Source organism: Dendropsophus ebraccatus, chromosome 11 (genome assembly GCF_027789765.1).
Source record: "Dendropsophus ebraccatus isolate aDenEbr1 chromosome 11, aDenEbr1.pat, whole genome shotgun sequence".
Classification (NCBI taxonomy): Eukaryota; Metazoa; Chordata; class Amphibia; order Anura; family Hylidae; genus Dendropsophus; species Dendropsophus ebraccatus.
The window spans coordinates 90,019,054-90,090,377 of record NC_091464.1 but is presented as its reverse complement, the minus strand read 5'-3'; the positions used below and the strand labels follow the sequence as shown (position 1 = coordinate 90,090,377).

General features: G+C 47.6%; 3 protein-coding genes across 7 annotated transcripts; 2 read left to right on the top strand and 1 right to left on the bottom strand.

Annotated features, from left to right (window-relative positions):
* Window positions 1-11,970: 11,970 nt before the first annotated feature.
* Window positions 11,971-27,799, top strand: SPICE1 (spindle and centriole associated protein 1). 3 transcript variants are annotated; one of them, XM_069945520.1, is made up of 18 exons: window positions 11,971-12,330; window positions 14,030-14,125; window positions 14,406-14,453; window positions 14,725-14,868; window positions 15,815-15,917; window positions 16,043-16,164; window positions 16,323-16,429; window positions 16,544-16,680; window positions 19,913-20,050; window positions 20,196-20,455; window positions 20,532-20,663; window positions 21,265-21,403; window positions 21,492-21,671; window positions 23,565-23,878; window positions 25,457-25,628; window positions 26,055-26,157; window positions 26,352-26,436; window positions 27,672-27,799. In XM_069945520.1, exons 2-18 carry the CDS (start codon window positions 14,030-14,032, stop codon window positions 27,723-27,725), a joined length of 2,334 nt encoding a protein of 777 aa, XP_069801621.1. In that variant the 5' UTR covers window positions 11,971-12,330; the 3' UTR covers window positions 27,726-27,799. The 3 variants fall into 3 exon arrangements, with proteins under 3 accessions (XP_069801621.1, XP_069801619.1, XP_069801620.1); XM_069945518.1 differs by having other exon boundaries at window positions 11,972-12,330; window positions 21,489-21,671; XM_069945519.1 differs by having other exon boundaries at window positions 11,973-12,330; window positions 21,489-21,671; window positions 25,460-25,628.
* Window positions 27,800-28,260: 461 nt separating this feature from the next.
* COX17 (cytochrome c oxidase copper chaperone COX17) lies at window positions 28,261-32,740 on the bottom strand. Its single transcript, XM_069944553.1, has 4 exons — window positions 32,635-32,740; window positions 30,924-31,064; window positions 29,563-29,675; window positions 28,261-28,424 (listed from the first exon to the last, which is right to left on the bottom strand). Exons 2-3 carry the CDS (start codon window positions 31,040-31,042, stop codon window positions 29,591-29,593), a joined length of 204 nt encoding a protein of 67 aa, XP_069800654.1. The 5' UTR covers window positions 31,043-31,064; window positions 32,635-32,740; the 3' UTR covers window positions 28,261-28,424; window positions 29,563-29,590.
* Window positions 32,458-70,095, top strand: CFAP44 (cilia and flagella associated protein 44). 3 transcript variants are annotated; one of them, XM_069944549.1, is made up of 38 exons: window positions 32,461-33,005; window positions 33,619-33,723; window positions 35,155-36,105; window positions 36,183-36,284; window positions 36,841-36,975; window positions 38,665-38,760; window positions 39,917-40,061; window positions 40,260-40,422; window positions 40,508-40,610; window positions 40,692-40,908; window positions 41,031-41,145; window positions 41,260-41,424; window positions 41,513-41,668; window positions 42,475-42,522; window positions 42,728-42,827; window positions 44,988-45,082; window positions 45,413-45,622; window positions 47,019-47,129; window positions 47,593-47,745; window positions 49,715-49,942; window positions 50,081-50,229; window positions 50,849-51,128; window positions 52,785-52,840; window positions 53,947-54,109; window positions 54,781-54,911; window positions 55,162-55,352; window positions 56,031-56,199; window positions 57,745-57,922; window positions 58,047-58,541; window positions 59,798-60,001; window positions 60,090-60,285; window positions 61,574-61,684; window positions 62,052-62,182; window positions 63,052-63,168; window positions 63,748-63,949; window positions 67,415-67,575; window positions 68,706-68,840; window positions 69,071-70,095. In XM_069944549.1, exons 1-38 carry the CDS (start codon window positions 32,975-32,977, stop codon window positions 69,257-69,259), a joined length of 6,687 nt encoding a protein of 2,228 aa, XP_069800650.1. In that variant the 5' UTR covers window positions 32,461-32,974; the 3' UTR covers window positions 69,260-70,095. The 3 variants fall into 3 exon arrangements, with proteins under 3 accessions (XP_069800652.1, XP_069800650.1, XP_069800651.1); XM_069944550.1 differs by lacking the exons at window positions 32,461-33,005; window positions 33,619-33,723 and adding an exon at window positions 33,734-33,813; XM_069944551.1 differs by lacking the exons at window positions 56,031-56,199; window positions 58,047-58,541; window positions 59,798-60,001; ... (6 more) ...; window positions 68,706-68,840; window positions 69,071-70,095 and having other exon boundaries at window positions 32,458-33,005; window positions 57,745-57,920.
* Window positions 70,096-71,324: the final 1,229 nt, after the last annotated feature.

Here is a 71,324-nt window from a genome sequence, read left to right as displayed (position 1 = left end):
AGACAAATTTGTAATGTACATTAATTATGGGAAATGCACATTTACTGCTATTTCCCTTAATTTAGTAGATCACAGAGACTTCAAATTCTCAGAAATACCGTGACGTCACGAATCAGGGTGTAATTTCAATGGAGTGTCTAGCAGGGGGCGCACTAAATATAGAATTCAATGAGTACCATTGACTTCTATATATAGTACGCCCCTGCTGGACACTGCATTGGAATCAATGGCTGTCTATGGAACAGGTCAGTCTGCACATATATACACTGTATTACTCCACCATCATCTGCTCATAGTATGAGCAGATGATGGGGGAGTAGTACCAGGGCCTTCCCCAATCCGGTCACCCCGCTACCGCCACATATGCCCCGGTACTACTTCCCCATTATCTGCTCATACTATGTGAGACAGCCTTCTCCCGCTACCAATCGCCGCTAGGGACAGCGGGGGAAGGCAGGGATAGGATGACATACCGGGAACGTCATTTTGCAGGAACTACCTGCATTACATGACGTTCCCGGAACTTCATATTGTGGCAAGGGGTTAACATGGCATTCAACATGGATTAAAAACTATGAAATACAGCTGTGACAGATTGATCCATCTATACTCTATTGCTGCGTTTACACAAAACGATTATCGTTCGAATTTTCACGTACACGATCGCATTTGAGCGATAATCGGACCGTGTAAACACAGCAAACAATCAAGCGACGAGCGAGAAATCGTTCATTTTGATCTTTCAACATGTTCTTAAATCGTTGTTCGTCGTTCGCTGAAAATTCGCAGATCGCTTCGTTTAAACAGTCTTTCACCGATTTACCTATGTAAAAGATGGGCTTAAGTGATCTTAAAAACAATCGCAATAACGATTTTTCTTACGAATTTTTAAACGATTTTTCTAACGGTTTATTTGTCTAAACACTGATCGTTATAAAAACCAAATCGTTGCTTCAAAATCATTAAACGATCGATTGGGCGAATTATCGCTCTGTGTAAAAGTAGCATATGTCTATTCACTACAGATCGGATGAGGAAGGTGGATACATGAACACCAAGGTTTGGACTGAACCATCTGTCCACTCAACATAAGGAACACGGGTGGCATAATAACTGGGTGTGAATGCCATTTATGACCACAATGGGCTGTACAAGCCATTGTTGCCATGTTGATACAGAAGATCTGTTGTCTATTTCTGGACCTGACAAATTCTTGCTGGGAATCTGTAGGAGGAAATTGTCTCTATCCAAAAGACGCCACCTAAAGGAACATGCTTACATCTACAGTATTATCTTCAGAATGCAAACGAACTGTGCTGATTGGCTAATATAGTATTTTGGAGGCGTTCAAGGGATGGGCAACTTGTGGGCTATATGTGAGTGTGACTGGTATATAAGACACAAATGAATAGTTAGGTACTTCCTATACTCCACCATCTCTTCCTACCACCCTTACACCTCTATCCTTTAGTTAGACTTTCTATTGTAGATACTGGTTTCCCTTTTAGTAATAAACCCCTTCTCGGTCGGTTACAGGCTCTACGGTAGGGACGGGCTGCATCTCAATGGGGAGGGTGCAGCCGTGTTGGGGGAGAAGATGGCTAAGAGGTTGGAGGAGTGTTTAAACTAGGGACCGGGGGGGAGGGCAACTACAATATAGTAAGTTAAGACAGAGTAGATGGAGAGCTGGGCCTAGATTATGGAACTGGGGGTGGAGCGGCAGGAGGGGTTAGAACAGTCACTAGTGACAAGAGGAAAGGGAATATGGACAAACATATTAAATGTATGTATACTAATGCTCGAAGCCTCACTAATAAAGCTGAGGAATAAGAGCTCATAATGGTGGAAGAAAAATATGATATAGTGAGGATAAGCGAGACATGGCTAGACGAGACCTATGACTGGGCCGTTAATATCCAGGGTTATAGTCTATTCAGAAAAAAACGTAAAAATAAGAAAGGGGGAGGGGTCTGTCTATATGTTAAATCCTGCCTTAAGCCCATTCTGCGGGAGGATATAAGGATATAAGTGTGATAATGTCTCTTTGGGTAGAAATAAGGGGAGGGACGAAGAATAATAAAATTCTTATAGGAGTGAGTTATAAACCTCCAAGTATAGTGGAAGAGTCAGAAAATCTTCTTATAAGACAAATAGATGCGGCAGCGAAGCAGAGTGACGTCATTATTATGGGGGACTTTAACTACCCAAATATAAGCTGGAAAGCAGAAACCTGCAGCTCCAGGAAGGGAAGCGTGTTTTTGGAAATAGAAAAAGATAATTACCTTTCCCAACTAGTAGAGGAACCAACAAGAGGGGGGGCCCTTCTGGACCAGATCTTAACCAATAGGCCAGACAGAATATCAAAAATAGAGGTGGGGGGTCACCTAGGTAATAGTGACCATAACAAAGTAAGTTTTCAATTGTCCTTCAATAAAATGATTAGTAGAGGGGCTACAAAAACATTACATTTCAGGAAGGCTAATTTCCAAAGACTAAGAAAGGACCTTGGGGACATAGACTGGGACAATGCCTTCAGAAATAAAAGTACACAAGAGAAATGGGACATATTTAAGAGCATCCTGGGTAGATCGTGTGAACGACACATACCATATGGGAATAAAAGTAGTAGAAATAAGAGATATCCAATGTGGTTAACTTCAGCTGTAAGGGGTGCAATAAGTTATAAGAAACAAGCATTCAGACTACTAAAACAAGAAGGTAGTGGGGAAGCATTGAGCAACTATAGACAGAAGAATAGAATGTGTAAAAAGCAAATAAAAGAAGCAAAAATAGCAACAGAAAGAAGGATAGCCACAGAAAGTAAAACGAATCCCAAAATGTTCTTCACCTATATAAAAAACAAAAGACTTAAAACCAAAAATTTTGCTCCCCTCAAAAATAATCTGGGTGTAATGGTGGAGGGGGAAGAGGAAAAGGCCAATCTACTAAATACATTCTTCTCTACTGTATTTACAGAGGAGAATCCCATAACAGAGGACATGACTAGGGATAATGTAAATCCTCCCATAAATCTCACCTGCCTAACACAACAAGAAGTGGGGAGACGCCTTAAAAAGATCAAAATCCATAAGTTACCGGGCCCAGAAGGTATCCATCCTAGAGTTTTGCAAGAATTAAATACTGTGTTAGACAGACCGTTATTCCTAATATTTAAATATTCTATAACAACAGGGATTGTTCACAGGACTGGCGCATAGCTAAGGTGGTACCAATATTCAAAAAGGGGTCAAAGAGCGATCCTGGAAACTACAGGCCCGTAAGTCTAACATCTATAGTAGGTAAAGTATTTGAGGGGTTTGTAAGAGATGCTATACTGGTGTATCTTAATGAAAATAATCTTAAGACGCAGCACCAGCATGGATTTATGAGGGATCGGTCCTGTCAGACTAATCTGATCGGCTTCTATGAAGAGGTAAGTTATAGACTGGACCTGGGGGAGGCTGTGGGCGTTGGTGTACAAAATGAGAATGCTGGGACTCAGGCAAAACGTATGCAAATGGGTAAGTAACTGGTTGTGTGATAGAAAACAGAGGGTGGTCATTGATGGAACATATTCAGATTGGGTTTTAGTTACTAGTGGGGTATCACAGGGGTCAGTGTTGGGTCCACTTCTTTTTAATATTTTTATTAATGACCTTGTAGAGGGGCTACAGAGTAGAATCTCCATTTTTGCAGATGATACTAAACTGGGTAAAGTAATCAGCACAGAGGAGGATAATATCATATTACAGAGAGATTTGGAGAAGCTGGAGGCTTGGGCGGTGAAATGGCAAATGAAGTTTAATGTGGATAAATGTAAGGTTATGCACTTGGGCCATAGAAATAATAAGTACAGTTATGTGCTAAATAATAAAACACTGGGTAAAACTACTTCCGAAAAGGACCTGGGGGTATTGGTGGACAGTAAACTCAACTTTAGTGATCAGTGCCAGGCAGCAGCTGCCAAGGCTAATAAAATAATGGGATGCATCAAAAGAGGTATAGATGCTAAAGATGAGAACATAGTTTTGCCTCTTTATAAATCACTGGTCAGACCACATATGGAATACTGTGTACAGCACCGAGCACCGGTATATAAGAAGGACACAGCTGAACTGGAGCTGGGGCAGAGGAGGGCAACAAAGGTCATGAAGGGAATGGGTGGGTTACATAACCAGGACAAGTTATCACGCTTGGGGTTATTTACGCTAGAAAAAAAGACGTCTTAGGGGTGATCTGATCACAATGTACAAATATATGAATGGACAGTACAGAGATCTTTGTAGTGGGCTTTTTACTCCTAGGTCTGTAACCATGACAAGGGGGCATCCTCTACGTCTAGAGGAAAGAAGATTTCACCACCAGCAGGTTCTTTACTGTACGAGCGGTAAGACTGTGGAACTCTCTGCCACATGATGTTGTCATGGCCGATTCATTAAATAAGTACAAGGGAGGCCTTGATGCTTATCTTGAAAAATATAATATTACAAGTTATGGGCATTAGATTTCCGGTGATATGTTGATCCAGGGATTATTGTGGTCGCCATTGGAGTCTGGGGGGGGGGGGGGGGGTGTAGTTTTCTCCCTGTGGTGGGGCTATTGTCGTCTGCCTCGTGGGGGGTTTTGGCCTTCCCCTGGATCAACACAGTAGGGTTTCCCCAGGTTAAACCTGATGGACTCTTGTCTTCTTTCAACTTTATTTACTATGTTGCTATGTTACCTTAAAGATCCAGATGTTCTCAGTCAATTATTACGACACTCTAAAACCAAGCAGATTCTACAGTCAGTACATCCAGGGGTGGACACATTCAACTCCTGGCCACCGTGCCAAGTGCCAAAGCGGTACACCCAATGGCGGATTATAATGTGGGCGGTTTGGGCGGCCGCACGGGGCCCGAGGCCCGAGGCTCCGGGGGGCCCATGCCACGCCGCTCACATTATAATGCCTCTGCGGCCCAGCCCCCCCTCGCCACTGCAGGCTCTTGTGACCGCAAGCATTGTTTTGCTTGCGGTCACAAGAGTCCTGCTCTTACTGTCCCCCGGCTGATGCGCGGCTGCCGGGGGTGTCCCGTGCGCTTATGGCTGTGACTTTCGGCACACAGGGAGCTCTGTGATGCGCACGCTTCCGGGGGATAGGACGGGACACCTCCGGCAGCTGCGCAACAGCCGGGGGACAGACGGAGCCTGCAGGAGAGGATCGGATCGGCGGGGGAACGGGTTGTAAGGTGAGGTTTTTTTTTTTTTTTTAAATCTGCCTGAACGGAGGGGGGGGAAAAGAGGGGGGACCATCTATAAGACGGGGGGAAAAGAGGGGGACCATCTATAAGAGGGGGGGGAAAGAGGGGGACCATCTATAAGAAGGGGGAAAGAGGGGGACCATCTATAAGAGGGGGGGGGAAGAGGGGGACCATCTATAAGAGGGGGGGGAGAGGGGGACCATCAATAAGGGTATAAGGGGGGGGGAGAGGGGGACCATCTATAAGGGGGGGAAGAGGGGTACCATCTATAAGGGGGGGAAGAGGGGTAACAGCTATAAGGGGGGGGGAAGAGGGGTACCATCTATAAGGGGGGGAAGAGGGGTAACAGCTATAAGGGGGGGAAGAGGGGGACCATCTATAAGGGGGGGGGGGGAGAGGGGGACCATCTATAAGGGGGGGGAAGAGGGGTACCATCTATAAGGGGGGGAAGAGGGGGACCATCTATAAGGAGGGAAGAGGGGTACCATCTATAAGGGGGGGGGAGAGGGGTACCATCTATAAGGGGGGGGAAGAGGGGTACCATCTATAAGAGGGGGAGAGGGGTACCATCTATAAGGGGGGGGAGAGGGGTACCACCTATAAGGGGGGGAGAGGGATACCATCTATAAGGAGGGAAGAGGGGGACCATCTATAAAGGGGGAAGAGGGGGACCATCTATAAGGAGGGAAGAGGGGTACCATCTATAAGGGGGGAAGAGGGGGACCATCTATAAGGAGGGAAGAGGGGGACCATCTATAAGGAGGGAAGAGGGTGACCATCTATAAGGGGGGAAGAGGGGGACCATCTATAAGGAGGGAAGAGGGTGACCATCTCCTATAGGATTAGCACCCTCCTCTCCTGACATCCTCTGTGCTGCTGGGACGCTGCGACCTCCCCTATAAGATCAGCCCCCTCCTCTCCTGACATCCTCTGTGCTGCTGTGACCCTCCCCTATTAGATCAGCGCCCTCCTCTCCTGATATCCTCTGTGCTGCTCGGACCTCTCCTATAGATCAGCACCCTCCTCTCCTGACATCCTCTGTGCTGCTGGGACCTCTCCTATAGGATTAGCACCCTCCTCTCCTGACACCCTTTGTGCTGCTGGGACCTCTCCTATAGGATTAGCACCCTCCTCTCCTGACATCCTCTGTGCTGCTGTGACCCTGCGACCTCCCCTATAAGATCAGCTCCCTCCTCTCCTGAAACCAGGTGGCAGTATGTTTATTGGGGGCAGTGGAGGTGGGGTGGACAAAGCTTACTGGGAGCAGCAAGGGACCAAACATTATGTTTATTGGGGCCTTCAGGGAGGGGAGGCAGGCAGTGTTTATTGGGGACAGCGTGGGGGGGGCAGTAGCGGAGTATAATGTGGGCGGATTGACCGGGGGGGCCCAGGTTGGGTGGACAGCCCGGGGCCCAGGGTACATTTAATCCGCCACTGGGTACACCACCATTTTGCCCCCAGCTAAACACCACCTGGTTCCAGCGGTTAGGGTACATGCACACTACGGAATACATGCGTAAAAGCCGCTGCGGATTCCGTCGCTGGCCCCTGCTTGCGGAAGCATGCATCTCTGCCTGTGCCATAGACTCCATTCTATGCACAGACGGATTCCGCCGCCCATCGAAAGACTTGACATGTCAATTCTTTTGGCGGCCATAAAATGGTGTTTATGGCACGGGCGCGCAATGGAGATGCGCGCACCCGTGTGAAGGGGCCAGCGGCGGAATCCGTAGCGACCTTTACGAGCGTATTCCGTAGTGTGCATGCACCCTTACTGTACATTCATATGTCTGTAATTTTTATTTCCAACCATGATCTGCAAAAATACATCTAAAACCCATCTCTTTTATGGCATTTTAGCGTCCCTTTGCTGTGTCCGATTCCGCTGCTCATATAGTTGAAGTAGTTTTCCACTGTGAAGGTGGCTGATTGGGTTGATGTTGTGCTCCTGTGCTGGCTTGTCTCTTGGTAGTTTGAACAACAACCTGCACTGGAAGAAGAACTGAGGATGAAGAGACCTGTAACGAAATCCTGCCAAGTTCCACAACTACTGCTGCATGTCCATTGCCACATCTGACCGCCTGCTGTCGAAACTGCGTCCAGGACTTACTTTCATGGACAAATCAACAGCCCCGTACCTGGCTGCTAACTTATACAATCCCAGGACCCCGTCAGTGGAAGGGTCCGGCAGGACTTGCTGAAGACTCTTCAGGAACTCTGCTGCACTTCTCCCGCTCTTCTGCGGACAATCTCCTTAAACCGAGGGCACAGCAAAATGGCTGACTGTGCCAGGGGCGGACACAGACTGCAAAGGGCCCCTGTGCAAAAAATGTGTTTGGGCCCCCATAACTTATTTGTTTCTCCACCTTTCTAACTTAAAGGCTCCATTCCATGGAAAGATTTTCGTCCGTATTCAGACGATAATCATCCCGTGGAATAGTTCATGTTGGCTGATCGTTGCGTCGTTTGTCTTTCAAACATGTTGAAAGACAAACGACTGTGATAGCAGCGATCTACTGCTCCGTGGAATAGGAGTGCCGGCAGCAGACCGCCACTATCCCCTATGGGCTGCCCGGACGATCTAGCGATCACCTGGGCAGCCCCCTGCGGCCCCTCCCGGACCTACTCGCTCGCTGCCGCCGCGTGTTAATGCGGCTACAGCGAGCAGGGAACATGTCGGCCCATGGAATAGGGCCTTAAAAGTGCACACATGTACGCGTGAGTATCCGGTACATGTGTCCTGGTTTCTCTGGAGGGCCCACAGATACAGCACAGATGCCAGGGCCCACTATAGGACTGTACTGCAGTCTGTGCAGGCCCCAGTGTAGGACTGGGGTACCTGTGGCCACCAATAGAACTGATCTTGGGGGGCACCCAAATAAAGAACCCACCAGAAGCGACATGCTGACCTTGTCCCATCTTGGACTGATGTATCTGTGACCACAACTCCCAGAATAACAATAACTACAACTCTCAGAATGCCTTACATTTATGAAGCTCTCAGAGAATGCTGGGAGTTGTAGTTTCCAAGGGGACAACCCCTTGAGTTGTCTACTCATTTGTACTTCATTTGTAATCCCAGCATATCCTGAGGGCTGCAGACTGCAGTAAATGCTGGGAGTTGTAGTGTTTGCAGCTGTTGTATTTGGAGGGTCCTGGATGCATTGTACACTGGATGCTGTGTGGGAGATTAGAGTATATAGCTCAGCGTGTGGAAGTGACCCCAGAACAGCACTAATAGGGGATAGAACAAATGGGCCCGTAATCACTGTTGGGGCACAGGTGGGAGACATGTACCGTATGTGGCTGCACAGGTGGGAGACATGTACCGTATGTGGCTGCACAGGTGGGAGACATGTACTCTATGTGGCTGCACAGGTGGGAGACATGTACTCTATGTGGCTGCACAGGCGTAAGACATGTACTGTATGTGGCTGCACAGGTGGGATACATGTACCATATGTGGCTGCACAGGTGGAAGACATGCACTGTATGTGGCTGCACAGGTGGGGTACATGTACTGTATGTGGCTGCACATGTGGGAGACATGTACTGTATGTGGCTGCACAGGTGGGATACATGTACCATATGTGGCTGCACAGGTGGGATACATGTACTGTATGTGGCTGCACATGTGGGAGACATGTACTGTATGTGGCTGCACAGGTGGGATACATGTACCGTATGTGGCTGCACAGGTGGGATACATGTACTGTATGTGGCTGCACAGGTGGGAGACATGTACTGTATGTAGCTGCACAGGTGGGAGACATGTACTGTATGTGGCTGCACAGGTGGGATACATGTACTGTATGTGGCTGTACAGGTGGGATACATGTACTGTATGTGGCTGCACAGGTGGGATACATGTACTGTATGTGGCTGCACATGTGGGAGACATGTACTGTATGTGGCTGCACAGGTGGGATACATGTACCATATGTGGCTGCACAGGTGGGATACATGTACTGTATGTGGCTGCACAGGTGGGATACATGTACTGTATGTGGCTGTACAGGTGGGATACATGTACTGTATGTGGCTGCACAGGTGGGAGACATGTACTGTATGTGGCTGCACAGGTGGGATACATGTACTGTATGTGGCTGTACAGGTGGGATACATGTACTGTATGTGGCTGCACAGGTGGGAGACATGTACTGTATGTGGCTGCACAGGTGGGATGCATGTACCGTATGTGGCTGCACAGGTGGGATACACGTACTGTATGTGGCTGCACAGGTGGGAGACATGTACTGTATGTAGCTGCACAGGTGGGATGCATGTACTGTATGTGGCTGCACAGGTGGGAGACATGTACTGTATGTAGCTGCACAGGTGGGAGACATGTACTGTATGTGGCTGCACAGGTGGGATACATGTACTGTATGTAGCTGCACAGGTGGGATAAATGTACTGTATGTGGCTGCACAGGTGGGAGACATGTACTGTATGTAGCTGCACAGGTGGGAGACATGTACTGTATGTGGCTGCACAGGTGGGATACATGTACTGTATGTAGCTGCACAGGTGGGATACATGTACTGTATGTGGCTGCACAGGTGGGAGACATGTACTGTATGTAGCTGCACAGGTGGGATACATGTACTGTATGTGGCTGCACAGGTGGGAGACATGTACTGTATGTAGCTGCACAGGTGGGAGACATGTACTGTATGTGGCTGCTTAGGGGGGAGATGAAAAAAACAAACAACCATGCTGCAGGGGGGAGGGGAGAACAGTTAAAAAGGCATCAACTTACAATCAAACATCAGCATCAGAGGGTGGGGGTCTCTGTGCTTTCTCTTACACCGTCCACCCTCTATCTTACAACTTCCAGCAGCCTGACAGACACACTGACAATAATCACTCACTGTCAGAGCTGCTGCTGCTCCTCTTCACAGTCCTGTCCCTGGCAGCCATACCCCTGCAGGATCCCTCCAGCCCATCATCACACTCCTCCTCCTCTCTCCTCTCCTCACACAAGGTATGCTGGACAGTGTAGTATAGGAGGGGTTATAAGCCGCAGCAGCGTGCAGGAGGAGAGAGGAGAACCAGCCCTAGCCTGGCACAGTATCCAGTGACCAAGTAGTACCCGCAGGAGCAGGGGGCCGCAGTTCCCAGGTGCTGATACCGCCTGGGGGGTCCACTACAGACATGTGCCATGCTGAGCTGACACTTTAGAGTCTATCAGCCTGAGCCACTGTGCAGCTGAACAGGCTGCACAAGTGATATGTCTGCATTTGGACTGTGCAGTAAAAAAAAAAAAAAAACACACAACCCGCAGTGCGAAAATTCTTTCCTGGTTAAGCAGGCAATTATCTTCAGGGCAACTAACGTTTAAGCGGTCAGACAAACACAGTTTCCCTTTTGGTGTTTTTTTTTTAATTTATTTTTTTAGTTCTAAACACTTTTGGCGTGAAACACTTTGCAGACAGGTCGGTAGCGGTGGCCGGAATGTATTGCACAAAAAAACGAACCAAAAATGCACCACACAAAAATTTCACAAATTGCAGATTTTCTTTTTACGAACATTCTCTGTAGACAAGTAGAGGTGGGTAATACGAGCCCCAGGCCTTGTTATTTGGGTTGAGCAGACTCCAGAATCTTTCCAGTTGTCCTGCGATGCGCAGTGGGATACATAGACTTTCTGTACCTTAGTAACACTGGGGTCAGTTCCTATAGCTTCTGTTTAGAGAGGTTCATGGTGTGGGCAAGATGATCCCTGTTAGGCGTTCAAAAGGCGTGATCCCCTAGTGTTCGTAAGATATAAACTGGCTTACTTAGTTGTGTGCCCCTGTTAGAGTCCAGAGACTTGACTGTCTAGCTCCTTTCCCCACAGAGAATACAAGCCTGATGTGGCTGGATTGTAAACTGCCTTATGCTATTCACTGTAGCAAAAAAATAACAATACGTATGGTAGCGGTCACCAATAATGGGGTTGGTGGGAGGACCGCGAATACTGGGGTCGGTGGGGGGTCCACCAATACTGGGGTCGGTGGGAGGGCCACCAATACTGGGGTCAGTGGGGGGGTCTACCAATACTGGTGACGGTGGGAGGGCCACCAATACTGGGGTCGGTGGGGGGTCCACCAATACTGAGGTCAGTGGGGGATCCACCAATACTGGGGTCATTGGGGGGTCCACCAATAATGAGGTCGTGGGGGATCCACCAATACTGGGGTCGGTGGGGGGTCCACCAATACTGGGGTCAGTGGAAGGGCCACCAATACTGGGGTTGGTGGGAGGGCCACCAATACTGAGGTCGTGGGGGATCCACCAATACTGGGGTCAGTGGGGGGTCCACCAATACTGGGGTCAGTGGAAGGGCCACCAATACTGGGGTTGGTGGGAGGGCCACCAATACTGGGTTTGGTGGGAGGGCCACCAATACTGGGGTCGTGTGGGAGGTCCACCAATACTGGGGTTGGTGGGGGGTCCACCAATACTGGGGTTGGTGGAAGGGCTACCAATACTGGGGTTGGTGGGAGGGCCACCAATACTGGAGTTGGTGGTGGTGGTGGTGGTGGGGGGGGTGTCCACCATTTTGCTGGAGTTTTTGTTCCTTGTCTAATGTACAATGCACCGTCCAGCTCCAGAATCTGTAATGGAGACATAAAGCTGAAGTCTTCTATCCTGCATAGACATAAGCACCATGCTGAAAGCCGGGGGACTGAAGCCAATGAGGCGGCTGTGTGCACATGCAGCCACTGGGGGCGCTATAACAGCACATTTATCTGCAGTGTATGAGGCGGCCGCTGGGGGCGCTATAACAGCACATTCATCTGCAGTGTATGAGGCGGCCGCTGGGGGCGATATAACAGCACATTCATCTGCAGTATATGAGGCGGCCGCTGGGAGCGCTCAGGCTATTCCCTGCAGGACACACAGCTCCTCCGCCACCGATCCCCGCAGCCGCCGCACAGCCCTCCATCCGCCGCTGCCTGTCACTGCCCCAACTGTCAATTAACGTTGTTGGACAGTTGTCATAGGGACGGCACCGGAAGTGATGTAGAAGCCGGAACCCCGGCGCCCATTGGAGGCCGCAGCGGCGGTAACGTTCAATCCAGAACGGGTCCTAGAGCTCAGAGAGGTGAGAACGACCAGGGGGTGAGGGGTCCGTGATCAGGGGGGCACTAAGGGTGATGAGGGGTCCGGGATCAGGGGGGCACTGAGGGTGATGAGGGGTCCGGGATCAGGGGGGCACTGAGGGTGATGAGGGGTCCGGGATCAGGGGGGCACTGAGGGTGATGAGGGGTCCGGGGGGCACTGAGGGGTGATGAGGGGTCCGGGATCAGGGGGGCACTGAGGGTGATGAGGGGTCCGGGGGGCACTGAGGGGTGATGAAGGGTCCGGGGGGCACTGAGGGTGATGAGGGGTCCGTGATCAGGGGGGCACTGAGGGTGATGAGGGGTCCGGGATCAGGGGGGCACTGAGGGTGATAAGGGGTCCGGGATTAGGAGGGTGACGAGGGGTCCGGGATTAGGAGGGTGATGAGGGGTCCGGGAGGCACTGAGGGGTGATGAGGGATCCTGGATCAGGGGGGCACTGGGGGTGATGAGGGGTCTGGGATCGGGGGGGGGGGGGGGCTGGAGGGTGATGAGGGGTCCTGGGTCAGGAGGTCACTGGGGGTGATGAGGGGTCTGAGATCAGGGGGCCACTGAGGGTGATGAGGGGTCCGGGATCAGGGGGGCACTGAGGGTGATAAGGGGTCCGGGATTAGGAGGGTGACGAGGGGCCCGGGGGGCACTGAGGGGTGATGAGGGATCCTGGATCAGGGGGGCACTGGGGGTGATGAGGGGTCCGGGATCAGGGGGGCACTGAGGGGTGATGAAGGGTCTGGGGGGCACTGAGGGGTGATGAAGGGTCCGGGGGGCACTGAGGGGTGATGAAGGGTCCGGGGGGCACTGAGGGGTGATGAGGGATCCTGGATCAGGGGGGCACTGGGGGTGATGAGGGGTCCGGGATCAGGGGGGCACTGAGGGGTGATGAAGGGTCTGGGGGGCACTGAGGGGTGATGAAGGGTCCGGGGGGCACTGAGAGGTGATGAGGGATCCTGGATCAGGGGGGCACTGGGGGTGATAAGGGGTCTGAGATCAGGGGGCCACTGAGGGTGATGAGGGGTCCGGGATCAGGGGGGCACTGAGGGTGATAAGGGGTCCGGGATTAGGAGGGTGACGAGGGGTCCGGGATTAGGAGGGTGATGAGGGGTCCGGGGGGGCACTGAGGGGTGATGAGGGATCCTGGATCAGGGGGGCACTGGGGGTGATGAGGGGTCTGGGATCGGGGGGGGGGGGGGGCTGGAGGGTGATGAGGGGTCCTGGGTCAGGAGGTCACTGGGGGTGATGAGGGGTCTGAGATCAGGGGGCCACTGAGGGTGATGAGGGGTCCGGGATCAGGGGGGCACTGAGGGTGATAAGGGGTCCGGGATTAGGAGGGTGACGAGGGGCCCGGGGGGCACTGAGGGGTGATGAGGGATCCTGGATCAGGGGGGCACTGGGGGTGATGAGGGGTCTGGGATCGGGGGGGGGGGACTGGAGGGTGATGAGGGGTCCTGGGTCAGGAGGTCACTGGGGGTGATGAGGGGTGCTGGATCAGGGGGGTGATGAGGGGTCTGGGATCGGGGGGGGGGGGGACTGGAGGGTGATGAGGGGTCCTGGGTCAGGAGGTCACTGGGGGTGATGAGGGGTCTGAGATCAGGGAGCCACTGGGGGGTGATGAGGGGTCCGGGATTAGGAGGGCACTGGAGGATGAGTATTTGGGGGTCCTCACTGTTCCTCTTCTCTCCATAGATGTCGGGGCGCCACCATCGCCCTCCTAGTGGCCGATCTGGAGTAAGGAAAGTCGGGGGCAGTAAGAAGAAGACACAAGTGCGCCAGGCCTGGGATGTAAGTTTGTCTTTATTGCTGGAATATACCGTGGTGACTGTAGCTCTGGCCGCCATATTGGGCCTTGTGATTCTAGCTCCTCCCACAGCATTGAAACCACTGGCTCCTCCCACAGCGGCAGAATCCTTGGGTCTAATTGATTATGGCGTGCTGTGTGATGACCTCACGTCTGTATGGATATGGTGCCCCTTGTGCTACATGCCCCCTCTAGTTTTAGGTACTCAGCCCCCTGCATTTCTTTGTCTCGGGGTCTTAGCAGGATATGTCTGTTGTTTTTCAGAGTTCGATACAGGACCTGGAGGTACATCGTGCGACTCCCGAGGAGCTGGTGAGGGCTCATGTGATGGCAGTGGTATGGAGGTGGGGGAGGGTCTGCATGTGGGGATAGGAGGGGCTTTTTTCAGGAGCTGTGCTTGCTGTCAGTGAATAGGACCATCGCAGAGCTCTGATACACTGTGACAGACCTGCAGCTGTAATCAGGAAGAACTTTATTCACTAACAGTAGAATCATTGACCGTTGTTCCGGGTTTGTGATCCGGTGCAGGTGACCTCTGTCTCTCCGGGTCACTGAATTCCCCCTTTTTTTTTATCCCTTACAGGCGCATCGTCATGAGATCCACAGGTCAAAGAATCAAAGCCTGGCCCAATGGGAACTAAAGAAGAAATTGTTAAAGAAAGAATGGACAAAAAATGGGGGCACCCCGGACCCTCTACAGGAGCGGCGATTGGCCCTAATGATGGAGGTAAATGGCGCCAGCAGAATAGTGAGGGCAGCTCTAGAGTATAATACAGGATGTAACTCCGGATAAGTAATGTAATGTATGTACACAGTGACCCCACCAGCAGAATAGTGAGTGCAGCTCTGGAGTATAATACAGGATGTAACTCCGGATAAGTAATGTAATGTATGTACACAGTGACCCCACCAGCAGAATAGTGAGTGCAGCTCTAGAGTATAATACAGGATGTAACTCCGGATCAGTAATGTAATGTATGTACACAGTGACCCCACCAGCAGAATAGTGAGTGCAGCTCTGGAGTATAATACAGGATGTAACTCCGGATAAGTAATGTAATGTATGTACACAGTGACCCCACCAGCAGAATAGTGAGTGCAGCTCTGGAGTATAATACAGGATGTAACTCCGGATAAGTAATGTAATGTATGTACACAGTGACCCCACCAGCAGAATAGTGAGTGCAGCTCTGGAGTATAATACAGGATGTAACTCAGGATCAGTAATGTAATGTATGTACATAGTGACCCCACCAGCAGAATAGTGAGTGCAGCTCTGGAGTATAATACAGGATGTAACTCAGGATCAGTAATGTAATGTATGTACACAGTGACCCCACCAGCAGAATAGTGAGTGCAGCTCTGGGGTATAATACAGGATGTAACTCAGGATCAGTAATGTAATGTATGTACACAGTGACCCCACCAGCAGAATAGTGAGTGCAGCTCTGGGGTATAATACAGGATGTAACTCAGGATCAGTAATGTATGTACACAGTGACCTCACCAGCAGAATAGTGAGTGCAGCTCTGGGGTATAATACAGGATGTAACTCAGGATCAGGATCTGATATTAGTTTTTTCATTCATATTATTGGTGCACCTATTTTATATTTGAGGTGAGGTCTAGTAATTCTCTGGTGTATTATGGGAGTGTTTGTGCTTCTGCCGCAGATCCTCTCTGATCAGTACCAGATGAAGGATGTCCTGGAGCGATCAGACCGGGCTATGGCGGTGGTGAAGGATCTCTTTGGGGATGCTCCCCGCAGACACACAGGTATATATACGATATGGCCGACATTATCCATCTCCTGTATGTGGGGCAGCTGTGGGGGGAGTCACCTAACCCTTATCTGCCCATAGACATCCCCCATGTACAGGTGTTTCTCCTATTATTTCCAGGTTTCCCACATGTGACCATGGCACCTTCCTGTGACTTGGAAACTTCACGTGGCCCCATAGCCCAAAAGAAGGACCCCCCAACCCGCCTGTCCATCCTGAGCGAGAGCATCATGGACTCTCAGGTAACTGGAGCAGGCATTGCAGTCTGAGAGGCGGAGATCTTCTAATCACAGGTTCAGGGCAGGACGGCTTCCCGCCTGGTGAAGATGATACGGGGTAATGGAGGAATTGATATGAGTGTAGAGTGATGCGTATAGTCTGAATTCTCCTATGATTTTAGGCTCTGAATGAAGTGGATGACACCCAATATCAGGACAGCGAAGAAGATGATGATGATGATGATGTAGATGTATCTATCAGTTTCCAGCCTGGCCTCCGTACAGACAGGTGAGCTGGCCTGGTGTGTGACACTATGGGGGATGCTGGTCGGTGTCTTGGAGGGCGGCTTGAGTCGTGTTGAGCTGAGCGGTCACTAATGGAAAACGCTGCGTTGTCTTCCAGGGTTCGCCGGATATTGGATGAAGAGAGTTCTCGTCTCACATCAGAACAGTGGTCCAGGTCCAGAGATGTGGCACTTAATATGGAGAACCCCCTTGTAACGCCCAGAGCGGGTGGTCCCCCCCCAGATGGCCAGATTGGTAAGAACCACAGCCCCCTTTATAACTGATGACAACCACCTTTTCTGCCATTTTCCTATTGCTCCTGCTTATATATACATTGATGCAAATAATCAGATGGAGAATTTAACATTTTTGGGAGACATTTATGAAGACCGAGGTACTCGTACACTGGTCCTAAATTGCCCCGCTGCTGGAAGTGTACACCCACTCCTGAGCCGGTGTAGATTTCTGCCATAAGTTATGCCTGTGAGTGGGTGTAAATCATGGTAAATCTGGCACTAGAGGAGGCCACACCTTATCCCCACCTTGCTGATCACCACCATCCTCAACACCCCCACCCCCGACTGGCCATCAGGCAAGCGGGGGATATGGCTGGCATACACCAGGGAGAAGGGGCGATTCTGCACCTCCTCCCTGACGGACGCCAGTGGCGCAACCTTCCTAAATGTCCCCCTTTGTGTATACAGCTCCTAAACAGACTCATGTGTCTCCATGGTTAGGCTGGGTTCACACTACATTTTTGCAATCCGTTTTTTTTTTGTTTTTGTTTTTTTTTTGTTGCAAAAAACGATGAAAAAAACAGTTGCCTTTGTGTGCATCCGTTTGGATCCGTTTTTCTATTGACTTCCATTATAAAAAACAAACAAACATCAAAACGGATGCACACAAAGGCATCTGTTTTTTCATCCGTTTTTTTGCAAAAAGCGGATGAAAAAACAGGTTGCCAAAACGTAGTGTGAACCCAGCCTTACAGAGTACAGCCTCTATACCCTGTGCCTCCTTTTCTTGTTCACTGACAGAATACAAGTAATAAAATATAACTTTTAATTTTCATTAAAGTCAATAATAAATACATCAAAAACAAAGAGAATTGCACAAAAATGAAGAAAACACTATCTTACCCCTCAGTCGTTGGTGATAAGGAGGTGTTCACACTGGGAGGAACATCCAGATTAACATGTCGATTTATCTTCATCTGGGGATAGATCTCCTGTGGGCGTACGGAGTTCTTCAGTAATGTATACGGTTGGCTGGGGGAGTGAACAGCAAATTTTCCCATTAAAAAATAATTGAAATGAATTGGTTTCACACCTCAAAAATAATGATTTTTTTTTAGAATTCTGAATAACATGTAAAACAAATGAAACAAACATTTAGAAACAGCGGAATATTATATAAAAAAAGTTACGGTACAGTAATGGAGAGGATGGGAAACACAAGGGCGGACAGAGACTGCAGGGAGCATGAAGGAATGAGCAGGGCAGATGTGGCACATACATGCAGCACTCTCTGTCCGGGGAGAGAGGGGTTACAGCTATGGAGAGATTACCTTCACAGTCCTGTCCCCTGATGTAAGCCCCAGCCTGAAGTGGATCTGCTATGACCCAGGAAGTCTCCCTCACCTTCCAAATCAGAGTACAGTCCTCTACCTTTTTTGTGCATGAGCTCAGTAGTCCTGGATATTCATGAGAAGCAGGAAACTCCACCCACCAGCTGCTGAAACCTAGAGACAGGTTCCCTTTAAACATCGGAACCGCAAGAAAGTTTTAGCAAAAACCTCCGTTAACCATCATTAATAAATGGCTGTGAATTACGTTCCACCATTAATAGAAATGATTGCACATTACCTATAAATTATGAAAATAAATCCTAAACTGCTGAAAACAGCAGAGCAGGTCATTAAAAATATAGAAAGATTTTAGGGGCATAGTAAATAAAAAAAAACCTGGTAGTTCATGGCTGGTATCCTATTTTAAAATCTCATGAAGCACGGGCTGTATGTATTTTCTCAGATCATAGAAAACACGCAGAATAGATCTGCTCATTGAGACCAGGGGGCATTGAGACCAGGGGGCATTGAGACCAGGGGGCATTGAGACCAGAGGGCATTGAGACCAGGGGGCATTCAGTCTTTAATTTAAAGTTGCAGCGACACAGGAAAATGCAGGGTGTATTTTCCCATTTCCTCATGTCTCATTCCTATGTCTCATGAGAGGGGTATTATCCTTTCTCCTGATATTGCCCACATGATCCTGTATTCTCTCCCACATATTCCTGGGGGCATGTACATCTCACCTTCTAAATGACTCCTCGAGTGCGGCAACCGGTAAAATCCCTGATCCCAAATTCCTCCCCGCTCACTGCCGAGCAGAATCTATGTGTTTTCTGTTCATTCGGACGCGCGGAACATGATCCACACGGGAAACAGCCAAGTCTGATTATGCTTTGGAATAAAGTTGCCATAGATAACCCTATCACCAATGCTCTTCCCTTCATGACTGCAGGGTATGATGGTATCAATTCTCCCACGGTGGCATCTAATCGTAAAATATCCCAATATATCCAAAGAACCAATTATTCTTTTTTTTTTTTTTTTTTTTGTTTTCTCTTTGGGGTTAGAAGCTCAACCCTCTCTGTGGTGGCTGTTGCTCCCTCCATTGCCTGATCAATCACATTGTTAGGATTCCCTCTTTGTTGGAAGCGACCCTTCCATTCTAGTTTTTTTACAGTCAGTCATGTAGATCAACTACCTCTCAGACGTAAGTACTGTCCCTGTATCCCCTTTTTCAGAGAGTATGAATGCCAGCTCTCCCATTGGAGAAGGCTATTGGTCACTGTGTGTTGAGTTGTGCTCAGTGAGTGATCATCAATCCTCAGGATTTCTACATCCAAAAAATTAATGAAGTCTCTCTCGATCTCACTGGTGCAACCTATAGGGTGGGTATTCAACCAATCCATGAATTTATGAAACTCCAATCTGGAGCCAGTCCACACCAGCAAAATGTCATCGATATAACTTGACCAAAATGGTGCGTAGGCTGGAAAGATGTTATCTGTATCTCCAGAAACCAGCCGGGCCCCTGTGCTGGTGGAAGGCCTGTCCGCTAAATGTGAAGACATTGCTGGTGAGGACTAGCTCGAGTAAATCAACGTCAAATTGGTTATGTATCCGGTAGTGTAATCCATGTGACCTAAGGAAATAGCTGACTGCCTTGAGCCCCCAATGATGGGGCAGATAGAAGAAGAAGCCGGGTTTGGAGTCTGCAGTCATAGAGACACATTAGTTTGCATAGGAGCTGTGAACACTAAATGGGATTAGATAAATAAGTTGGATACAAAGTATTTACCCGTTACCTTCTTATTGCCATGTGTACCATGTTATGGACGGAACCAATAGCTCCGGTACAGTAGCGGTAGCCTCCGGTGTTACCTCATCCCTCCCAGCAGTATGTCCCGATTCTCTCTCCAGCTTTGAACGCCACTGCAGCGGTAAAGAAGGTGAAAACTCGTCTTACCGAGGAGGAACACGAGGAGCCGCAGACCAGTTCTGTCATCGGCCGCGTGTTAAACCCACAACCCTTACATCACCGCAAACCCCAGAGTAAAGGTAAGTGTAATGCTGAGCTTTCTGATATAAAACTGTGCCCCCTCTATCCAAACCCAAAGCGTGCAGCACACAAACAGGACTGTGAGATGGAGCTGTATGACTGGAAACTACTATGCCTTTAATGGGACTTTACTGCTATGTTAAGGGAAGAAGAAGAGACCTTCCCAGGCTGCCAGCGGTCGGAGCACAGACCCCCAGCCTACCTCCACCTACGAGCTGTCAGGATGCAGTCAGTCCAGTCTGGACGTCCTGAACCAGATGATCCAGGAGGTGGAGAGAGAACTGGAAACCTATGAGAGGGAGAGTGGCAGGGAAGTGTCCTCCATGCCGCAGCCACAGGGGCTGACCGGCTTCACGTTGTCCCTTGTCAGCTCTATAAGGCGCCTGGTGTCCTACCTGAAGGAGGTAAGATGGGCACATCAGTGGGCAGAGCTGGGATTTGGGGTATATCACTGACAGGGGTCTCCCGATTCCCCCACAGAGTGACCGCCAGCTGCGACAGGAGTCTCTGGAGAGACAACGGCTGAAGGAGGAGCTCGGCGAACAGCGACTACTGATAGACGCCTTGACTGCCGAGATCCTGGCTATAAAAGAAGGCAGCTCCCTGTCCCCGGTAATGTCCCATAACTAGGTCATAGGGTCAGGATGGTGTGCCATAGAATAGGATAGGCCGTGAACATGAGAGCCCAGCTGCCCAAGAATATGAGGGGCTGTGTGCACTATGGCACTTTCAGTGCTGCCCCAGCTCAGCGCCACTCTCATCTGTGTGGATGTGGATGGTATTGCAGGTGCTAGGACATGAAATGTGTTGGGGACTGCAGTAAAGCAACACTCTCTAACATACAGTGGCCCTTCATTCTGCTCGTCCCAAGGTCTGGACCCCCCATCAGTAGCCTGTTATAAAGATATTTAATCATTGTTATCCCATAAGACCCCTGTGAAAAGTCCTCGTATGGGACCCTCTGCTTTATTTGCCAGAGAAGATCAGAGGTGCCGGCGGCATCACTCCCTGCTGAGTACCCAGCACATGGGGAGTCTGTAACCAGCCAAGGAATGGGGGGCAGAGAGACCCCATATTCCTTACAGGAGGAGGATAGTGAGGTCTGTAGTGACACACAGTAGTAGCAGGATCCTTTGCAGCAGATGAGTGACCCAGGTCTATGGCTCTGGATTACTCCTCATTGCTGTGTGCATAACGCTCCTATCTCTTACAGGGCAGTCACCACTTCATGTCTGACCAGTCACAGTCTCCTGGAGAGGCTGCCACCAGTCTTCCTATGGCCAGCCCAGAGCAGATGAAGGCTCCAACCAGCTCCGGCTCTGCTCACATGTCTGGTTCCAAGACTGGACCTGGTGAGTAAACATTAAGCCGTGCCCTCCAGCATCCTGACTGGCAGGATGGGTGACGCTACATAATCTGTATGTATGTCTCTGATAGCAGGCTTACAAAGCGTCAAAGAACATGAAGACTCTGCAGCGCCCCACCCTGGTTATGGTGCTCCCAGTATTACACGGACGGCTGCATTCGGGGAGGCGGCTTCTCTGCTGGACTTTCAGCCTGCCATCATGTTGTCTCCCCCCAAACAGACAACTCGGTCAGATTTCGGGGATCATTCCTCATGTAAGTAGTCTGATATGTGGGAGATAAAGGGTTAACCTGGTGGGAAAGAGTGTGATGGGCTGATGGAGATATAGGGCTGATGGAGATATAGGAGCCCTGTACCCTGCTGCTTCTCTCAGCCTCCTAGACTAAACCGCCGTGTATCCGGGACCTGTGTATCGGGCACCTGTGTACAGGGAGGCCGCCGTGTATCCGGAACCTGAGTACAGTAAGGCCGCCGTGTATCTAGGACCTGTTACAGTGAGGCCACCATGTATCTAGGACCTGTGTACAGTGAGGCCACCGTGTATCCCGGAGCGGAGTACAGTGAGGCCGCCGCCATCGCAGTGTATCCGGGACCTGGGGACAGTGAGGCCGCCGTGTATCCTGGACTTGTGTACAGTGAGGCCGCCGTGTATCCTGGACTTGTGTACAGTGAGGCCGCCGTGTATCCTGGACTTGTGTACAGTGAGGCCGCCGTGTATCCCGGAGCAGAGTACAGTGAGGCCGCCATGTATCTAGGACCTGTGTACAGTGAGGCCGCCGTGTATCCGGGACCTGTGTACAGTGAGGCCGCCGTGTATCCGGGACCTGTGTACAGTGAGGCCGCCATGTATCTAGGACCTGTGTACAGTGAGGCCGCCGTGTATCCAGGACCGGAGTACAGTGAGGCCGCCGTGTATCCGAGACCTGTGTACAGTGAGGCCGTTGTGTATCTGGGACCTGTGTACAGTGAGGCCGCCGTGTATCCGGGACCTGTGTACAGTGAGGCCGTTGTGTATCCGGGACCTGTGTACAGTGAGGCCGCCGTGTATCCGGGACCTGTGTACAGTGAGGCCGTTGTGTATCCGGGACCTGTGTACAGTGAGGCCGCCGTGTATCTGGGACCTGTGTACAGTGAGGCCGTTGTGTATCCGGGACCTGTGTACAGTGAGGCCGTTGTGTACCCGGGACCTGTGTACAGTGAGGCCGCCGTGTATCTGGGACCTGTGTACAGTGAGGCCGTTGTGTATCTGGGACCTGTGTACAGTGAGGCCGTTGTGTATCTGGGACCTGTGTACAGTGAGGCGCCGTGTATTTAGGACCTGTGTACAGTGAGGCCGCCGTGTATCCGGGACCTGTGTACAGTGAGGCCGCCGTGTATCCGGGACCTGTGTACAGTGAGGCCGCCGTGTATCCGGGACCTGTGTACAGTGAGGCCGTCGTGTATCCAGGACCTGTGTACAGTGAGGCCGCCGTGTATCCGGGACCTGTGTACAGTGAGGCCGCCATGTATTTAGGACCTGTGTACAGTGAGGCCGCCGTGTATCCGGGACCTGTGTACAGTGAGGCCGCCGTGTATCCGGGACCTGTGTACAGTGAGGCTGCCGTGTATCCAGTATCAGTGAGGCCGTTGTGTGTCCGGGACCTGTGTACAGTGAGGCCGCCGTGTATCCAGTATCAGTGAGGCCGCCGTGTATCCGGGACCTGTGTACAGTGAGGCCGCCGTGTATCCAGTATCAGTGAGGCGGCTATCAGCCTCCATGTATCCAGTATCAGTGAGACGGCTATCAGCCTCCATGTATCCAGTATCAGTGAGGCGGCTATCAGCCTCCATGTATCCAGTATCAGTGAGGCGGCTATCAGCCTCCATGTATCCAGTATCAGTGAGGCCGCTATCAGCCTCCATGTATCCAGTATCAGTGAGGCCGCTATCAGCCTCCATGTATCCAGTATCAGTGAGGCCGCTATCAGCCTCCATGTATCCAGTATCAGTGAGGCCGCTATCAGCCTCCATGTATCCAGTATCAGTGAGGCCGCTATCAGCCTCCAGGTATCCAGTATCAGTGAGGCCTCTATCAGCCTCCATGTATCCAGTATCAGTGATAATCCTTGGATATTCCCCTCATCATGCTATTTATCCATTTCTTGCAGTGCTTCTCAGCAGCCATGACGCCGTATCTTCATCATCTGACAGAGACCTCCTGGCCCATTGTCCTGAGAGGTGGAGGTCAGCGGCTCCGAGTATACCGTGTGTCTCCGCTCCTCATCCTCACCGTCCTGCACTTGTCACTGAGCACCAGATGCTGGAGAGCAGGGAAACGAACGCTGCCGTGACTAATAATGATATTGTATCCCGGATGGCAGAGCTGACCTGTCAGAACAACGCCCTGAAGGCTCAGCTGAAGCAGTTCAGTCATAAGACCGGCCACAGTATGGACGCAGCACAGGAGGTGGCAGAAAATAAGGTAACGCCAAGTAGACGCCGTCATCCTAGAAGCCATCGATCCCATTATATTCTAATGAATGATTCCTAAGGGCCCTATTCCACGGGACGATTATTGTTTAGATTATCGCTAAGTCGTTCGAATCTAAGCGATAATCGTTAGACCGAACGAGAAATCGTTGATCGTTTATTAAGACTTGGACCTATTTTTATCGTTGCTCATTTGCAAATCATTCGCATTGAATAAGATGTTCGCAGTAGTGACGACCGCAATAGCAACAACAAGACGACCGCAAGAACGATTATAAGTAACGATTATCGTTCCTTGTAAATGGGTGAACGATTTCAGGTCTTTCGCAATAGCGGTCGTTTGGATCGTTTATCGTTAACGATTATGCGAACGACAATTGTCCCGTGGAAAAGGGCCTTTAGGCTGGGTTCACACTGCGTTTTTGCAATCTGTTTAACGCATACGTTTTATGGAAAAAAACTGATGCAATTGTGTGTCATCCGTTTGGATCCCTTTTCCATTGACTTCCATTATAAAGAAAAAACGGATTGAAACGTGTTTTTTTTTACGTACAGAAAAGTTGTCAGTGGAAAACAGATCCACTGACACACAATTGCACCCGTTTTTTGCATCCATTTTTCCATAAAACGTATGCGTTAAACGGATTGCAAAAACGCAGTGTGAACCCAATCTAACACTATACTTATCCTAAGGCTGGGTTCACACTACATTTTTTGCAAAAAACTGATGAAAAATGGATGGAAAAAACAGATGCATGTGTGTGCATCCGTTTTGGTCCATTTTTCCATTGAATTCCATTATAAAAAAAAGGATCAAAACGGATCCATTTTTTTTAACGGACACAAAAATGCAGTTCCCTATGTTTTTGTCTACAATAAAAATGAATTCAATGGAAAACCGGACCAAAACGGATGCACACACATGCATTAATTTTTTCCATCTGTTTTTTTTGCAAAAGACAGATAACTGATTGCAAAAACGTAGTGTGAACCCAGCCTAAGTTAGTTTGTTTTATGCTCCAGTCACATCCAGAGCTGCATTCACGATTCTGCTGGTTATCTGTAAGCTGCAGCTGATTTAAACACTATAACATCTAGAATGCACAGAACCAAATGAAGTTTGTAAACTCAGAAATTGCAGGAGAAGTGAGGGTGGAACTGGGAAGAAGCGGACCGAATTGTGAATATAGCTCTGGATGTCACTGCAGTATAAGACAAATAATAAGGATATGGTAGATCTTAAAGGGACAGTACGCTCTGTGCAAATAAATGACATTTCTTGTATCATGAAACCTGCTAGAATTTTTCCTTATACGTTGTGTTCCCTTATAAGATCTCTGCTTGTAGTCAGTAAAAAGCAATCTTCATTTTGATATTAATGGCTGTCAGTCATGTGATCACAGTTGCAGAGCTCTGCGTGTCCATCACATGACTAGGCAGATTTGTATTTCCTGTAAAGATTCCTATTTAATGACAGCAAGCAGAGGTACCGGTGTGACTATAGAGAGCTGTCTGCATGGTCTGTGCATTACCCAGTGATATCATTGCTGTCTGACCTGTTTCTGTCCAGCAGGAGGCGCCGTCTATACAAAGTCCAGCCACTCTGGAGATGAGGATCGCGGAACTGAATCGTCAGAGCGCAGAGGCCCGGGATAAACTCCTGAGACTCATCGAGCAGCAGAAGCAGAGCCTGGTGGTGTCACCCGCCATCTCCCCCATCACACCCCAGCAGGAGGAGTCAGGTACTGCACCCAGCCGGGGACTGCTTCTGGCCGCTCTCCGTTATTGTGTTTCCTGATCCCTGGTAATCCTTCCAACAGAAAGTTCCCCCTAAATGGCTTCTCTTTAGTCCTCACCAGTGTCCCCTGCAGGGGGTTATGGGGCTATTGGTATAGGGATATAGAGATCCTATTTAAAGGGGTTATCCAGACATGTTCACTTTAATCCAGGAACAGCACCTCCCTTGTCCTCAGGTTGGATGTGGAGGTTTTGCTGCTCTCTTCTATTGAGTTGTAATACCACACACAACCTGAGGACAGGGCTGGCGCTGTCTACACAGGAAAGTAGCCACACTTTTTCTAATTCTGGATAACCCCCTTAACATGTCTGATGGGAGTTGTAGTGCCCGGGGTTATTTAGTTTGTAACTTTTCCATCTTGTGTTTCCAGAAAAGAGAGTGCGGCTGATCGATGCTGTAATCCCGATGCCACAGTTTACCGATTCCTCCATTGAGGAGACCCCGTCTCCAGGCAGCAGGGGCAGCGGGCGCAGGTAATAGATGGGTCAGACTGGTGGGGGTGACATCCCGGGAGGATGTATAAGGTCAGGCGCTGGCAGGAGCTATAGGTGTAGTTCTTACTATCTATCTATCTCCTGTCTGTGTGTCCTGTTCTCTTGGCTGTGATCTATATTCATGAGGCACCTGTGTGTGGGCCGCAGAGCTAACAATCGTTTTCTTCTTATAGATCAAGTGCCTCTCAGAGATCCAACCTATCAGTGAGCGGCTCGTCCAGAGGACGGAGATCAGTGTCAGATGGGCAGCGGGTAAAGGTAGGGACTGGAACGGATCATTACCATGCTGTGATGTGTGCGGTGTCAACAGATGATATATTATGTGTATGTATGTATACACGGTATATAGATTATGGATAGATATTGGTTTATGTTCTTTACCCCTGCTCCGTCACTACAGGGAGGGGCCTCACAGGAGTCACATTACTTTCTGTATACTGCATGCTACTACTGCCACCATAGACCACAGTGGGGGTCGTCACCTTCTGAGACATGTGAGCCCCGATCCTAAGAGAAGGAATCTGATAAAGGGAATAAGTCCATACTCGATGTAACTAGATATCATAGCGCTCCTGTAAGGTGGAGGACTAGCTGCCTGCTCTTCCCCCTACTTCAGTCATCTACTAGTTTTGTATTATTATAATTAGTGATGGGCGAACATCGGGAAAACGTCCGTGTTCAGCTGTGGTGGCCTTGGAAAATGGATGCCGCCCTCGGGCTGCCAGTTAAACATAGATAAAGCCTGTATCTGTGTTTTCCAGGACTTCCTAGGATGGCATCCATATTCTCCAGAAGCTGGATATTTAAAGGGGTACTCCGGCAAAAATCTCTCTCTTTCAATTTAACTGGTTTCAGAAAGTTATATAGATCTGTAAATTACTTTAAAAATGTGAAGTCTTCCAGTACTTATCAGCTGCTGAATGTCCTGCAGGAAGTGGTGTATTCTTTCCAGTCTAGGAAGCAGGAGAGGTTTTCTATGGGGATTTGCTGCTGCTCTGGACAGTTCCTGACGTGGCAGAGAGCACTGTAGTCAGACTGGAAAGAATACATCACTTCTTGCAGGACATACAGCAGCTAATAAATATGGGAAGACTTGAGATTTTTAAATAGAAGTAGATTACAAATCTATATAACTTTCTAAAACCAGTTGATTTGAAAGAAAAAGATTTTCGCCAGAGTACCCCTTTCATCTTCTAGCGTCTCGAGAATATGGTTGCTGCTTTTTCGCTGGAGTACCCCTTGAATGACGAGTGTTTTGTGTTCGGGTGACACGGACATTCTTCCAATATTCACTCATCACTAATTATATTACATTTCTTTCATAAATAGCACCACCCTTGTCCATGTGGCTGCATCTGGTACTGCAGTCCAGACTCATTCAAGTGAATCCCAGACATAGTTCATGAGCCTGAGTGACAGTCAGATTAGACCAGGACCACTGATGTACTACATGTACCAGTCACACTTCCTGACTGCTCTCCTCCTCTCCACAGGTTGGTAAGGACAGAGAAGAGGGCTGGTTTGCACTTTCCGCGCACGTCTCCTGAGCCCCTCGCCGCTTCTCATCTGTCTTGCCATGTCTCATATTTATATGTAATTTATAATCCAGTTTCCTAATAAAATCAGATATTTTTCCTGCTGTCTGGTCATTGGGGTGCGGGGCAGAGAGAGGGATCTCACAGATTCATCTCTGTATTAAAAGAAGCCAATCAGATTCCAAGCCTTACATCTGAGTGTTTGCTACAACGTATCAGTCATTTGGCCCCTGCAGCTGCAGGTCCGGACAGCCAAATACATGATGGGAGTTGTAGTTTATTAATCAGCAGAAGGTAGCAGGTTTGACACCTGTGTTCTAGTACTAGACCAGGGTAGGGAACCTTCCACTCTCCAGCTGCTGCAACACTACAATTCCCACCAGGTCTGGACGGCCGAAGCTTTGTCTGCCCAGGGATGATGGGAATTGTAGTTTTGCAACAGCTGGAGCGCCGAAGGTTCCTTATCCCTGTACTAGAAGTATAGCAGGGGGAAGGAAAAAAGAATTCCATTTCCCGACCCTATGACAAAAATGCAGGATTTTTTTTAGAGCATTTTATTTAGAAATCAAAAATAAACTTTAGATAAGATTTTCAGGAAAATCAGAAAGTTGTAACCAAAATCTCCATTGATCTCCCTGGTTTGGGCTCCAGCTGATCTTCTCACAACAAGAAATAAGTTAACGTCTCCACGCAGCACACACACAGCACACCCTGAAAGAGGAAGGAAAGTCACTAAGGGGTTATAGCAGTGATCTCCAACCAAGCTGCTGCAATACCACAAGTCCCAGCATGCCCTGACAGCCAAAGCTTGGAGTTGTAGTTTTGCAACAGCTTAAGGCTATGTTCACACGGCGTATCAGACCAGCCGTTCCGTGACCCCGGCCGGGTCACAAAACGGCCGGTCTGTGCCTGGATCATCGCGGCCGGTACTTAAGTACCGGCTGGATGATCCGTCCGGGAGCGGAGCTCTGATGCAGGCGCATCAGCGCTTACCATAGCGCACAGTGAAGCGAGTGGCCGGAGCCGCTCGCTTCACTGTGTGCCATGACAGGTCTTTCTACGGCCGGAATTCACTGAATTCCGGCCGCAGAAAACTGACCTGTCAGTTTTGTTCCAGCGCCGCATGGGCTCCTGGCCGGAGCGTATACGATGTGCTTAAGCTCTGGCCGGGATCCAATTCAACATAAAGCTATGTCACACACCGCAAAACTACGGTCGTAGTTTTACGTGGTGTGAACATAGCCTAAAGGGGGACACTGGTGAAAATCTTTTTCTTTCAAATAAACTGGTGTCAGAAAGTTATACAGATCTGTAATTTACTTCTGTAAAAAAAAAAAAAAAAAATCTCCAGTCTTCCAGTACTTATCAGCTGCTGTATGTCCTGCAGGAAGTGGTGTATTCTTTCTAGAGGTTTTCTAAGGAGATTTGCTGCTCTGGCCAGTTCCTGACACGGACAGAGGTGGCAGCAGAGAGCACTGTGTCAGACTGGGGAGAATACACCACTTCCTGCAGGACATACAGCAGTTGATAAGTACTGGAAGACTGGAGATTTTTAAATAGAAGTAAATTACAAGTCTATATAACTTTCTGATTAGAAAGAAAAAGATCTTTACTGGAGTGCCCCTTTAAGAGCCACAGGTTGGGGATCATTGGTCTATTTTATTGTAAGTATATACTGCTCCTAGAGTTCAACATGTGTAATGACCCTTTAGAGCAGGGATGGGAAACCTTCAGGCCTACAGCTGTTGCAAATCTATTCCCATCATGCCTGGTGGCCCATGGGAATTGTAGTTTTTCAACAGCTGGAGGTTCCCCATCCCTGCTTTAGGCTGTGATCAGTGATACTTACGAAACACTTCAGACGCCCCCAGGAGTGGTCACACCTTGAAGCCGAGGGCCCTCATGCACTCCTTGTGGGCCTCTATCAGCTCCTGGCAGTGCTCTTCTCCCTTCTCGATGATGCTGCGGGGGAAAAAACCAAATCGATCATCGTTATGACCCTGCAGTACTTACCATAGAGCAAAGGTGGCAGCAGTGACCGAGCTTCCTCCCTGCTGTGCTATTACTTTCAGCTCCTCATGGGCGGGACTTTAGATCAGTTAAATGAGTGACAGCTCAGCTTGGTAAACCCCTGGGCCCTGTATTGTTCTTCTAAATCAGGGATGGGGAACCTTCGGCCCTCCAGCTGTTGCTAAACTACAATTCCCATCATACCTGGGCAGCCGACGCTTTAGCTGTCCAGGCATGATGGGAATTGTAGTTTTGCAACAGCTGGAGGGCCGAAGGTTCCCCATCCCTGATCTAATAGGATCCTTAGTGTTAAAGGGGGGGGTGTCCATTGTCAGCAATCCTATCGGGAGTTCTGCATTAAAGGGTTAATCCAGGATTAGGAAGAGCAGCGCCACCCTGTCCTGTGTGTGTGGTATTACAGCTCAGTGTTATTTAGATGAATGGAGCTGTAATACCTCATACAACCTGAGGACAAGTGTGGTGGTGTTTTTTTTATTAACTTGGATAACCAGGATCTAGAGATGAGGCGTTTGGTTACCGGGGGCTGGAGAAGTTGGATGCAGCCTGGGAAAACATGTATACAACCTATAGAGGACCCAACCTGTTCTGCATTATAGAGACAGCCCCTTGGTATGAATAGGCCCTGTGTAATTCCTTATTTCTCCAGCAGGGGCAGCCGGGAAATCAGACATTTACAGACATTGGATCTCCTCAGATCACAGATGATTTTTAGGGATCCCTTCTTACAAGTAGTTATGGGGGGAGGGGGGGGGGATATCCAGGATTAGAAGAACATGGCTGATTATGTCTAATAACAGCACCACCCCTGTCCTCAGGTTGTGTGTGGTATTACAACTCTGCTCCATTCACTTTGATGGAGCTCAGTTGCCATACCCATTCCAACCTTAGGGCAGGGGTGGCGCTGTGTCAGGGAGAAAGCAGCTGTTTTTCTAATTCCACAGAATACTTTTAATGCTGTACTATTATAGCACATCATATATAAGAGTAGTAAGGGTGGGGGACTGTCAGCTGGACCCCCACTAATGGTTAGGCCATGCTGGCTCGTATCAGTCCATAAAATCTGATGAACCCTCCAGTTTTAGTGACGGGCGCTGTGGTCGGACCCCGCTGTCACAGCATCTCTCTTATGGTGATGTATTTACGGTTCACACGTCACTTCGTAGCCCACCACTCACTCACCAGGCGTCCCGCACTTTCTTGGTCTCGGGGCAGGCACAGCACGGCTTCAAGGGCTTCTTCTCCTGGGGCTCTGAGCTCGCAGAGGACGAATCACAGCTCGCAGCGGCAAGAGAAGACATGATGGATCTGTGCGGAGGACGACTGAGGAGAAAGCAACGCAACATCAATATTCTGCTATAACAATGTATACAATATAGGAGGGCCCTAGTGGTGAGAAGAGATAACTGCACCAATCACACATGATCACATGACCAGACACCACACTTATGTAACTGCTCCCATCTAATACAATGGCCTTTGTGGTAAGTGCACCAATGACAGCTCTGCAGGTGATGACTGTCACATCACATGACCAGGCTCCTCATCCAGGGCCATGCCACACTTATGTAACTGCTCCCAGCTAATACAATGGCTCTAGTGGTAGGGAGAGGTAACTGCACTAGTGACACATGATCACATGACCAGACACCACACTTATGTAACTGCTCCCAGCTAATACAATGGCCCTAGTGGTGAGGAGAGGTAACTGCACTAGTATCACATGACCAGACACCACACTTATGTAACTGCTCTCAGCTAATACAATGGCCCTAGTGATGAGGAGAGGTAACTGCACTAGTGACACATGATCACATGCCCAGACACCACACTTATGTAACTGCTCCCAGCTAATACAATGGCCCTAGTGGTGAGGAGAGGTAACTTCACCTATATGAGAGCACTATTGACAACACCGCACTATATAGGAATGACAGCTCTGCAGGTACCATCACATTACATGACCAGGACCGCCTCACGCTTACAGTTCTGCAACTTTAATAGATTTTGTGTTTCTGCTCCACTAGTTTGGCTCTGACCTGAGAATTCTCACAGCTGAGGGTTTGCTGCACTGTAACAGTCAGGACAAGAGAGGCTTATGATGGATTCACTGCATTCATATAGGAAGTTGCACTGTGCGCGCGCCCCACAGACCTGTATGAGGAGGTGCACACCCCGGGGCCCCCTAATAACCCCCTCCCCAGCTGCCATGTGATCCCACCGCCCCTCCCCCAGGAATGTCTCCTACAAGCAGGATGCCCCCATAAATCAGGTCCTGACTGGTGACCCCCCCCATACAGTGTCAGTGAATAGCACCGCCCCCCACATGACATCATCTGTGGCAAAACTACAACTCCCATCATGCCCCAACAGCCTCTGATGGGGGTTGTAGTTCTGCACCAGCTGGAGAGTCAGACGCTACCTTTCTGCTGGTTACAGAATGGAATGATGGGGGTCGTAGTTCTGCACCAGCTGGTCATTTAGCTGCCAGGGCATGCTAGGAGTTGTAGTTCTTTAAAAGTCAGAGGGCTAGAACAAGATCCACATGAACTCTGAGGGTTTGTTACAATGTATCAGGACTCTGCACTGTATAGAATGGATCCAACTGTAACGAACCCTCAGCTGTGACAGGCCACAGATCTCTGGTATTCCCATTCGCTGACAGCAAGCAGAGATACAGGGTGGAAGCACAACCCTGAGTGTATCAGAAAGCTGTACAAGGTTTCCTGTATATAATGATTGTACAGTCATGGTAAACTCCTATCTGCCTCCAGTGATGACCCCCTCCCAGTGTAGGTGACTACCCTACTACTACTACTACTACCACCACCATCATCCACCAGCCCTATATCCCATTATATATACAGTGTATCCCCCGACCTCTAATACTCACGTGTGATATGAAGCAACCCGGACACGGCTACACTGCGCAGGCGCTCCCCGAGAATGCTGGAAACTGTGCGACACTCGCTAGGAATGCCGGGAAGTGTAGTTTCTCCCCTACCAGACATTCTAGCAACGCGATATTTCCACAGCGGCATCTAGCGGCAGTGTCCTATAAGTGCAATAATGACGCTAGTGAAAGTACCGCCCCGCCGATTAATTAGCCGTCCAATGTGAGCAAGACGGGGGCGTGGTTAGGAGGACTGCACCGCCCTTGATCACGTGGTGATGTTACCAGGGTGATTCGGAGACGCCGGTACCTGATATCCTAGCAACCGTGAGCAACAAAGATGGCGGACATGGAGGAAGCAGAGGGGGCAGGTCTGTATATATGTACATTGTATGTTATGTGTATATATATATATATATATATATATATATATATATATATATATATATATATATCTTTTCTGTGATATATGTTTTGGCAACACTGACAAATTGCGTCTTTCTGGACGTCCAGGTTAAAGCAATGACTTGTCGTGTCCCTTTAAATACTAATACCATTATCCAACTTTTCATTGCCCCCTACTAGTACAGCAGTATAGTGTAATACTCATGTACCTCACTATGGTGTACATGCCCGAAAATGTTATGAAGGGGTTAATAATGCGTATTCAGAGTCGGCCGCACACATCCTCCTCTCTGCGCCTTTATGTGTCCGTACCCTAAAGACGACCGTAGGCGGCCATTGTCATCTACAGTCATCATTGGGGCCAAATAGGATCCGAGAATCCATAGGAGAGCGCCCCCCGGTGTACAGATGCTTAGTGACCGCCGGCTCTGGACAGATGATAGGTCACAGTAGATGTCACACGACTTTATAGGTTATGGTTCTTGGAATTGCATTCTGTTTCTTCCAGTCCTGACATGGTGTGGAGTATATACCTGAAGCGTGTATGTATATCTATCTGTGTGTTTATGATATTCCCAGGTATGGACACCGCTGAAGAACAGGACGGACAGACAGAGCCAGGGAGCGAGCAGATATACCCGGCCATAGAAGATCAGAGCGCAGGACTGAGGATGGCGGATCAGGGTATTGTCACTGGAAATGTGAAGGGACTAGAGACAAAGAACATCCAGGGGACGGAGGGCAGGAGATGGACGGCAGACGCTGTTATAAAGGGTTAACAAATGTATTCTTTATTTGTATGTGCTCTTCCCTCCTCCTGACTTCTGCTCTAATCTCCATTTTATATGTACTGGATAATGACACACTGACACTTGGGGTACAGGATAATGACACTTGGGGTACAGGATAGTGACACGCTGACACTCGGAGTACAGAATAATGACACTTGGGGTACAGAATAGTGATACTTGGGGTACAGGATAGTGACACTTGGGGTACAGGATAATGACATGGGGTAAAGGATAGGAGAAAACCACGGCACTCGATGTTGCAGGAATAAGTGAGGGTTTTTTTATTTAGTAAATAGATACAAGGTATTTACTCCGACCTTGCATAAGAAATGCAAGAGATGAGACCAAATAACATATGGTGCGACGTTTCGGTCCGCTATGGACCTTCCTCAGGCAATGGGGTCTCTCATTAGCCGTATGCAGGGAGAAGGGTCGAAACACTCCACCGACCCTTCTCCCTGCATACAGCTCATGAGAGACCCCATTGCCTGAGGAAGGTCCATAGCGGACCGAAACGTCGCACCATATGTTATTTGGTCTCATCTCTTGCATTTCTTATGTACGGTCGGAGTAAATACCTTGTATCTATTTACTAAATAAAAAAAACCTCACTTATTCCTGCAACATCGAGTGCCGTGGTTTTCTCCTATACAAGACTTATGGTTGAAGAACCCAGTTACCACTGAGCACCGGCTTTAAAATTTAAGGCAGAGGTGTGCAGCACTGATCCTATACAACATGGGGTAAAGGATAGTGACACACTGACACTTGGGGTACAGGATAATGACACTTGGGGTACAGGATAATGACACTTGGGGTACAGGATAGTGATACTTGGGGTACAGGATAGTGACACTTGGGGTACAGGATAGTGACACACTGACACTTGGGGTACAGGATAATAACACGCTGACACGGGGTACAGGATAGTGACATACTGACACTTGGGGTACAGGATAATAACATGCTGACACGGGGTACTGGATAGTGATATGTTGACAATTGGGGTACAGGATAATGACATTTGGGGTACAGGATAGTGACACTTGGGGTACTGGATAGTGATATGTTGACAATTGGGGTACTGGATAGTGATATGTTGACAATTGGGGTACAGGATAATGACACTTGGGGTACAGGATAGCGACAAACTGACACTTGGGGTTCAGGATAATTACTCACTGACACTTGGGGTTCAGGATAGTGACACACAGACAGTTGGGGTACAGCATAGAGACACACTTTGACACTTGGGGTGCAGGATAATGATACTTGGGGTACAGGACGATGGATTATGGATCTCGTGGTCTCTCTATTCCCCCAGGTGACTCTGGACATTTGGAGAATGTAGAACATGAAAACATGAAGATGTCGTCTGTACGTGTAGAAGAGAAATATGGAGCAGAAGCCTCCACACTGGATACAACTTCTAGTGCAGATGACCCCCACATATCACCTGAACCCCCCAGTGAGCAGATCTCTAGTGAAGAGCAACTTCATACAGGAAAGGATGAGATCCCCCTCACCTCACCCAGAGCTGAACATGTAACCACTGGTGGTGGAGGAGAAGCTAAGGAGGAGGCTGGAGACATCACAGAGCAGGAACAGGAGGGTCTAGGCCCCAAAAATGAACCACTCTCAGGAGCTGAGGAGGCTGGAGACATCACAGAGGAGGGACGGGAGGGCCTGGAATCCAAGCAACAACCACTGCCAGAAGCTGAGGAGACTGGAGACGTCAAGGAGCTCACACAGGAGGGTCCAGGACCCACTGATGAACCATTCTCAGAAGCTGAGGAGGCTGGAGACATCAAGGAGCTCACACAGGAGGGTCTAGGACCCACTGACGAACCATTGCCAGCATCAGGGGCTGAGGAGGCTGGACACATCACAGAGCACACATGGGAGGGTCTGAACCCTAAAGATGAATCACTTTCAGGAGCTAAGGAGGCTGGAGACGTCAAGGGGCTCACACAGGGGGGTCTGAACCCTAAAGATGAACCACTTTCAGGAGCTGAGGAGTCTGGAGATGACAGGGAGCTTGCACAGGAGGGTCCTGGTTCCAGTAATGAACCATTGTCTGGAACAGGAGCTGAGAAGGCTGGAAATGTTACAGAGCTCACACAAGACAGTCCAAACCCCAGTCATAAACCATCATCAGGAGCTGAGGAGGAGGGAGCTGCTGCCGCAGAGAAAGCCACAGAAGAAGCTGTGACCACCAGCCCTGGGGACACCTCTGATGGCCGTGGGGATCCCACTCCTCCAGAGCATATGGAAGGTGAGGATCCTAATATATTCTTATTGCAAGGTCTTTCCATTCATATGTACATTCATTTGAACAATGTAATAACTTAGGTGAAGGAGCAGAGGAAGGAGGAGCAGAGCCTGAGACAAGGATGGAGACTGACAATACTACAGAGGATGGAGGAGGGAAAGAGGAGGCCAAGAAGCTGGATGGTATGTATCCTTTATATAAGGAACACTCCTCCAAATGGATTTCCTTTACTTGCGTAGACAGCATTGATCCTATAGGGTGTGGACAAATGATTTGGATAAGTAAGTAAGTGAGGGATGTCTCCTTACTCACTTACCCTCAAACTCTTGCAAAACTTTGTAGATTGTAGAAAAAAATTTAGATTTGCAACAGCTGGAGGGCGAGGGTTCCCCATTCCTGGTCTAAATCTAGCTCCAAGACACTACATCTTACCGTACTGTGTATTGCTATTCATGTGAGTAAAAGAGACAAGCTGCAATACCAGGAACAACCACCACCATATGTATGGCACTATACCTGTTTGGTAAGTGATGAAGAAGCCGCAGTGCACACTTGAGCACCATGACCCCTTCAATCAGCTGATTTTTGGTGGTGCCAGAGAGCAGATCTTCCGATCTGATATTGATCGCCTTTCCCAGGGTAGACCAACCATACTATCATCCCAGGAAAGCTCTTTTACTCAGAGTCCATGCAGATCAGTCAAGAAATTGGTTTCTTTTTGTCATCATATCTCTCTAGAAGTTGGTGCAGAGGGGGAGCATGACGCAAAGGATCAGGAGGCTCCATCAGGAGAGATCCCACCACCCGAAGACTCCAGAGATAAAGAGCAGGAGGCCGGGACCTCTGATATGAGTTCAGCTGAGGCCACAGAAGGTAAAGTCACGGTAAAATATTTCACGCTCTTGTACTACAGCAGGGGTACTCAACAACTTTTAGTGGAGGGCGGCCACTTACCGGGGTCTATTGTCAGGTGAAGGTCCGAGCTGAACATCAGTAGGAAACGTGTTTTGTTACTTTTCACAAACGATGTTGAACTATTTACATACAGAATTGCTGCTTATTAGTGGGAAAACTGTCATTTTCTCTCTCTCACCAGCCCTTTAAAATTAGGTACACAGGGGGTGACTGCCTTAGTAGTATATAGCCCCCCTGTAGTATATAGCCCCCCTGTGCTCTCTCCCAGTATATAGCTCCCCCGTGCTCTCTCCCAGTATATAGCCCCCCTGTGCTCTCTCCTAGTATATAGCCCCCCTGTACTCTCTCCCAGTATATAGCCTCCCTGTGCTCTCTCCCCCTGTATATAGCCCCCCTGTGCTCTATCCCAGTATATAGCCCCCCCTGTGCTCCCTCCCCCTGTTCTCTCTCCCAGTATATAGCCCCCCTGTGCTCTCTCCTAGTATGTAGCCCCCCTGTGCTCTCTCCCAGTATGTAGCCCCCCCTGTGCTCTCTCCCCCTGTATATAGTCCCCCTGTGCTCTCTCCCCCTGTATATAGCCCCCCTGTGCTCTCTCCCCCTGTATATAGCCCCCCCTGTGCTCTCTTCCCCTGTATATAGCCCCCCATGTGCTCACTCCCCCTGTATATAGCCCCCCTGTGCTCTCTCCCCCTGTAGTATATAGCTCCCCAGTGCTCTCTCCCCCTGTATATAGCCCCCTGTGCTCTCTCCCCCTGTAGTATATAGCTCCCCTGTGCTCTCTCCCCCTGTATATAGCCCCCTTGTGCTCTCTCCCAGTATATAGCCCCCCTGTGTTCTCTCCCCCTGTAGTATATAGCTCCCCTGTGCTCTCTCCCCCTGTATATAGCCCCCTTGTGCTCTCTCCCAGTATATAGCCCCCTTGTGCTCTCTCCCAGTATATAGCCCCCTTGTGCTCTCTCCCCCTGTATATAGCCCCCCTGTGCTCTCTCCCCCTGTGTATATCCCCCCTGTGCTCTCTCCCCCTGTATATAGCCCCTCTGTGCTCTCTCCCCCTGTATATAGCCCCCCTGTGCTCTCTCCCCCTGTATATAGCCCCCCTGTGCTCTCTCCCCCTGTATATAGCCCCCCTGTGCTCTCTCCCCCTGTATATAGCCCCCCTGTGCTCTCTCCCCCTGTATATAGCCCCCCTGTGCTCCTTCCCCTGTGTATAGCCCCCCTGTGCGCTCCCCCCCCTCCCCTCCCATATAGCATAAAAAAAAGAAACCACTTATACTCACCTAAGTCCTGGGCGTCCTCTTCTCTTCCTTCTGTGGCCGCACTGCAGTGGTCACTAGAGGCCACACGCCCCGCCGGCGCAGAAACGTCACTCGGCGCCGACACCAGAGGGGGAGCGCGGCCTCTTGTGACCGCTGCGGCCAGTAAGAGGTCACTGACAGGGAGGGAGTCAAAGGCTTCCTCTCTGTCAGTGCTGCTGCCGCTGCCGCTCGGTATCTATGAGCGCTTGTTACGAGCGCTCATAGATACTTACTGTGCAGGGAGCAGCGCCGCTGCCGGGGTCCGGACAGCTGGCCGCTGCGGTCCGCCAGTTGAGTGCCCCTGTACTATAGTATGTAATTGGTTGTTACATGCTACTGTATTTTCCTGTAGCTATAGGCAACCCCTCGGATGAGCCTACAGAGGGCGCTGCCACTATGGAGGAGGAGAAGAAGCAAGATGCCCCTGCGGCAGAGTCATCCATTAATGGTTAGTACAGAGCTTGTGTTTCTTATAACTTAAAGGGGTTTTCTAACCAACAATAAGGTGACGGGGGTCTGATTGCCGTACCAATTACAAAGACAGGCTCTCGTGTGGTATTGAGCTCTGTGCTCTGCTACTCAATTCACCTCTATGGAGATATAAGAGAGAACTGATTCACATCCATTCACCTCTGTGGGTGATATCAGAGAGAGCAGATTCAGACCCATTCATCTCTATGGAGATATCAGAGAGAGCTGATTCAGACCCATTCATCTCTATGGAGATATCAGAGAGAGCTGATTCAGACCCATTCATCTCTATGGAGATATCAGAGAGAGCTGATTCAGACTTATTCATCTCTATGGAGATTTCAGAGAGAGAGCTGATTCATATCCATTCATCTCTATGGAGATATCAGAGAGAGCAGATTCACACCCATTCATCTCTATGGAGATATCAGAGAGAGCTGATTCACATCCATTCATCTCTATGGAGATATCAGAGAGAGTTGATTCATATCCATTAAGCTCTATGGAGATATCAGAGAGAGCTGATTCACATCCATTCATCTCTATGGAGATATCAGAGAGAGCTGATTCACATCCATTCATCTCTATGGAGATATCAGATAGAGCAGATTCACACCCATTCATCTCTATGGAGATATCAGAGAGAGCTGATTCACATCCATTAACCTCTATGGAGATATCAGAGAGAGCTGATTCACACCCATTCATCTCTGTGGGTGATATCAGAGAGAGCTGATTCACATCCATTCATCTCTGTGGGTGATATCAGAGAGAGCTGATTCACATCCATTCATCTCTATGGAGATATCAGAGAGAGCTAATTCAGACCCATTCATCTCTATGGAGATATCAGAGAGAGCTAATTCAGACCCATTCATCTCTATGGAGATATCAGAGAGAGCTGATTCAAGTGCATTCACCTCTAGGAGATATCAGAGAGAATTGATTTACATCAATTCAACTTTATGGACATATCAGAGATTGCTGATTCAGGTACATTGACCTCTATGGAGATATTAGAGCTGATTCAGACCATTGAGCATCCAGCTACTATCTATCACCCTCAGCTCCTTCACTGCACCCTGCACACATAGGTGTATTTATGTGTCATGATACATAATATTCTTTTGCAGAACAAGAAAAACAAGAAGGTGATGAGGAAGACATGGAAGAAAGTGAGAAGATTCCAGAGGACTTTTTCTATGACTATGAGAGTATTTGCTCCCAGCCATTCATCTCCCCTGATTCTGGGATCCCAAGTGGCGTCCTTCATCTTCTGTATCCTTTTTCCTGCAGATAAGTTCTTCTAGATTTGCTCACTAGCGATAACTGCAGCGATGTACAAATTTGCAGTGAGCGCTTTGAAGGAACCGCAATGGGCACGGACTGAAGGCTGAGATTTAAGAATGACAGATATTTCCATGTACATGTAAAATAAATAAATCATTTTGTTGCTGGTTCCTTAATATATCTCAGGCATTCTTTTGGCTATGACTGTACTAAGCGGGCAAACCTCCACCTGCTGGATGACCAGACCTTACTTTATGTTGCCGGTACTGTGGCCATAATCTTAGGTCTTAAGACTCACGAGCAGCAATACCTGAGGAGCAGCAGCGGTCAGGGGATTGGAGCTGTCGCAGTGAGTTTTGCTCTTTTTTTTTAACTGTAAAACAACCTTATATAAGAAGTCGGCAAACGTGACCTGTGACATGTTAACCCTTTAGGACCATCCCAGCAGGAACTATTTTGCAGTAGCCGAAAAGGGACACAGGCCAAACATCATCCTGTATGAATACCCATCGCTGAAACCCTACAGGATCCTCCGAGGTTAGACCCCAGATGAGTTTTAACCATAACAATCTATCAATCTGATCCTTCTTGTTCAGTGTTCTTGTTTCTCTCCTAAAGGTGGCACAGAGGAAGCCTATGCCTTCATAGATTTCAATACATCTGGAACGCTTCTTGCCAGTGTGGGCAGCAGCCCCGATTATATGCTAACTATCTGGGACTGGAAGCAAGAAAAGATTATGCTGAGGTCCAAAGCATTCTCCCAAGATGTGTTTCAAGTCACCTTCTCACCGGAGAACGAAGAGCAGCTTACTACCTGTGGAACAGGGCACATCAGGTGACTTTTGGCTGCCGTGTGTCATGCTATTGTCGCACGGATTGTTCTTGTTTTTATTGCACCTGCACAGCTCATATAGAATAGCTACAATAATGACTGGTATCCACCTTGTTTCTTGTTAGATTTTGGAAAATGGCTCGCACTTTCACAGGCTTAAAACTGCAAGGAGAACTGGGAAGATTTGGGAAAACTGCCCTTACAGACATAGAAGGATATGTGGAGTTACCAGATGGAAAGGTAGAGATGTGAACACATACCAAAACTTTGGCTTTATTAAAAACATAAAAATAAAATTTTGGATGCCGCCATGGGCACAGATAAGGGGCCACTCTTATCCACCTTTCATTGCAGGTGATATCAGGGTCAGAATGGGGTGACATGCTGCTCTGGGAAGGGGGTCTCATCAAGGTGGAGATATGCAGAAGAGGACGTAAACCGTGTCATAGCGGTCCTATTAACCAGTTTGTCTTAGATGAAGGAGAACTTATCACCATTGGCACTGATGGGTTTGTCAGGGTAAGTGCACCTTCTTGTCTATATCTACTAGAGTTAAAGACATTAGTAGTTTCTAATTGTTTTTCCGTTTTCTGTCTCTTTCCTTCAGGTTTGGGATTTTGAGACGGTGGACACTGCAGACTCTGTGGATGACTCTGGTCTTTTGGAGATGGAACCTATGAATGAACTTCTGGTTGGAAAGAACGTCAACCTTCGGTATATGGTGAAGACTATGGATGGAGACTCGCCTATGTGGTTTGCTCAGGTAGGCTAGATTCATGCTATGTGTTAATAGGGATGCTGGGCTACCAAAGTAAACTCTATGCAGGCGCTGGACCTGCTGGCATTAAAGGCGAAAATCTTTTTCTTTATTCAACTGGTTTCACAAAGTTACATAGGTTTGTAATTTACTTCTATTTTAAAATCTCAAGCCTTCCTATACTTATCAGCTTCTGTATGCCCTGCAGGAAGTGGGGTTTTCAGTCTGACACAGCGCTCTCTGCTGCAACCCCTGTCCAAGTCATGTAACTGTCTAGAGCAGGAGAGGTTTTCCATGAGGATTTGCTACTGTTCTGGACAGTTCCTGACATGGACAGAGGTGGCAGCAGAGAGCACGGTGTCAGACTGGAAAGAACACACCACTTCCTACAGGATATACAGCAGCTGATAAGTACTGGAAGACTGGAGATTTTTAAATAGAAGTAAACTACAAATCTATGTAACTTTCTGAAACCAGTTGATTTAAAAAAAAAAAGAAAAAAGATTTCCCCTGGAGTACCCCTCTAAAATTCAGGACCCCAAGGCTGTAAGGCAACAATCCTAATGTCTACACAGCTATGATTCTCTGTCTCTGTCTCATACATACATCCTGGGTGGCTACACAGGGGCCACACTTCCACCTTTACAACATAGTATTACCTTGCAAGGTACTGTGATAAAGAGTGCCATGTGGGGAGCGCCGTGCAACAATCTGTCTCATCATAGGAAAGCCGATACTCATGTCCATGCCGTCTGTGTCTGTTAGCATTGGTATCCGCTGTCTCATTTTCTTTGCCTGCCTTTGACTTTCAGGACGCCAGTGGAGGAATATGGAAGCTGGATCTATCTTTTTCCAACATAGTAAGTTATTCTTTACTACTTGTAATTGCTGAAATAGTAATAGGGAAAACAGCCTGGAAACAGCCAGCATGGGGTATACCAGTCAGTGGCAGACTACAGCCACAGTGGTGGAGAGAGCAGATGAAGACCACTACAGTCTGACAGTATGGTGCCAGGACAGTGGTCGGCTCTGGAATTACAATGGCCGTCATTCTTATTTCTGTAGACACAAGACCCCGAGTGCCTCTTCTCCTTTCATTCTGGCAAGATCAACGCTTTGGACGCATCTCCATCAACGTATCTCATGGCCACTACATCCCTAGACCGTAAGTTCCTGGTGCCACACACGAAGGCTTCAGGTCAGAGGTCAGGACAGATATTATTTAGAGGGAACCAATCACTTAAAAAACGGCTATAACGCTATGGGAATGTGCTGTAGCAGCACCCAGATTACACATAGAACCAGTTCAAAACTGGACTAATAAGACTCTAAATTTACCCAGGATCTAAAGAAATTGTATATAATAAAAATACCTTTATTAATGATGGGTATATATCTTAGTGCAAAATATAAATTTAAAAATACACTGATGAGTGGACTGAGGGTGTCTAGGTAGCAGCACCCAGCACACTTCCCAAACCTGCTCCTCCCCCCCCCGTCCCTGGAGTGTACAGCCCGAAAACTTACTTTATAAAGTTGGCGTCCTGTATGTAAATTACCCCCAAGTAGTCATCTGGGCGGTGAGCCGCGGCAAGTAGTCACGGTCCCTGGGCGTTCCGGAGCGGTAATCACGCCCCTCTGGGCATGATTAGCCTGCAAAATTGTGGCGAAGTCACCGAGAGGCGTGCTGTCCCTAATGTCAGCATGCCTACGTTCTTTCTGTGCCACTCATGCGCAGTACGGCGGGTCCGGTCCGCACCATACTGCGCAGGTGCAGAAAGCCTCAAACTCATTGCTGGAGGTCTGGCAATGAGTTTGAGGCTATTTTGCACCTGCGCAGTATGGCGCGGACCGGACCCGCTGTACTGCGCATGAGCGGCACAGAAAGAACGTAGGCATGCTGACGTTAGGGACAGCACCCCTCTTGGTGACATCGCCACAATTATGCATGCTAATAACGCCCAGGGACCGTGACTACTTGGGGGTAATTTACATACAGGGCGCCAACTTTATAAAGTAAGTTTTCGGGCTGTACACTCCAGGGACGAGGGGTGTAGAAGCAGGTTTGGGAAGTGTGCTGGGTGCTGCTACAGCACATTCCCATAGCGTTATAGCCGTTCTTTAAGTGATTGGTTCCCTTTAAAGTAAATGTCGTTACTATGAGACCTCTGGGACCCCTAATAATCATGGCAAATGGGGGCCACAGGGCTGATACACAAGCACGCATGACTCGGCTTTTCTTCATAGGTGGAACAGTGTAAGGGCCCTATTACACCAACAGATTATCTGACAGATTTTTTTGAGCCAAAGCCAGGAATTGACTATAAACAGGGAACAGGTAATAATGGAAAGACTGAGATTTTTCCTCTTTTCAAATCCATTCCTGGCTTTGGCTTAAAAAAAATCTGTCAGATAATCTGTTGGTTTAATAGGGCCCTAAGATGTACTCAGACACCTCTGTCTCCTCCAGACTCCTCTGTCCTTCTCCACACACCTGTCTCCTCCAGACGCATCTGTTTCTTCCAAACACCTCTGTCTCCTCCAGACTTCCCTGTCACCTCCAGTCACCTTTGTCTGCTCCAGACTCCCCTGTCACCTCCAGTTACTTCTGTCTCCTCCAGACTCCTCTGTCACCTCCAGACACCTGTATATTTCAGACTTCTCTTTCTCCTCCAGACTCTTCTGTTTCCTCCACAATTCTCTGTCACCTCCAGACTCATCTGTCCCCACCAGACACCTCTTCTTCTTCCAGACTCCCCGTCACCTTCAGACACCACTCTGTTCCAGACTTCTCTTTCTCCTCCAGACTCTTCTGTTTCCTCCACAATCCTCTGTCACCTCCAGACACCTCTGTCACCTCTAGACACCTGTCTCTACCAGACGCCTCTGTCACCTCCAGATTCCTCTGTCTCCTCCTGACTCATCTGTCTCCTCCAGACTACTTTAGCAGTGGATTATATCCCTTGTAAATGAAAGATTGGGACATGTTAAAATCCAGCTACCCACTCCTTCTTTCCCCAAGGTCTGTCATCATGAGAGAGTTAGGACACCTGTATGTACATTAGCAGGTTGGCCGATCCTACAAAAATAAGCAGGTTTGGCCAAGATTGATCTAATGTGTATAAGCACCTTAATGCTCCTGTAACAGGGGAGGAAAGCCGCTTCATGTGCTGTGTAGCTTTGTGGTCCACATGTAGTTCACCTTTGCCAGTTGGAGTAAAGTTGGGCCCTCTCAGCCACCATACTGTATAGAAGCTCTGTGAGTCATTGTAGTCTGTGCAGTCAGGTCATTGTATTCCCTTATGCACTGCACTTTGTATTACAGGATCACTGAGGATCTATGACTTTGTCGGGAAGGTTCCCCTCGTGGACATGAAATTTAAACAAGGTGGCACCGCGCTGACATGGGCCCCTCGCATGGTCAGTACCTTGTTACATCCCTGTCAATGTCTCCGGGACTCATTCCACCAAAAAATTACCTTATTATAGAAACTAAACATTAAAGATGAGCGAACTTACAGTAAGTTCAGAGAGATTTATCTGACAGATTTTTGAAGCCAAAGCAAGGAATGAAATTGAAAAGAGAAAAAATCTCAGTCTTTCCTTTATAACCTCTTTCCTGTTGATAGTCTGTTCCTGGCTTTGGCTTCAATAATCTGTCAGATAATCTGTCTGTGTAAACGCACCATATTGTTTCTATCAGGCACAGCGTCAGACTTCCAGTCATCCAATCTGCTCTCTGTTCTGCAGGTTAATCCAAAAGGTGGCTTGTTTGCAGTGGGATTTGAAGACGGGGTTGTCCGTATCCTGGAGGTTTATAACGCCGCAGGCATGAGGTTTATGGCACCTCGGAGTGGCAACCACGATGCTGCGGTAAACCTGAAACAAGCCTTTAAGCCGCACAGCGCTCCAGTCACTGCTTTAGCATATGAGCGCAATGGAGAGATCCTCGCCTCTGGGGTAAGATATAGCCACTGTTTGAAATGCTTCATCAAAGTTATATAGATTTGTAACTTACTTCTGTTTGGAAATCTCCAGTCTTCCAGTACTTATCAGCTGCTGTATGTCCTGCACGAAGTGGTGTATTTTTTCCAGGATGACGTAGTGCTCTCTGCTGCCACCTCTCTCCATGTCAGGAACTGTCCAGAGCAGTAGCAAATGTCCATTGAAAATCTCCCCTGCTCTCTGGACTGGAAAGAATACACTACTTCCTGCAGGACATACAACAGCTGATAAGTACTGGAAGACTGGAGATTTTTAAATAGAAGTAAATTACAAATCTATATAAAACTAAACACCAGTTGATTTGAAAGAAAAAGATTTTTGCCGGAGTACCCCTTTAAGAAGACCCCCATAGAGAGCGAATAATGTGCTCCATACATTCCAAGGATAATCAGGGTCCCTGCTCTCGGGATCAGTGGGGGTCCAGAGCTCAGACCCCACTGATCAGTTTGTTAAAGGGACATTCCCATCTTCAGAAGTTATCCACTATTCACAGAACAGCAGATAACCTATTGAGATGGGAATATCCCTAAAATGCACAGTGCTCTTGTGTTTTTTTACATCACAAGATACATCCTCCACAGTGCACCACATCAGAGCTCGATCTTTATAGACATGAGATCCAACAGGGGGCAGCAGTGACATGGAAGGTCCTGCATCCTCCAACAGTCTAGAGCAGGGGTAGGGAACCTTGGCTCTCTAGCTAAAGGTTTGGCTGCCCAGGCATGATGGGAGTTGTAGTTTTGCAACAGCTGGTGGGCCAAGGCTCTCCACCCCTGGTCCAGAGGCAAAAATCTAAATGCAGCTCTGTATGTGACTGGAGTATAAGGGTACTTTTACACGGGCCGATGAAGGCCCGATAATAACTGTAAACGAGATAATAATCTGCTAGATTGGCCTATTACACAGCCCGATTATCGTTTAACAAGGGCTGCAGGGACATCGTTACCGATGTCCTTGCAGCCCTTGCTTTTACTTTATACATTACCTGTCCAGGCTGCAGGGCTCCTCTTGCGGTCTTCTCCCCGGGTCCCGCATGCTCCAGCTTCAGGCCGCTCAGCCAATCACTGGCCGCGGTAGTCCCGGCCTGTGATTGGCTGAGCGGCCTGTCAGCTCGGACAGGCTGCTCTGAAGCTGGAGCGTGCGGGACCCGGGGAGAAGAAGACAGCAAGATTCGGCCGATTATCGTTCCGTGTAATAGTACCCTAAGACATGTAGGTTACTGGGTGTCAGCTGCCATCTTTCCTGACCATGCAGTGTGGATGTAAGCTGCTGGTAAGGCACAGATTTTACTACTAGAAATATATTTAATGGGAATAATAATGATTATCTCTACTTCCTGACTTCCTTACAGAGCGTGGACAGAACCGTCTTCTTTTTTGCCGTAGGAGACACCTATGAACCCATTGGATTTGTACGCCTTCCAGGACCTGTCAGGGAATTACACTGGTCTCCACCCTCACATGTAAGTAGCATGGAGAGCCGAGTGTGAACCATGACCTTTTCCTATTATTTTATTATAAGACGATTCCTTCTTTCTCACGGTACAGAATCCCCAAGCCATAAGCCAGAGCTGGGGGCCATTCTGATGTATATCATATAATATATATATATCACCTGCATCCAGGGGCCCTTTATATGGGCTAGTATATGCTGAACAATTGAGCAATCACTTGTTCTTTGACTGATCGCTGGGATCATGCAGCCCTAAAAATCCTCACTGCTCTGTAACCAGGGGATGTGAAGCCAACAGTGATGTAAGTGAAGGATCACACAAGCTATGCAGTGACCATCCCTGACCCCACAACCATGTATATGGCTCAATAAGCAAACGCTGATCTTCTGGATCTGCTTGTTTCACTATCTAGAATGATCATCTATCTCTGCGGTCTATGGGCCCTTTATGTTTTTTTGTTCTCTGGTTACAGGAGCAGAGCACGCTGCTGGTTCTCTGCGAGAATGGATTCGCCGTTCAGATCCCGGCCCCAACGGCTGAGAAGATGGACCCTGTTTCCACTTATGAAATCTCCAATCTTCCCCTTAGTTACTTCAGATTCATCAGCATCAAATCAAAGATTGAGGTAAGAACCCAGCACCGAACCCGAAGCCACAATCACTTATTACATCACATCCGGCACCGAATTGTCCCTTCTTGTGGTTACAACACGAGCCAATCTGCCTGTATGGCTTCATATCATTATTATTATATAAATGTTATAAATATAAATCTAATTATTATTATTATTTTACCTGACTCTGGTAAAAACTTTTTTTTTAATCAGATATTTTTATTAACATTTCCTAAAACAAGTTTTCATTTACAAGCCACAAAGAAAAAGACCATTGCAACAATATACTGTCATAGATAAGAAACATTGCATAGATTTCAAACATTGCATTGTGTGTGTACAAAGGTTTTGCCAAACCAACAAAATAACCACACATAAAACAACACCATGTGCCATGTGGCATGTTATTGAGAGTCAGTATATAACAATATGCAAAAGAACACTGCAGAGACACCATCACATGTCTCGACGTCAGTGAACTAGCCAGACCTTCCCTCCGGGAAGGAACAACCCAGCCAAAGCGTTCTCCAGTCAAGGAAACCACCTCAGCAAGGTATCCATCCACAGACAGCTGTTTCGGGGTTTTTGCCCCTCATCAGTGTGGAGTAGGTTTCTGGCTAGTGGGAGCAATGACTAGTAAGTGCATGCAAAAGGACGCTGGTTGACCTCAGGGAGATCAACCAAAACACCGCAGAGACACCATCACGTGTCTCAACGTCAGTGTATTCTAGAACATTGCCCCCTGGGAAATCGAATATGCAAAAGAACACTGCAGAGACACCATCACATGTCTCGACGTCAGTGAACTAGCCAGACCTTCCCCCCGAAACAGCTGTCTGTGGATGGATACCTTGCTGAGGTGGTTTCCTTGACTGGAGAACGCTTTGGCTGGGTTGTTCCTTCCCGGAGGGAAGGTCTGGCTAGTTCACTGACGTCGAGACATGTGATGGTGTCTCTGCAGTGTTCTTTTGCATATTCGATTTCCCAGGGGGCAATGTTCTAGAATACACTGACGTTGAGACACGTGATGGTGTCTCTGCGGTGTTTTGGTTGATCTCCCTGAGGTCAACCAGCGTCCTTTAGTATATAACAATAGAGACATACAATCCTTTCTGTCAGGAAATCTCTCAATTCCATCGGCGTGTGCACTATTACATGGAGAAATAATCGTCCAAATCAGGCCAATTTGCCCTATTATTGCCCCGTGTAATAGAGACATCGATCATCGGCTGATTGTTTCTTTAGGTCCAGACCTAAATTCGGCCACCAACGGCTAATGCTTGAATAAATTGTTCATCAGTACCTCTCCATACTCCCGGTCTTCTCCTGCTTGCTTCCCAGCACCATGCACTGCAGCTTCTCTGAGGGCAGGAGAAGACCGGGAGTGTGGGAGGTATTGTATGAACAGTTTAGGGCATGGGCTGCACGGACATCACTAACGATGTCCGTGCAGGCCTTGCTAAATGATAATTGAGCCGTGTAATAGGCTCATTAAAGAGTCTACATTATTTATCGGCCATCATCGGTCTGTCTAATAGGACCCTTAGTACCCTCCATACACCTATCTATGCTACTCCTCTCCTTCCCCAGTGAAACCCATTGAGCAGAGTAGACAAAGTCACATGCTCTCTGCACATCTTAATGCCTAGTAAAGGCTTGTATTGGATTCCTGCAACATTCCCAGAGAGCTCTGGTGGGAAGGCAATACTTTTGAAAGTACCATGAACAGCGATCAAAAGGATAAGAGGTGGAGAAGTATCTGGAGATGGTTGTTGCATTATAATATACCACAACATCAGGATATCCTGTTAATCTCTGTCTATGGCCTATGGCTGTATCCATGTATTCCAGACAGCCTTAGGGTGGCATCCAACTCTTTCAGCCACTTTCATCAAATGCCGTACTATCGGATCGAGCATGCTCCAGTTGCGTTCATCTCTAGTAATAAGACTTATCACTGACAATCTTGCCTGTGTTGCAGAGGGAAGAACAGCTGGAACGTATACGGAAGAACCGGGAGAAGAAGCAGAAGGAGCGGGAAGCCTGGATACAACTGCAGAAGGAGCGGGGAGTGGAGCTGACAGAGGAAGACCTGGAGCCGGTCATAGATGATGAAGAGGAGAAGCTGCCTGAGATATATGTTCCCAAAGAGCCCAGTCCCATCCTGTGCGGATTCTATGCCAGTCCTGGGGAGTTCTGGTTATCTCTGGTATGTGTCACCATCATCCTCTTTATTCTCCTGCTGGTCCAGAACTCTATTGTATGACTATGGCATCTGTCTATTCAGAGAACAATCAGAAGTCTGTCAGTACTACGTGCCATGTCTTATTCTTATCCTCTTCATCAGGACGGATATGACTCGGGGTTCCTCTACCTCTGTAAGTTTTCTGATAATGAAGGACAACCTGAAGATCCAACTTTGAGGAAAGACGAACCAGTTCGTGCTCTGCCTGTCGATAACACAGGCAGCAATCCCATCCACAGAATGCACTTCAGGTAGAGAGCCTGCTCTTATGTCCATACAGATCTCAGGGTGCCTGTCCCCTGGAGAGAGTAAAGGTGGCAGCTTCTGCTTTAATCTTCTGGGTAACCCCTAACCAGGTTCCATGGAGCGTGGGGTGGGAAAGACCAATAGATATTATATGCAGGTTTTTGTTGTATTTGCTTACCTTTCCCCTAATATTAGAGACAGTGATTTATTCATTATGGAATTTGTGCTGACTTTTTTATGGAAAGGGTGTAGTACATGGTAGAGAACATCACCTGGTAAACTAAAGTAGATTATTGGATAGAGCGTCAACGAAAATCAGATATGTAATAACTGGAATTGTAACTATAACAACTAATAACAGATCAGCCATCAAACAAAACTGGGGACCTCCATATTGGAGACAGGTTCCCTTGGCGTCACTGTTTTACCCCTTCCTTCCCTCCCCATATGATCTTATACCTATACACTCATACCTGTTTTAGTTGACCTGTAATACCAGCATAGTCTATTACTAAAGGGTTCGTCTTGTTACAACAACCACTTACAATATTCTCATATATACAAAATTTAGCAGAGCAGAGAGTCAGTTGTCATAATAATTTATCCTTTTCTTCTCCTCCATAGCTCCAACAAGCAGCTGCTGTTCTGTGGGATGCAGGACGGAGCCGTCCGGGTCTACCCGCTCCAGCCCAATGATCCTTCGCTTGACTCCATGAGCAATTTCTGGTCTCTCGGGGTCCATGATAACCAGTACGGGGTCATCCAGGCCATCAGTTCCAGCTTTGATAACCAGTATCTTGCGACCTGCGGAGCTGATGGCAACATCTTCACCTTCAGCATCCTCTCCATGGAGGACATCGAGCGAGACCTGAAAGTGAAGAAAGCTAAAGTGCCTTCCCCTAGGGTAGGTTCCATCACAATGCGTCTAGACAAGAGAGAGAATAAAGGCCAGGCAGCGCCTCGTGTGATACCGTACAAACAAGTCAAATTATAGTGCAAGGTGCTGATGGGGCGCTCACCTTTAAGCCCCTTGGGCTTTATACATATCACCCAAAAGGGTACCAGGTCTTCAGAAGATACCAGGATATGGTGCTTTGGTGGAGAGTGCTGGGCTGCAAGCCTACTAGGATAGTCCAGACAGGATGCTCCCAGGTAGGGGCCCGTGGGGATAAGGCTAGTCTAAGTACAAAAATGGTGTGTGACTAATCCATGAAGGTTAGCGCTGCCCAAAAGACTCAGATAAAAAGTTAAAATATTTATTAAAATTTCACAATTTACGCATTGTAAGGCACAAGTGCTCTTCATCAGAATAGCATTGCGTGGTATTCTGATGACTTGTTCCTTGAAACGCGTAAATTGTGCATTTTTAATAAATATTTTAACTTTTTATCTGAGTCTTTTGGGCAGCGCTAACCTTCATGGATTAGTCACACACCATTTTTGTACTTAGACTAGCGTATGTATCTGCATAAAGGTATGTGCACACCACGGAATCCTGGCAGGTTGCCCGCCACGGATTTCGCAGCTCGCCTCCACTTGCGGAGGCTGGCAAATGCGCGCATCTCCGCTGGTCCCATAAGTTTCATTCTATGGTTTGCAAGATTCTGTTGTCCGCCCAGACAATGAACCCGCTCATTCTTCGGGTGGACTGCGGAATCTGGCAAACCATAGAATAAAGCCTATCCTCGCGGAGGCTGATCCACGAGGATTCCGTGGTGTGCACATACCCTATGGTTATGGGACATCTGCAGCAATAGGTTTACTTTCAGTCTGATTTTCTCATGTAAAAATTGACATACTGTGCATTTAAAGAGGCATTCCCACCTCACAACGTTGTCCCTTCTCCACAGGATAGGGGATAACTGACTCATCATGGGGGGGGGGGATAATTGTGGGGCCCCCCACAATTTTGTGAATGGTTCTTCCTGTCTCCTGATCATAGAATAGAAGGCCGGGTCACATTCATTAAAGTGGTACTCCAGCTCATTTTTTTCTTTTAAATCAGCTGATTTCAGAAAGTTGATTGCTTTGTTAATTACCTCTGTTTAAAAATCTCCAGTCTTCCAGTACTATCAGCTGCTTTATGTCCTGCAGGAAATGGTATATTCTCTCCAGTCTGACACAGGGCTCTCTGCTGCCACCTGTGTCCATGTCAGGAACTGTCCAGAGCAGCAACAAATTCCCATAGAAAACCTCTCCTGCTCTGGACAGTTCCTAACATGGACAAAGGTGGCAGCAGAGAGCACTGTGTCAGACTGGATAGAAAACACACCACCTCCTGCAGGACATACAGCAGCTGATAAGTACTGGAATACTGGATATTTTTACACAGAAGTGAATTACAAATCTCTATAACTTTCTAAAACCAGTTGACTTGAAAGAAAAAGGTTTTCACCGGAGTACCCCTTTAATTCTCTGCCGGAGCTGCCAGTGTTCTGATGCTTAGTTACTGCTAGGTTAGTTACTGTACTGCAATATCTAGCCTTTGGCTGTGGGTATGTTACAGACTGTCAGACACTATCACACATACTGAGGTTCTCTCATTTTTGGTATCCTACAGCCCAGTTTGGACAAAGAGAAGCCTGCTCAGGATATTGAGGATCCAGATGCTTACAGGTAAAGTCCTATCTAATAGTCCTATTTCAGTATATTATTAGGGGATATATGGAATCATAATCCTAATAACTGGGGTTCAACTTAAAGGGCTTATCCAGCATTAGAAAAACATGGCCACTTTGTTCCAGAGACATCAACACTTCTGTCTCCAGTTGAGGTGCAGTTTGCAATTAAGCTCCATTTACTTCAATGAAATAACTCAACCTGCATCCAAAATGGAGACAAGAGTGCTGCTGTCTCTGGAAGAAAGTGGACCTGTTTTTTCAATACTGGGTAACACCTTTAAAAGAAAACTGACAGCACGCTTATGCATATATTGGGTTCTGGGATATGCCTATATCTGTGCTGCCAGTTTTCAGATGCCAATCACACATGTATTGTGTACATACAATGTAACAAGAAAATGTTATTTATTTCAGGCTGACAGTGTGGCAGAGGCGGGTTTGCACCTCTGCTGTATTTTCAGGCCTCCTTCGGAATGATAAACAGCCGGCTCAGTATCGGTTGCTCTGGCTTTCAACGTGAGCTGGCTGTCAATCATTCTGGAGGAGGAGGGGCAGTGTCTTAAAAGTGCTGCAGCGGGTATAGAGCGGAGCCCCCATCTCCTATGGTTTATTAAAGAATCCTTGGATCCACAAGTGGAGTGCATGGAACATATTGACACCTGCTCGGCTACGAGACTCATGATCGGGTCCTTAAATTTTAAGTCAATATTTTAAGTCCGATATTATAATGCCAACTGTCTCACCTCAGTGACACAGACCCTATTTATATCATGATACAATATTATACCCCCCATGTATAGGATGTCAGCATTGATGAGACATCACCCATTACAAAACCTTCATGCTGGGGGCTGGAGACCCCTCTTGTTGCCCCCATCTTTTATTGTAATTAATGGGCAACATGGAAATCCATCCATTTGATGGGCCAGTGTGCTCCGTACATCGGATTAAGAACCCTATTCACTTTCTGTAACGGATGCACAGAATGGAGCTATACTGGAGAGAGATGAGAGATGCACCATAGGGAAGATATTGCTTGGTTTACTACGAGCAGGTATTAGATTGATCACTTGGGTGTATTTGGACTTTTATTCCTTTCAGCATTGAAAACGCAAAGCAGAAGCACCAGCACGACCTTCTCATGAAGCAAGCAGAAAGTAAGAAGGCCGCCAGGAGACGGGAGCTCGAGGTGCTGAGGAACGAGTTCCGGCAACTACTGAGCAAGAACACGGAGCTACCGCATCACATGCAGCTCGGCAGAGCGGTGCGTATCCAGGAGCAGAGAACAGAGGGCCCATAATACTGTATGCTTATTACAACCAGAGAGAAGAGAGAGGAATGGAAACATGTGGAAGTTACAGAATTTTTTTCATACAGTAAATAAGCTTTAGTTGTGAGGTACACAAAGACTGTGACCACGTGGCACATGTCACTTTACTGCACTGCTGCTTATGAAGGTGAATGTGGTTGTGTAGCGACCTGCAAGTCACTGCGCCCAAAAGTCACTATGAGTGTTGAAACGCCCGACATGTGATTTCCTTAAGCTGTATTCGGGTTTTCTAGGGCGGCATCCGACTTTTGCAGCCGCGGGGAGTCAAATACAGAGCGTTCGTGTGCTGAGAACGTTGCAGAACCCCAACAGTTTAACAGGTCCTCTCAACACTAGTCGCTATAAATCCATCCAGGGTGGATGGTTCAGCAAAGCGGGGCAGTGGTTCTTAGCGATATGTTTCATGGCCAGAGTTCTCGTGTATCCTTAGCCGAATTTACACAAAACTGAAGGTCAATCAGATCCAATAAATGACTTGCTGCATATCTGATTATAGCAAGACTGTCACACATCTGCCTATGATGATGGCCATAGGCAACACCTACATCCTCAAGATATTTGGAATTAGAAAAAAAAAAACTACAACCTATGGTTTTCCCTTGTAGGAGTTCGAGATGGATCATAGGATCCGAGAAGAGATGGAACGTCAGACGTCGGAGAGGATCCGGACTGTGCTGAAGGAGCTGGCCTGGGAGCAGGAGAAGCACAACATAGGACTGAAAAAGCTACAAGCTCGGTAAGAGTGACACCTATCGTCTATCATCGGACCCCTCACAATGCCCAGATAGGATGAGGGTCTGGCTCGTGCTATGAATGTGTCCAATCATCATAGACAATTGTTTGATACCTCCGGGGCATTGTTTTTATAAAGACCACCTCATCCACACTATACTAGAGGATTATCATCAGTGTCTATAACACATAGCACACAGGATGTATGAACCAATGTGCTGCCTGATCTCTGAGAATGGATTTTTACTCACCAGATTCCGGGATAAAGTGGAATTTGACACTGTGATCGTCCGCGCCATCAACAGCGAACACCAAGTGTCTACGTTCAGACTCTTGTCTCTCTCAGAGAAGTACTACAGAGTGAAGGGGATGATTGGAAAGAGAAGGATGACCCGCTATGATCTGTATCAGAAGGACACCGATATGAAGGAGAGGCGAGACTCAGGTAAGGATCATCTGTAGTATGGGGAGTATAACAAATGGTCACCTGACATTATGCAAGATGGAGGGTGTCCTAGAAATAATGTGTGCTTAGCTAGGACATCACACATTGCTGGGCATTATCTGCTGATAGGTAAGTTACCAGGGGGGGATATTACCTGGGACAGTGTGATATAAGGTAGTTTATCATGGAGGGGATTCCTAGTGAAAACAAATTGTTTAACTCAACTGGTGTCATTACCTTCAAGTCTTCTAATACTTATCAGCTGCTGTATGTCCTGCAGGAAGTGGTGTATTGTTTTCTGTCCATGAAATAACTCTCCTGCTTTAGACACTAACTGACATGGACAGAGGTGGCAGCAGAGAGCACTGTGTAATACTGGAAACTTTACAACACTTCTTGTAGGACATGCCGCAGCTGATAAGTACTGGAAGACTTGAGATTTTTAAATAAAAGTAATTTACAAATTTGTTGAACTTTCTGACACCAGTTCCTTTGAAAACAATTCACCAGAGTACTCATCTAATGATCTACTCTCAGGTAGGTACCATAGAGGAGATTACTGGGGATGATCTGCTCCTGGGTAGGTATCATAGAGGAGTTTACTGGAGATAACAGGACCATGTCTAGGCTGTCACCTTTACACTGACTGACCATTACTTGTGTCACATCTTGTGGCAGCCACTTCGGGAGCTGGCAGTCTTACTGCTGTGACCCAGGACCAGAAACAGAGACAGCAATGGGGAGGGAGACGCACAGAGGGACGCGTGGAAAGAATCCGGAAGATCATTGAGAAGGCCGAAAAGGCAAAATCCAAAATCTTACAGAGAAAGCAGGAATGGGATGAACTGTAAGTTTTAACTCTAGAATCACTGCACAAATGGCTGGGTACTTCATATCCAGTATCACTGCACCCACTGCTGAGTTCTGTTAGTCCAAAATCATACTGCTAAATACTGTATATAGAGGATAACTGCACACACTGCTGAGTACTGTAAATTCAGTATCACTGCACCCGCTGCTGAGTTCTGTATCTTCAGTATTACTGCACTCACTGCTGAGATATATATTCAGGGTCACTGCACACACTGCTGAGCTCTGTATACTCAGTATCACTGCATTCACTGCTGAGATATATATTCAGGGTCACTGCACACACTGCTGAGCTCTGTATATTCAGTATCACTGCACTCACTGCTGAGCTCTGTATATTCAGGATCACTGCACTCACTGCTGAGCTCTGTATATTCAGTATCACTGCACTCACTGCTGACTTCTGTATATTCAGTATCACTGCACTCACTGCTGAGCTCTGTATATTCAGTATCACTGCACTTACTTCTGACTTCTGTATATTCAGGATCACTGCAGTCACTGCTGACTTCTGTATATTCAGGATCACTGCACTCACTGCTGACTTCTGTATATTCAGGATCACTGCACTCACTGCTGACTTCTGTATATTCAGGATCACTGCACTTACTGCTGACTTCTGTATATTCAGGATCACTGCACTCACTGCTGACTTCTGTATATTCAGGATCACTGCACTCACTGCTGACTTCTGTATATTCAGGATCACTGCACTTACTGCTGACTTCTGTATATTCAGGATCACTGCACTCACTGCTGAGCTCTGTATATTCAGGATCACTGCACTCACTGCTGAGCTCTATATATTCAGGATCACTGCACTCACTGCTGAGCTCTGTAGATTCAGGATCACTGCACTCACGGCTGCTGAGCACTGTGTATCCAGGATCACTGCACTCACGGCTGACTTCTGTATATTCAGGATCACCGCACTCACTGCTGACTTCTGTATATTCAGGATCACTGCACTCACTGCTGACTTCTGTATATTCAGGATCACTGCACTCACTGCTGAGCTCTGTATATTTAGGATCACTGCACTCACTGCTGAGCTCTATATATTCAGGATCACTGCACTCACTGCTGAGCTCTGTATATTCAGGATCACTGCACTCACGGCTGCTGAGCTCTGTGTATCCAGGATCACTGCACTCACTGCTGACTTCTGTATATTCAGGATCACTGCACTCACGGCTGCTGAGCACTGTATATCCAGGATCACTGCACTCACTGCTGACTTCTGTATATTCAGGATCACTGCACTCACGGCTGCTGAGCACTGTGTATCCAGGATCACTGCACTCACTGCTGACTTCTTTATATTCAGGATCACTGCACTCACTGCTGACTTCTGTATATTCAGGATCACTGCACTCACTGCTGACTTCTGTATATTCAGGATCACTGCACTCACGGCTGAGCACTGTGTATCCAGGATCTCTGACTATTATTTTGTATCTCTTTATAAATCTGCCTATTTTCCTACTTTACACTTAATAACATTCCTGCAATTTGTCCCTAGATACAAAACTAAGCCCAGTGAGGACTATGAGGACCCAGCTGATCTGTTGGCCATTAAAAATGCCAAGGAGAACATGGGAGACTTTAAACTGAAGACAGCGAAGGATTACACCGTCCCCGAGCACCTGCGGATAAATGCCGAGAGAAAGAGGAATGAGCTGGCAATGTTAGAGAGCATGGTACGTGTCTGTACCCGGATGTACAAGGCCGGGGGGGGGGGGATGGTGGTGGTTAATTGGTATCTCCAGGACGTCAGATACTGTGCCGTACACGCTTTACATATGACATGTTTTTTTTCTAAAGATACATGAGCATAAATCATCCATGAACCGCTCCATCATGGCGCTCCGCGACCTCAAGTTGGAAACCATAGAGAAGATGAAGAGTTTGGTGCAAGAGGTGAGATTCATCCAGGAATCACTGGACACATCCAAACACCTCCCCATCCCAAAAGTGCCTACACTGCTTCCCGACGAGACACCGGAGAAGAAGTTCCAGTACGACAGCGAGACTCTCCGCAAGTTCCAGGTGGAGCAAGAGACCCGGGTGCACACCCGTCCAGCCGTAGCGGAAGGAGGGTTTGGTGGATTTGGTAGTTTTGGGGGAACACAGCAAACGACAGCAAAGCAAGTGGAGTCACTTTCCAGGCCGTCCACCACAAGCACCATGAGATCGTACCGCGCTGTGTCTTCTAAGAGACGCCAAGTGCAAAGTACAAAGCTGTCTGACCTGGAGAAAGAGGCCGTGCAGAGAGAGGAAATCAAGAATCTGTACATGCAAGAAAGCCTCATCAAACAGGTAATAGACGGGGTGGGGGTGGGGGGGACATTATATAGTGGGAGTAATGGTCTGACTAGTGTCTAGTATAATGAGGAGAAGAAAAGCAGTGCAGCCACACCCCAATGTAGGCTCCATATGTGTGCACAGTACTCCGCCTCCATAGACAGCCTCCAATATCATATTCAAGGGCAAACATACTGTAAGAAATGGTAAGAGGTGCACAATCTGCCCCCATCCAACTGCTGCAAAACTATATTTTCCATCAGGCCTGGATATCCAAATTACCTCTAGAATTAGGCTGGGGTCACACTGTGTTTTTGCAGTCCATTTAGCACATCCATTTTTCAACGGTAAGGCTGGGTTCACATTGCGTTTTTGCAATACCCTTTTTTTCATGTTTTATGAAAAAAAAAGGATTAAAAAAATGGATGCATTTGTGTGCAATCCGTGTTTCTATTGACTGCCATTATAAAAGAAAAAATGGATTACAACGCATTTGTTTTTGTTTTTTTTGGTTGACCACATATTTGTGCGTGGTAAAAAAAAACCGGATGCGTTTTGATCCTTTTTTTATGATGGGAGACAATAGAACAAACTGGATGTACACAAATGCATCCCTTTTTTATCTGTTTCTTTGCATAAAACAGATGTTACCAAAACACTTGAAACGCCCACTTAGCTACATCTTTTGTTTGTAAGCGTATAAAACCACGTTCTGACCTGTTTAGTAGACTGAACTTGTAGAAAAGCGGCCATCTTGCCTTGGCTGTTTTTAACAGCATTTAGTGACATGCTTTACAGTAAGACTCATGGACATAGATGACAATAGACAGACTCTGTCCCCTTGAGATGACTGTGAAACATTACTGAGCGCGCTCTGTGACCTGTGAAGAGGTCATTCCACAGGGAGCTGCTACTGTGTCCTCTTTCAACTGGTGTCACATGACGCTGCAATGCTGTACAGATCACTTTACTGCAGCCTCCTCTTATCACCACAGATACAACAGGAAGTCTCAGCTTCGTTTTAGCCCCAGTGGTGAGAATGAGAACTGCAAGGAATATTTTATAATATAGATAGAAAACTAAAAAATTACAAAAAATGCCAAAAATGCTTAAAAATATGTTTAACATAAAAACATTATTTATACAATAAGTCATTTTCTGATGACACCTTCTCCTTAAAGTGATCCTGTGTCAGGGAAGGGACCACTTTTGTATGTATACTCGATGGTCACATTTGGTCCTAACACACTCACCCGTCACTGTTATTGCAGATGGTCAGGCTGGCCAGTGACTTTGACGCAGAGCTGCGCATTGTGCGACACAAGAAGTTGCATCTGGACGTGCAGATGAAGATGGCCGACCTGCGGCACATCACACTTTTCGAGGAGCTTCTTTTGCTGAAGGAATTTGAGAAGCGAGAAGACATCTTACAGGAGAAAGTCAGTGACCGGATCGCCGAGCTTGATGAGATAAAGGTAAGTCTATGAGACTCGCCTCCAGAGCGATGAATAACCGCGTTATGAGAGTCCGAGCATAGGAGCATAACTCTGTCCGTTCTCGTAGAGGAAGTCAGAGGATTTTATGCAGCAGCTGGAGGCCAAGAGGAAAGAAGTCCTGAATCTGCAGGAGAAGGAGAGGGCTTTACACGCCGCCTTCCAGACCTCTCTCGGAGAGGGCAACAAATTCGCTACGTTTCTCACCAAAGTTTTTAAGAAGAAGATCAAGCGGACAAAGAAGAAGGAGGTGCGCGGAGACGAAGGTCGGTGTCAGCCTCTACCGCTTCTCTGTAGTCTCTGTAGTTGCGCGATACAGGTGGTGTCATGTTTCATCAATATATAGATTACACTTACAGTCTCAGTATACACTACAAGTAATGGCAGCAATTATTCTTCATGGATTAAGCTTCCATTGTGTGCAAAACCATTATCAGCAAACAATACTGTGCTGCCATACTGTACGCTTCTAATAGCTGGGCTGGGTGCTCTAGGGTGCTATAAGAAATCTGTGTAATATCCCTGGTGGTCTGGGGTGCTTTAAGAAATCAGTGTAATATCCCTGGTGGTCTGGGGTGCTTTAAGGATCCAGTGTGAAATCCCTGGTGGTCTGGGGTGCTTTAAGAAATCAGTGTAATATCCCTGGTGGTCTGGGGTGCTTTAAGGATCCAGTGTGAAATCCCTGGTGGTCTGGGGTGCTTTAAGAAATCAGTGTAATATCCCTGGTGGTCTGGGGTGCTTTAAGGATCCAGTGTGATATGCCTGGTGGTCTGGGGTGCTTTAAGGATCCAGTGTGAAATCCCTGGTGGTCTGGGGTGCTTTAAGAAATCAGTGTAATATCCCTGGTGGTCTGGGGTGCTTTAAGGATCCAGTGTGAAATCCCTGGTGGTCTGGGGTGCTTTAAGAAATCAGTGTAATATCCCTGGTGGTCTGGGGTGCTTTAAGGATCCAGTGTGAAATCCCTGGTGGTCTGGGGTGCTTTAAGAAATCAGTGTGATATCCCTGGTCGTCTGGGGTGCTTTAAGGATCCAGTGTGATATGCCTGGTGGTCTGGGGTGCTTTAAGGATTCAGTGTGATATCCCTGGTGGTCTGGGGTGCTTTACGGATTCAGTGTGATATCCCTGGTGGTCTGAGGTGCTTTAAGGATCCAGTGTGATATCCCTGGTGGTCGTGGGTGCTTTAAGGATCCAGTGTGATATCCCTGGTGGTCTTGGGTGCTTTAGGGATTCAGTGTGATATCCCTGGTGGTCTGAGGTGCTTTAAGGATCCAGTGTGATATCCCTGGTGGTCGTGGGTGCTTTAAGGATCCAGTGTGATATCCCTGGTGGTCTTGGGTGCTTTAGGGATTCAGCGTGATATCCCTGGTGGTCTGGGGTGCTTTAGGGATTCAGTGTGATATCCCTGGTGGTCTGGGGTGCTTTAAGGATTCAGTGTGATATCCCTGGTGGTCTAGGGTGCTTTAAGGATTCAGTATGATATCCATGGTGGTCTAGGGGGGGTTATAGTCTTTGTGGACTAACTATCATCAGAACGTCACAATATTTGTTTTGCAGAGGAAGAAGAGGACAGTGATGAAGACTCAGATGAGGAGTCCACCTATGAAAGTGATGACGAGGAGTCGGACTCAGAAGAAGGTGTTTTCGATGATTCTGTTTGCCCAGACAGTGAGTATTATTTAGCTGCCTTTTACATTCAGGATCTCAATGCCTGGTCACCATGAGCCCTGCTGTCTGGAGGCGTCTGATCTCCTCCTTACCCGGAGCAGCACAGGGATCTCTATCATCCATTGTGACCTGCGTCCCCCCCAGACCCCTCCTAACCCCAGCCGACGACACAACACCTCACCGGCCTCCATGCCTCATGCTTCAGTGGGCTATTGGTTGTACCTAAATACTTCCTACAGCTGAGGGTTTGTTACACTTGCATCCCATGTAGACAGTGTACACCTCAGAATGATCCACTTACCTGCATCGGTACGTACAGACACTGGAATATTTAGTAAATTTGTGGCTGTGTCTTTGACCCTCTCAGACTGTGACCCTGAATTGTTTGACCACATCCTCCAGCTGCGAGAGAAGAGGCTGGATATAGAGGAGTCTCTGGCGGAGGAGAAGAAGGTCATGGACAATGTGAAGAAGGAATCGGATGCGTTGGCCAAGAAGGTGAGCGGCTTGCGGCTCTGGATGGAGCGAGATGTGTGTGATGTAAGGATCGGGGGTCAAACTCTCCAGCTGTTACAAAACTACAACTCCCACCATGCCTGCGGGCAGCCAGAGCTTTGACTCCTGTGGTATATAAGGAAAGTGAATAATGGAGTGTGATATCTAGACGTGACCCATAGGATTGTATCCCAGTACTTTATAATATCTTAGCTGTGAATCACATGACTTAGGGTACTATCACACAAAGCGATTATCGGCTGTACTGGCCGATTACCGTCCATTATGGCCGATAATCACTTTCTGTAATAGCTTATGTTGTAAAACAACGACCAGCCAACATGCACAATGGCGGCTGATTTACAACGCGAACCAAATTGCTGACACCGTTAGTGAGGGTCTGCTGGCCATTGCACTGTGTAAAGAGCGTCCGTTCTGTAGCTCCCCGCTGCCCCACCACTCTTATCTGCTTGCTGTTGGCGCGTGTAATATTCGGGAAGCGGGCAGGGGGCAGGAGAAGACGGGAGTGTGGAGAGGAGATGTATAACAGTTTATTCAATCGTTAGCCGTCGGCCGTGCAATGTTATTACACCTAGCATGGTCAGCGGACGATGATTTTAGGTCCAGACCTAAGGACCCGATCGATGTCATCAGCTGATCGTTGCCTCTATTACATGGAGCTATAATTGGCCGAATAGGCCTGTCTCAGCCGATTATCGCTGCATCTAATAGGCCCCTAATATAGCTGGGGGAGCGGGACCTCTGCTGTCGCCCACCGTCCATATCTGTTCTATGGTTAGATAGGCATCAGTTCATGGGGACACCACATAACCTGTATGTGTGATGGATGTGACGTCTGGTTCTTTCTGCAGGTAAAGATAGTGGAAGTGAATCTAAAGACAGCCGAGGCCGAGCTAGAAGCGTTCCAGCGCGAGAAGCAGCAGAAGCTCAATGAGCTGTATGTGGTGGTTCCTCTGAAGCTCCACCAGGTAATGTACAAGGCCGGTCACCACTCCACATTCTACCTGCCGGACACCACCCTATACGTATATCTGCCGGACACCACCCTATACGTATCTGTCGGACACCACACTATACGTACCTGCCAGATACTGCAGTACACGTGCCTGCCGGACACCGTGCTACACGTACCTGCCAGACAATGCACAACACGTACCTGCCAGACAGCGCACTACACGAACCTGCCAGACAGCGCACTACACGAACCTGCCAGACAGCGCACTACCCGTACCTGCCAGACACCGCACTACCCGTACCTGCTAGACACCACGCTACACATATGTGCCAGACAGTGCACTACCCGTACCTGCCAGACACCGCACTACCCGTACCTGCCAGACACCGCACTACCCGTACCTGCCAGACACCGCACTACCCGTACCTGCCAGACACCGCACTACCCGTACCTGCCAGACACCGCACTACCCGTACCTGCCAGACACCTCACTACTCGTACCTGCCAGACACCGCACTACACGTACCTGCTGGATATTACATTCCCCTTCCTCTGCGGAGACACCTGATATAATCCGCCAGTTACCTTGTAGGTGGATTACGTCATAAATGGAGAGATTCCCAGTGACTTGTCGCAGGCCTTGGTCTTCACCAACCATTCCCTTGAGAACCTGCAGCACCGTATACGGGAACTACAGATGGAGAAGGTGGAGCAGCGAGAACTTTATAAGAAGGCCAAGGAGCAGCACAAGCAACTCATCCGAGAGAGGAAAGAGATGGAGACCAAGATACAGAGTGAGTAACCAGGGAACTAGGGCCACCCACCACATGTTACATGGGGAAACTAACCCACCACATGTTACATGGGGAAACTAACCCACCACATGTTACATGGGGAAACTAACCCATCACATGTTACATGGGGAAACTAACCCATCACATGTTACATGGAGAAACTAACCCACCACATGTTACATGGGGAAACTAACCCACCACATGTTACATGGGGAAACTAACCCACCACATGGTACATGGGGAAACTAACCCATCACATGGTACATGGGGAAACTAACCCATCACATGGTACATGGAGAAACTAACCCATCACATGTTACATGGAGAAACTAACCCATCACATGGTACATGGAGAAACTAACCCACCACATGTTACATGGAGAAACTAACCCACCACATGGTACATGGAGAAACTAACCCATCACATGGTACATGGGGAAACTAACCCATCACATGGTACATGGAGAAACTAACCCATCACATGTTACATGGAGAAACTAACCCATCACATGGTACATGGAGAAACTAACCCACCACATGTTACATGGAGAAACTAACCCACCACATGGTACATGGAGAAACTAACCCACCACATGGTACATGGAGAAACTAACCCACCACATGGTATATGGGGAAAATAACCCATCACATGGTACATGGGGAAACTAACCCATCACATGTTACATGGAGAAACTAACCCACCACATGTTACATGGAGAAACTAACCCACCACATGTTACATGGAGAAACTAACCCACCACATGGTACATGGAGAAACTAACCCACCACATGGTACATGGAGAAACTAACCCATCACATGTTACATGGGGAAACTAACCCACCACATTGTACATGGAGAAACTAACCCACCACATTGTACATGGAGAAACTAACCCACCACATGGTACATGTAGAAAATAACCCATCACATGTTACATGGAGAAACTAACCCACCACATGGTACATGGGGAAACTAACCCATCACATGGTACATGGAGAAACTAACCCACCACATGTTACATGGAGAAACTAACTCACCACATGGTACATGGAGAAACTAACCCATCACATGGTACATGGTGAAACTAACCCACCACATGGTACATGGAGAAACTAACCCATCACATGGTACATGGAGAAACTAACCCATCACATGTTACATGGAGAAACTAACCCACCACATTGTACATGGAGAAACTAACCCATCACATGGTACATGGGGAAACTAACCCATCACATGGTACATGGAGAAACTAACCCACCACATGGTACATGGGGAAACTAACCCACCACATGGTACATGGAGAAAATAACCCACCACATGGTACATGGAGAAACTAACCCACCACATGGTACATGGAGAAACTAACCCACCACATGGTACATGGAGAAACTAACCCATCACATGGTACATGGTGAAACTAACCCACCACATGGTACATGGAGAAACTAACCCATCACATGGTACATGGAGAAACTAACCCATCACATGTTACATGGGGAAACTAACCCACCACATGGTACATGGAGGAACTAACCCATCACATTGTACATGGAGAAACTAACCCACCACATGGTACATGGAGAAACTAACCCACCACATGGTACATGGTGAAACTAACCCACCACATGGTACATGGTGAAACTAACCCACCACATGGTACATGGAGAAACTAACCCACCACATGGTACATGGAGAAACTAACCCACCACATGGTACATGGTGAAACTAACCCACCACATGTTACATGGGGAAACTAACCCACCACATGGTACATGGGGAAACTAACCCACCACATGGTACATGGAGAAACTAACCCACCACATGGTACATGGGGAAACTAACCCATCACATGGTACATGGAGAAACTAACCCACCACATGTTACATGGAGAAACTAACCCACCACATGGTACATGGAGAAACTAACCCATCACATGGTACATGGTGAAACTAACCCACCACATGGTACATGGAGAAACTAACCCATCACATGGTACATGGAGAAACTAACCCATCACATGGTACATGGAGAAACTAACCCATCACATGTTACATGGGGAACCAACCCAACTTATGGTACATGGAGAAACTAACCCACCACATGTTACATGGGGAAACTAACCCACCACATGGTACATGGGGAAACTAACCCACCACATGTTACATGGAGAAACTAACCCACCACATGGTACATGGAGAAACTAACCCACCACATGTTACATGGAGAAACTAACCCACCACATGGTACATGGAGAAACTAACCCACCACATGTTACATGGGGAAACTAACCCACCACATGGTACATGGAGAAACTAACCCATCACATGGTACATGGGGAAACTAACCCACCACATGTTACATGGGGAAACTAACCCACCACATGGTACATGGAGAAACTAACCCACCACATGGTACATGGGGAAACTAACCCACCACATGTTACATGGGGAAACTAACCCACCACATGGTACATGGGGAAACTAACCCACCACATGGTACATGGGGAAACTAACCCACCACATGTTACATGGAGAAACTAACCCACCACATGGTACATGGGGAAACTAACCCACCACATGTTACATGGGGAAACTAACCCACCACATGGTACATGGAGAAACTAACCCACCACATGTTACATGGTGAAACTAACCCACCACATGGTACATGGGGAAACTAACCCACCACATGGTACATGGGGAAACTAACCCACCACATGGTACATGGGGAAACTAACCCACCACATGTTACATGGAGAAACTAACCCACCACATGGTACATGGAGAAACTAACCCATCACATGTTACATGGAGAAACTAACCCACCACATGTTACATGGGGAAACTAACCCACCACATGGTACATGGAGAAACTAACCCATCACATGGTACATGGGGAAACTAACCCACCACATGTTACATGGGGAAACTAACCCACCACATGGTACATGGAGAAACTAACCCACCACATGGTACATGGGGAAACTAACCCACCACATGTTACATGGGGAAACTAACCCACCACATGGTACATGGGGAAACTAACCCACCACATGGTACATGGGGAAACTAACCCACCACATGTTACATGGAGAAACTAACCCACCACATGGTACATGGAGAAACTAACCCACCACATGGTACATGGAGAAAATAACCCATCACATGGTACATGGGGAAACTAACCCACCACATGGTACATGGAGAAACTAACCCACCACATGTTACATGGAGAAACTAACCCACCACATGGTACATGGAGAAACTAACCCACCACATGGTACATGGAGAAACTAACCCACCACATGGTACATGGAGAAACTAACCCACCACATGGTACATGGAGAAACTAACCCACCACATGGTACATGGAGAAAATAACCCACCACATGTTACATGGGGAAACTACCGCATCACACCCCAGTGTTATACGGGGGTAATAATAGATTCACTTTATCCCAGGTCTGGAGGAGAAGTGTCGCCAACAGATGATGATGAAGTTTGGCCGACTGGTGGACCTGGAGGCTCTGCAGACCTTATCTGTGAACACTGGCCTGGAGGAGCTGAAGATGAAGTCCGCACAGAGACAAGAAGAGATGGATCGGGAGATCGCTCAATGGGAGGTGAGAATTATAAGGTTACAGACCCCACGCCTGAGGCTGGGGGCCTGTACTTATAGAAAACGTGTGTGCATCCAAATCACCATCTACATCAATATCCACATCTTATCCACATGTCATAGTGACCACTCTGTATGTAAATATGTGAACATTGAGGTGGATTGTGGTATCAGTACATGAATTGACATAGGGATCAAGGTGCGTAAACCCGGTTTGTGCAATCATCTGCGCCTTTTCCCTGACGTGCGGACCGCTTGCCTGATGGGGGGGCAGGGGTGCGTCGCTGACATCTACACCTGCGCCTGCCCTGCAGCTCTTAGTAAATCTGGCGGGGTGCATGGGGGGCAGGGCCTCATTTGAGAATGGTGTCCTCGTACGTTGCTCTTGATAGATGTGATAAATCTCTTTCAAGATATCCAGTGGAAATTCCTTATTTTTCTTTTTTTTGCCATTAAAATAACCCATAGGGGTTGTTCACCAAAATTTTTTTTTCTTTCAAATCAACTGGTGCCAGAAAATGTAAGAAATTTGTAATTTACTTCAGCTAAAAAAATCTCCAGTCTTCCAGTACTTATCAGCTGCTGTATGTCCTGCAGGAAATGGTGTATTATCTTTAGTCTGACACAGTGCTCTCTGCTGCCACCTCTGTCCATGTCAGGAACTGTCCAGAGCAGCAGCAAATCCCCATAGAAAACCTCTCCTGCTTTCCAGACTGGAGAGAACACACCATTTCCTGCAGGACATGCAGCAGCTGATAACTACTGGAAGGCTGTTTTTTTTTTTTTTTGTTTTTTTTTAATAGATGTAAATTATGAATCTCTGGTACCAGTTGAGTTGAAAGAAACTTTTTGGTGAACAAACCCTTTAAACTATATTCATGCAGAAATAGGAGGGTCAGACAGTCTTCCTATGGTTAGGTTTATTGGAGTTTTGTCCTTTATTATATCCGCGTCATCTGGTCAGGCGTATTCCTATGGTTGGATCAGGTTCTGTGCCGTCTTACTATACATACATAGAATGTCGTCCACGCCGTTGGGTCTTGGTTTGGCGCTCCTCCCTGGTATCCCATTGGATTCATTTCTTATGCGATCGCTGTATGTTCTCACCATACTCTACTTCTTTGGTTTTGAAAGATCACAGTGATGGAGACTAAGAGGAGCCTGATGGAAATCACCCGGGAACAGACCAAGAAGCTGGAACGGCTGAACGAGCTGCTGACAGAGAAGAAGAGCATCGAGGCCAAGCTGGACGCCCGTCAGACTGTGGTGGTGAGTCTCACGGCCTGTAACTATACAGAAGGACATTGGTTGTGTAACGTGATAGGATCACCAATAACTGTGTGCCATTTATAATAGCGCCTCTTCTTATATGGCACCAGGGCCTGGGTGACACTGCCATCTCTGCCCTCTCTTATAGAGGGTCCAGGTTCAGGTACATATCAAACACAGATCGAGATGGATTGTCGCCTAATGTCCGACCCTCTGATATCCCTGCGCAGGGTGAAGAATTCCAGGGGCCCCGAAAAGCCGACATTCAGGAGCGACAGAAGCTTCTGCAGCTGGTGGAGATACAAGCGGAAGAAATGGAGAGCCTGAAAGAAGAGATACTACTACTGAGCAAGAAAGGAGGGAACATTCTGCCGCCTGCGCACGCACCTGCCGCCCACAGCACCGGCACCCTGGCCTGACCACCATACCTCCCTCACCGCTGGCACCCTGGTCTGACCACCACCCTGGCCTGACCACCATCCCTCCCTCACCTTAAACTTTACATCTGAAAGTTCCAGTAAAACTCAGATTGTGTCTAATGCGTTTCCCCTGTTAACATATGTATCTAGGATTACAAAAATGCATCTGCATGTGTGGTGTTGCAGCTTCGTTCCATTGAAGTGAATAGAGCCAAGTTGTAATACCACATACAACCTGAGGACATGGGTGGCGCTGTTTGTGGAAGAAAACAGCTGCGTTTTTTAATTCTAGAAAAAAAAACATTTAAACCCATTGAGGTAATATATGGTGACCGGTGTTTCTTACATTGCCCAGGGGATGAATGCACCAAATTTATTAAGAGTCTCCAGTCTGTTATTCAGCTTGGGGCATCTGTCTTGCAGTCCAGGCACCACACGCTGAATTCTCCTCCAGCCACATGGTTTAACGTACCAATCTCTGGCGTAAATTATGGTAAATCCGCCAGGCTGTGCAAGGTCACTCCCCTTCGCCAAAAGGGATAAAAAAGGGAAAAAGTTGCACTTTTTTGTGCAAATAGTTGTGAGTATTGTACGACAGAAATCTGGCGGAGACCATCTTAATAAATTCCATTCATAGACTCTATGGTGTTGGTCACATGTCACATTTTAAAAGCAGGATTATTGCAATACCACTGCGCCTGTTTAGGTTGGGGTAAGACTGTAGCACTGCAGAGCCTCAGTCATATACATGCATTAGAGGCCTTGGTTTGGAACCACTTTAACCTTTTCACTACCAAGAACTTCTACATGCACCATGGTGAAGAAGGGGTTAAATAAAAAAAACATAACTGTATATCTATATCATAAAAATGAAAGTCTGTCTGTCTGTCTGTCCTCTATAGACTTCCAAACGCCTGAACAGTTTGACCCCAAACTATACACTACGGGTATACATGACACCAGAACTATACACTACAGGTTGTATACTGTATAACACTGCCAATGTTGTATATAACCAGGCTGTATACTGTATAACACTGCCAATGTTGTATATAACCAGGCTGTATACTGTATAACACTACCAATGTTGTATATAACCAGGCTGTATACTGTATAACACTACCAATGTTGTATATAACCAGGCTGTATACTGTATAACACTGCCAATGTTGTATATAACCAGGCTGTATACTGTATAACACTGCCAATGTTGTATATAACCAGGCTGTATACTGTATGCCAATGTTGTACTTAAACAACCCCCCCAAGGGCATAGATTTGACTCCTGGGTGACCTTGGAACACACTGACACTTTATACCCGGCGGCGCCAGGTACATTTTCTAGTATATACAGTATATATATATATATATATATATATATATATATATATCACTGGCTATGAGAAATGCAGAAAAGGTAGAAACAATCTCCCTGCAGCTTTCAGGGCTTATTGGGAGTTTTGTTGCATCTTAAGGCTGCGTTCACACTACGTATATTTCAGTCAGTATATGTATATTTCAGTCAGTATTGTGGTCCTCATATTGCAACCAAAACCAGGAGTGGATTAAAAACACAGAAAGGATCTGTTCACACAATGATGAAATTGAGTGGATGGCCGCCATTTAATGGCAAATATTTGCTGTTATTTTAGAACAACGGCTGTTATATTGAAATAATGGCCGTTATTTACTGTTATATGGCGGCCATCCACTCAATTTCATCATTGTGTGAACAGATCCTTTCAGTGTTTTTAATCCACTCCTGGTTTTGGTTGCAATACTGACTGAAATATACATATACTGACTGAAATATACTTACTGAAATATACGTAGTGTGAACGCAGCCTTAAAGGGTACTCTGGCGAAAATCACTTCTATTTAAAAATCGCCAGCCTTCCAGCTGCTGTATGTCCTGCAGGAAGTGGGGTACTCTTTCCATGCTGCAGAACAGGAGAGGTTTTTAAATAGAAGTAAATTACAAATTTATATAACTTTCTGAAATCGGTTGATTTGAAAAAAGAAAAAAAAAAAGATTTTCACTGGAGTACCCCTTTAAGGATAGAGT

Bases quoted from the DNA above. Each gene is read 5' to 3' on its own strand.
- SPICE1 (XM_069945518.1), top strand. From the start codon at position 14,030: ATGTCGGGGCGCCACCATCGCCCTCCTAGTGGCCGATCTGGAGTAAGG. The intron at 16,165-16,322 runs GTAACTGGAGCA...CTATGATTTTAG, and splicing joins AGAGCATCATGGACTCTCAG to GCTCTGAATGAAGTGGATGA. The intron at 16,681-19,912 runs GTAAGAACCACA...TTCTCTCTCCAG, and splicing joins CCCCCCAGATGGCCAGATTG to CTTTGAACGCCACTGCAGCG.
- COX17 (XM_069944553.1), bottom strand. From the start codon at position 31,042: ATGTCTTCTCTTGCCGCTGCGAGCTGTGATTCGTCCTCTGCGAGCTCA. The intron at 29,676-30,923 runs GTGAGTGAGTGG...TTTCCCCCGCAG, and splicing joins AAGAAAGTGCGGGACGCCTG to CATCATCGAGAAGGGAGAAG.
- CFAP44 (XM_069944549.1), top strand. From the start codon at position 32,975: ATGGCGGACATGGAGGAAGCAGAGGGGGCAG. The intron at 36,285-36,840 runs GTATGTATCCTT...ATATCTCTCTAG, and splicing joins GGAGGCCAAGAAGCTGGATG to AAGTTGGTGCAGAGGGGGAG. The intron at 67,576-68,705 runs GTGAGAATTATA...TGGTTTTGAAAG, and splicing joins GGGAGATCGCTCAATGGGAG to ATCACAGTGATGGAGACTAA.